The sequence below is a fragment of the Berghia stephanieae genome, chromosome 1 (genome assembly GCF_034508935.2).
Source record: "Berghia stephanieae isolate SIO BIC M18660-M18661 chromosome 1, UCSD_Bste_1.3, whole genome shotgun sequence".
In the NCBI taxonomy this organism is placed as follows: Eukaryota; Metazoa; Mollusca; class Gastropoda; order Nudibranchia; family Aeolidiidae; genus Berghia; species Berghia stephanieae.
In genome coordinates this window covers 52966722-53035581 of record NC_088360.1, presented here as the reverse complement: position 1 = coordinate 53035581, position 68860 = coordinate 52966722, and the positions used below count along the sequence as shown (strand labels likewise).

General features: G+C 35.3%; 4 protein-coding genes across 4 annotated transcripts in view; 2 read left to right on the top strand and 2 right to left on the bottom strand.

Annotated features, from left to right (window-relative positions):
* The window catches only part of LOC144977348 (uncharacterized), a 24642-nt gene extending 17737 nt beyond the window's left edge, over positions 1-6905 (top strand). The window contains exons 11-14 of the mRNA XM_078922448.1: positions 1-64; positions 305-571; positions 2113-2267; positions 3126-6905. The exon at positions 1-64 is cut by the window's left edge and continues 135 nt beyond it. Coding sequence (XP_078778574.1) covers positions 1-64; positions 305-571; positions 2113-2267; positions 3126-3974 — 1335 coding nt within the window. The 3' untranslated portion in view covers positions 3975-6905. The remainder of the gene's footprint in view (positions 65-304; positions 572-2112; positions 2268-3125) is intronic.
* A 21058-nt stretch (positions 6906-27963) lies between these two features.
* Positions 27964-28864, top strand: LOC144964231 (uncharacterized). Its single transcript, XM_078898284.1, has one exon. It carries the CDS (start codon positions 28590-28592, stop codon positions 28803-28805), a length of 216 nt encoding a protein of 71 aa, XP_078754410.1. The 5' UTR covers positions 27964-28589; the 3' UTR covers positions 28806-28864.
* A 12449-nt stretch (positions 28865-41313) lies between these two features.
* Positions 41314-59014, bottom strand: LOC144972280 (uncharacterized). Its single transcript, XM_078913402.1, has 8 exons — positions 58616-59014; positions 57137-57210; positions 54900-54965; positions 53035-53434; positions 51711-51792; positions 49417-49563; positions 42370-42459; positions 41314-41398 (listed from the first exon to the last, which is right to left on the bottom strand). The coding sequence occupies exons 1-8, from the start codon at positions 58851-58853 to the stop codon at positions 41314-41316; spliced, it is 1182 nt and encodes a 393-aa protein (XP_078769528.1). The 5' UTR covers positions 58854-59014.
* A 193-nt stretch (positions 59015-59207) lies between these two features.
* Positions 59208-62428, bottom strand: LOC144972218 (uncharacterized). Its single transcript, XM_078913283.1, has 4 exons — positions 62240-62428; positions 60951-61089; positions 59717-59760; positions 59208-59375 (listed from the first exon to the last, which is right to left on the bottom strand). Exons 1-4 carry the CDS (start codon positions 62357-62359, stop codon positions 59208-59210), a joined length of 471 nt encoding a protein of 156 aa, XP_078769409.1. The 5' UTR covers positions 62360-62428.
* Positions 62429-68860: the final 6432 nt, after the last annotated feature.

The following is a 68860-nucleotide window of genomic DNA, read 5'->3' as shown; positions in this document are numbered from 1 at the left end:
AGCTTTCCTGGAGTAATCATGTCAATCGTTTGGGTCAAGGTCACGGCAATAGGACTCGTGATAGGTTCGTAGCTAGAATTGCAAATTTAAGAAAAAAATAGCCATTTTTTCCTCTCCTGTTTGATTGCTCTGGTAACAATTTTCTCACGATTGCTTCATATAGGTATTTGTAATAGACCATTTACATAATTAAGTTGATTAATGGAATGAATAAAGTACACATGCCCATGCGTGTAATTGTAGAAATGTTCAGCATTTGGTATAAATCTTTATTTGACTACTGTGTACATATCAATTCTGACAGGGAGCATAACCGGTTTCTGTTGTGGTATCACGTCCAATCTTCTATTTGCCTACCTCTACTACGAAGGCGAAGGAGGTTTTATCATTGCCACTTCCATGCCGTATGCTGTCCTGGCTGGATCGGGTATTGGGGGAACTTTGAGTCTAATCCTCACAATATTGATCTCCCTATTCACCCACAAAATAAAGACGAAGGAGGATGAGGAGGAGGTGTGGCAAAAACTAAGGAATATCGATAACCCATTGCACCCATGGAGCCAACAATTTGGTAAGCTATTGATTGTTAATGTGCTGATTCCTCTGCACTGTAACGAACTCAATGCACCTATTATGTTCATTCCACTCTGTCCTGTCGTAGACTTACATCACACCTTTTTATTATTTTGACCAGAGGACGTTTCGGCTTTGTATTTTAAGATGACTCCCAACTTGTGAAAATGTTCATGGTTTTCAACATTCTGATAATATGTAGGCCATTGTGTTATATCTATATACTGTGTAAGACTCCCACTCCCACTGTAAATTTCGTAGCCCCCCCCCTTTTTTTTTTCCAGTCTGTTAGACGCATTTATAAAAAATAAATAGTAACGCAACTCGGTGAAATTTCGGGCGTGTTCCCAATGCACTTCTTGTAAGAACATGATATTCTGGAGTCTTTGAAATTATTTTTATGCAACTTTCTGGCGATACAACAGTGGGATATAAATTAGATGGTAAAGTGACATTCCAAAATTTTCGTCAAGAAGTGGCTGTTATAATACCATTCTTTAATGAAAGCGGGAACTTATTGATCTCGAGTAAGCACCTTGTTAACCTGTGTTTCACTCTCGGATCAATGTAATTCAGATATCTTATTATGTGATCATTTTATGCTTAACGAATTACAAATCCAACGAAGACATCAATTAAAGCTGATATATTACAATTTAACTTTTGAAATGAATTAATCGTCAGGTTCTCCCAAACATAATACTGTTTTGAGACGATTGGTCACAGCAACAAATAGGCATATAGGCAGACAAACAAATGCTTTAGATCACGGAGTATAGTCGGAACCCGAGGAGAAGAAATCGCGGCTAAGTTTTGGAATGTGGTAGCCATCATCACTATGCACTCTTCCTCATAAATCATGTTATAATATTCTAAATGTGACTAATCATTCAAATGATATATTTTCCTGGTGAACCTTATGCTTTAAATCATTTGTTACTTCCGACTGAAACAATTTGAGCTAAAATCAATGCATCCACCGAGGAAAGTGTGTTTCGTTTCTTAAACGTGTAAAACCTGAAATTTTGCATCCGTGCTCATTTTGAGAGAAAAAGACACTTATCCTCATCGAATTCGGCTCAACATAATACTAGATGGGCAAGATTTTAATCAATTGCATGCTTGTACAATGTATGTACGAATTCAAATAACAAGTTCTAAACAGAAAGGTTAAAAAAGGAGTCGAGAATTGTCGATAAGCAATTCAATAAACTAGAGAAAAAAAGAAATAAAACAAAAATCTACGAATTTATCAGGTTTAAGAATTATTGTATATACAATCAAATGTTATTTATCGATATACACTTTCCTGTCGAAAATTGTAAAAGCGTATGTTGTCATTGTAAAAAAATGAGAAAGTATGAATAAAACAGTGCAGGCAAAGCAGAAAGACAAAACCATCTCAAAATATCAGCCTTCTGTTTCACCCTCACCTTTTGAGAATATTATCTTACACCAGTGCCTGCTCCCTAGTTTGTCATTCATTTCGTTGCTGTATAGCAGTACAGTTGTCTAACATGTTATTGTTTTCTTTTTCAGTCCACGATTTTCCAGAATTAGGGGGCTTATACCGGCCCATGAATGAACAACTGGAACACTTACATAGGCACGGACGGGTTGTGTCAATCTTTGGCTTTATTATATTCTTCATCCTTTTCATTGTCATAGTCCCAGGCGTGATGATGTCCTTAGAGGTAAGGAAGATGGGGAAAAAAGATGGAAGTAAGTATCAATTTGCAGTTTATCAGCCAACGTCAATACGTGTCTTTCTAGAGTGCGGCATTTAGTTTAAGTTTAATGTCAGTATTAATTCGAACACGAGTCGCATCTCTTGTTGATTTTATGATAAAAACTTGATTGATAACTGTCGTTATCTCTAATCCAATTTCCTGCTTATACAGAACTTCAATTCATAATGTGGTGTTTTGCTTGAGCACCTTCTTTGCATTCTTGGAAAGCATATTAAGTGCATGCGAGTTGATAGACATTTTCTAACAAAACCAACGACATGGAATGGGATAGATCTAACTGGTTGAACGGATGAATATTATCATAGACTCAAGATCTGGCGTTTTCACTTTAGCCAAAGAACGTAACACTTGGGTATCAAGCTATCATAGACAGAATCTGATGTCGTTAGTATAAGAAAGTACCTTTCTAACAATCGGCTTGCATTGTAAAACAAAAACAAAACAAACAAACAAACAAAAAAACAACAACTGAAGTTTGATTCCTTTTGAACTTCTGAAGTAATAAACAAAATGTACAATGCGAAGCCTATTCAACATGGTTTATTCCAGGTCACTTGTGATCTCAGTCCAGACAGTCATCCAGATTTTGAGGTGTTGATTATTAGTAATATAACTCATAATCAATTGCAACTCAGTAAAATAGAATCTTATTAATATTCCACACAATCCGTATATATTTTAAATTTCTCTTGCCGTGTGTGCAAAGGAAGTTATTTTTGAAGTAAGTAAACCAATAACTCTCGAATAAATAAACTATACCACAACGACACTTTGTCATAACTGCTATAATTTATTTTTCAGGTGCTGACATTTGACGAGTTTGAGGGTTGGACTATTTTCATCACAGCTTGGCTTCTAGCTGCGGCATCCATTTTCATCATAGCAACTCCATTAGAGGAAACATACAACATCCTCAAAACTCTTAAGGCCAACTTCACTTCCTCTATGGATGAAGAAGAAAAGATAAGTTCACCAGAGGAGATCAGAAATAACTGTTTGGTTTCGAATGAAAAAGGAATAGATGATAGAAGTAACCAATCGAACTTGTCAGTGAAAGGGAGCAGTAAAAATGACGAAAGACCTGATTCATTGACGGAATCAAGCAACTCTCCTATTGAATTAATGGACATAGAATATATCCCTGCCGATCTTAAAGCCTCAAAAAGTTCACAAAACGAGACGAGTCCCGATAACCAAAGTGATCGTATATTGTCAGAAGAGAAACAGACAGAAAATGACAGTAATCAATCAGATGTATCAGATAGAGGAAGTAGTATTCATAGCGAGAGTTTAGCTTCTTTCGAAGACAAAGGCAATCGTGATGCGATGCCAACTGAAACAAGTGGCGGGGTAGATAACAAAGCGTTTATAGATGATGAAGGAAATAATCTTGAACGGGAAGAAAGGAGGAGCAATAACCATAATGATGTGTCAGATAGAGAAAGCAGCATTCATAGCGATTTTCTGGCCTCATTGGAAAACAAAAGTGACGACCAAAGCGACCCACTTTTTGAGTCAGAGAAAAGAATAAATGGCGACTTCAAAGATCCTATTGTATCAATGGCGTCTGAAATAGACGATGACGAATATAACAAAGCTTTTATAGATGATAGAGAAGGCGATCCTGGTTTATTTTCAACAAGATTGTAACTGCAAAATCAATCATTGAACAGAATCGCAGATTAAGGGTAGTTTGGACTTGAAGTCTTTACCATCACATGACACTCTACTTTTAACTACAGCACACAAATTGAAGACATCAGAAAAATAAACGGACTAATCACCACCCAAACAGACAAGTACGACAGAACCCACATAATATTTACTCGAACCAGATACTGGAATAGCAAACTAGACAAACAAGGACGCTCTTTCAGATTGTAAAATATTGTCGAAATTGGCATGCACATAGCAATATCTCATACGGATTACTGGGTCTAAGTCACTTGTGTTAACCAAAGTTACCTCGTTATTCGCTATAACAACACTCGGAGAGTTTTATAATTTTTCTTTATTGTAGATGTTTTGATATAAGTGGCCATCTCAGTGGAAGACGGCTAACTTAAAACGTGTGAAATTCAACCAATTAATTTCTTTTAAATGTTTAATTAGTCTTTATATAAAAGCTCATTTAAAATTGGACTACTACATTTTCCACGTTTATATGGCAATTTTCCGCCATTACATGCCCAAAACATTTTGTGTAATACAAAAAGGCAACAATAGCTTATGAATAGGAACAAAACCAAGATAGTCATCATGAAAAATAATTTGAATGACATTTACAATGTTACCGTGATGGCGTTTTTATATTCAAAGTGCCAGGCGTGTATTAAACAATCGGCAAATTTTGTCTCGGAAAGCTACGATACCGATATCTATCCCTTTTCCATATCACTGCATTGCATTTTAAAAAGAATATACTAAGTACAATGTTGGTTGTGAATATATGTTATTACAATTCTTTCAGAAATATTTGCTAAAAATATCAATAATTTTGAATTGAGACGAGCATTAAATTCTTTGGAGACGAGAGAAAAAATATGTAACAAAGAGCCTCGTTTATTTGCTCTTCGGACAAAAAGAGTTTCGGGTGACATAGTAGAATCAGATCAGGTGATCTGCCTACGAAATATCGGGATTTGTTGACTATTTAGTGATACATCCATGCCTCGAACTGGGAATAGCCATCTTCTCATCAAGAACGTGAACCAATGACAGATTGTTTATTTTTTAACGTTAATTATAAATCTTCAAGATCTTTAGACCCCATGATCAAAATACGTGCCTGCGTTCTTACACCTATTATTGCAGTGATTGTCAACTACAGTTAATCACTTTCTGATTTCCCATGAGTTGGAAAAACAGTTGTTCTTCTTTAAAAAGCTCTCTCTAGATGAAAACCAACTTTAAATTTAAAATTGCCCGTTTGAAATATGTCCTAAATTTCCAGAACACTTGAAAAAGCTGTTGCCTTAGATCAACTTTTATTTTTATCTTGTCTTCTAACTCGTTACTATGAACATTTCAGTCAACATACAGGGCCTGGTGCAAACATAAATAGCACAGAAATTGCTCTTATTCGTGTTTTTAAAAATATGAATTGGTAAAATAGATATTATTTCAATGTTAATAGAAAAGTGCTGTCCTTTTATCTTATTGAATTTAAATGCAGCCTTTGATACGAGAGGTCATACAATTTTGTTCTAACCCATATTTGACCTATTTTATATTATATCACAATTTGTTATGATTAATAATAAATTCAAAATTTTCAAATCAAAATTAATTATTTTAATCTTGCCTTTCCCGTATAATTATGTAAGCAGACTTTATGCATATCTATTTTCATTTAATCTTTAACAATGAAAACTATATCGTTAGTGTAACTGAAATTAAGCTTAAAGAAATAAATAGTGGATGATTTAATATAAGGTTCAAAGAGAAAATAAAACAGAAATCTTTAAATTCCAAAGCTAATTATCAAGCAAAAGTATACCCAAACTATTACTATAGCTAGCACGAAAGTTGACATTTCTACTGATGATATTCTAACCTCAGAAATAGTTTTGATAAAGAAATGATTATTAAAGACGAAGTCATACACTGCGTTAGATAATTTACATTAACTCAACAGAATTAACACCTTCCTAGATTTAGAACTATATTTTAGGTGGGATTAATTATTGTTATGCTCGTTTAATATGTGATAGAAAAAATACAAAAAGTTCAAAGTAAGGCAGTTCATATTGCATCTTTAACTTTAAAAAATAATAATAACTGACCACATCGCACCTTCATAGGCTGACAGTCGAGTCAAATATCGCATTTACTTTAAGATCATCTGATGTTTATAAGTGTTTTAATGCCCCAATCACGACGTGGATATCTATAAACCTATCCTAAGTAGTTCTTCGGAGCTATTATTTTGGGGCTCATGGAACCGCAATATATCCCGGTTTCTATTGCGTGAAACGGAAAATAGCAATTAGGTAGGACGCTAGTCCATCGCAAAGTACTTTCCGCCAGATCTAACAGGCCCAGCTACATAGTCACTGCTGGGTGGACAGGGGAGTCTGGTATAATTGTGGACCTCACACCGGATTGATCTCGGTCCTTTTGCGAGTGAAGCAAGTGCTTTATCAACTGGGCTATCCTATAAATCTGTCCGATCACTTGTCTTCTCATGCCCTTTTACAAACAATACCAAATAAACAGTCTTCTCAGCTTCTCCTATATAGGAATTGCATCCGTTTTAAAACCAAATCAGGCACATCTTATAGTAAATGTAAAATCACCTAAGACAATATTATAGCATTTTAGGCGAGTATGTATTTATCTTTTTATGTTTGCTATTGATTCATTAATATTGGCAATGCTTCTATTTGAATGTAGTATAATTTGTGATAGATGTATGAGTAAGATTAAGATGATTACTCTCTGCTGAGCACCGTGCTGTAGTAGCAAGTGCTATATTATAATTACATTTTATCATTGTATCTAAAAATATGTTTTTTATTATTATTATCATTATCATTAATAAATCAGTAATTTGGCCTCAGACCCAATATTTTAAAGTTATTTTGAGAGTGTAGTTTTTTCTTTGAGATTGTTTGGGCCAATCGGGAAATCATTTAATTCTAAGCAAACGAATTGATTTCAAAGCAACATGGGGTCGAGGTTTGTGTGTGTGTGTGTGTGTGTGTGTGTGTGTATGTATGTATATATATATTTATATATAATATATATATATATATATATATTATATATATATATATATATATATTGAATCGTGTTGGATACAAATATGATACGAATAGTGCTCGACATGTAGCAATGGAGCAAATTATTATTTCAATATTTACCACAATGTTGGAGTCAGTCTATATAGATGTTTCAGGCCTTTTCAGCCATCGTCAGGACTGTGTGTTACATGAGTTTGGTTTGTTGTGTTTTGTTGCTTGTTGAAGTGGTTCCGAAGGTTTGTAGTTGATTAATAAGTACTTCCGTCTCATTTTTCGTGTTGAGTGTGGCTTCATGAGGCATAAGCTACAGTGCTTTGATATTGATGTGTATCTTGTTGCTTTAGATATAATTTTCCATGAAATGTTGTGGTCTAGTTTGTTGTCTTTTAATTTCCAAATATGTTCGCTGAGTTTTGTGGATGTTTTTTTGTTAGTGTTTCTAAATGTTGAGGTGTGTAGGGTGTATCTTGTTTTGAAATTATTTTCCGTTAGTCCTACATATTTTTCTTGCTTGTTTGTTTTAGTTTCGATGACTGTGGCTTGGTAAATTAAACTTGATTCTAAACATTGGTTGTTTAGCGGGCAATGTTCCTTATTTCTGCAGTTGCATTTTCTGGTGGGTGGGTTTATTAATATTTGTTTGTTGTGGCTTGAAATTATTTGTTCTATGTTGCGCATACACGAGTAGCTTATTTTTATGGTCTTCCTGTTGATAATTTTATGTAGCTTGTGGTTTGTTTGTTTTTTGGAAAGTGTGTATCAATTAACTTCAGGAACTGCTGTCCAATGTTTGTGCTGACGTTTTTGTCGAAAGGTGGGTTGAACCAAGTAATATGTCGTTTTCTTGTTTCGCGTTCTTCACTTGTGTGATCCTGCTGGCGGGTGTTTTGAGCATTTTTGACAAACTCACAGCATCGATAGTTATTCCTCACATACAGAGAAGATAGATAAGAAGGAAAAGAGCGATAGGGAGAGAGAGAGAGAGAGAGAGAGAGAGAGAGAGAGAGAGAGAGAGAGAAGAGAGGGGGAAGAGAAAGGACGAGATTCTTACCCTTATAAAGGAAAGAGGGAGGAAATTTGATGTGCAAATCTCATTATCTCATTTAATGTAACTTTACTATTACAAAATTGCATGTTATAAATATAATATGAAGATATTACTATTTCTGACATAAGCGTGAAAGAACAGAGAGAGATAGATAGATAGAGAGATAGATAGAGAGGAAAGGAAAGGAGAGAGAGAGAGAGAGAGAGAGAGAGAGAGAGAGAGAGAGAGAGAGAGAGAGGAGGAGGATGAGGACCACAGGCTATCCCTCTCATAGCTTGTTACAGGAAATAATATAATATGGATTATGATGAAGATGGTGATGGTGTTAAAGGGGAATGGTGAAAGTGAAGGATTGTAACGAAAATTTTAGGAAGGTTGTTGTGATGATGATGATGATGATGATGATGATGATGATGATGATGATGATGATGATGATGATGGTGTTGATGATGACGATGTTGTTGTTGTTGATGCCCTTATTCCAATGACTACGATGTTACTCGTGTGCGTCTGTGTGAGTGTTTCTATGTCAATATTGTTTTGTTATAAATGTTTGACCAAATGACAAATTGCCACTTTTTTAGGACAATAAAGATTTATTATTAGAATTACAATTAAAGCTCCCAAGAAAAATTAAAACAAAGGGGAACTGGGAACAAATAGGGATCAGATGTAAATTTCGAGCATACCACCGTTGTACTTAGTTTGAGATCACCTATAAGTCTCATCCGGACACAAGTACACTCAAATGATTACATTATACATTCAGAATAACTTATAATAATGCATAACAGAGAAAACAGAGGAAAAGATATCATATCTCCCAAAGCAATAACTATGCATTTGACTGTTCCTCTCGCAGCCAAGCACTACGGCCAGGGTCGGGCAAAACTAAGAAATCTCATTCCAAGACAAAGACAAAAGGCAAATTGGAAAACAGATATGAGAGGATAGAAGACACAGTAAGTGCCATCCTGCCCACTATGTGAGGCCAGGAACCTCACCCAGAAGGGGATAGAAGACAAAGTAAGTGCCTCCCTGCCCACTCTGGGAGGTCAAAACCCCAGCCAGTTAATAATAATAATGTACTTTATTCATCCAAAAGGGGATGGTACAAATAGGGAACAGATGTATATTCCAAGAGCATACTATCAGTGTACTTAATTTGAGATTTCCCAGAAGTCTCACCCATATACAGCATAAGATCGCACTCAGAGGAATACATTGAAATGTTTACACATCACATGTTAAAAATAAATGAAAATAACAGTACAGAACAGAGAGATGATTTACAAGAAAAAAATATCATCTCCCAAAACTTCAACCATACATTCAACTGTTTCCCTCCCATCCACGGACTCCGGCCACTTCAGGACTAAACTAGTTAACCGCATACCAAGACAAAGACAGAGAGCAATTGGAAAAGAGGTACAAGGGGATAGAAGACACAGCAAGAACCTCCCTGCCCACCATGGGAATTAACTATACATTTGACTGTTTCCCTTCCAGCCAAGTAATCTCATTCCAAGACAAAGACACAAAGCAAGTTGGAACACAGATATATGGGGATAGAAGGCACAGTATGTACCTCCCTGCCCATAATGGGAGGTCAGGAACTCCACTCAGGCAAATCATTTTTCAATTTGTGTAAAAAATTACAAAATTATTTAATTTTTCCCATTGTATCGATTTTTCTTAATAATGTCAAGCGTCCTTGTGTTTGTTTTTAAAGGTTTTACGGCACTTGCAGCATATTTAGATCATGTCCAATGGAATAGTTAAAATATTCTAGATTTATAATCAAAGCATCATAGAAAAAGTAAGACAAAGGGGAATTAGTTCAAATAGTGAATATGTAAATTCCAAGAGCATACCATCAATGTACTTAGTTTGAGATCACCTAATAGTCTCATCCAGACTCAACACAGAGTCCCACATAGGGGAATACACTCAAATGTTTACAGAATACATCAAAAACAGAATAAAGTAACTAACAATACATAACAGAGAAAGGGTTTACAAAGAAGAAAAGAAAAAAATATCATCTCCCAAAATAATAATACATTTGACCGCTTCCCTCCCAGTCAAGGGCTCCGGTCATGGCTGGGAAAACTAAGTAATCCCATTCCAATGTTTATTTGTTTTTAAAGGTTTTACGGCGCTTGCAACACATTTAGGTTATATCAGCGCTAGGAAAAAGGAAGAAAATTGGATATTAAAAAGTTATAGAATTACAATTAAAGCACCCAAGAGAAAGTAAGACAAAGGGGAACTGGGAACAAATAGGGATCAGATGAAGATTCCAAGAGCATACCACCTATGTGCTTAGTTTGAGATCACCTAAAGTCTCATCCGGACACAAGCACAAAATCCAATAAAGAGGAATACACTCAAATGCTTCCATTATACATTCAAAATATCAAACATAATAATACATAACAGAGAGATGATTTATAACGAAAAAAGTATCATCTCCCAAAACAATAACTATGCATTTGGCTGTTTCCCTCCCAGCCAGGACTCCGGCCGGGGTCAGGACAAAACCAAGTTATCGCATTCCAAGACAAAGACAGAAAGCAAGTTGAAAAACAGGTACAAGGGGATCGAAGACACAGTATGTACCTCCCTGCCCACTTTTGGAGGTCAGGAACCCCACCCAGAATCCCATTCCAAGACAAAGACAGAACGCAACTCGGAAAAAAGATATTGGGGGATAGAATACACAGTGTGACCTTCTGTCCAGCATTGTATAACAATACATAACAAAAAACAACGAAAAAATATACCCCTTCCCAAAACAATTACCATATGTTTGACTTTCCCTCCCAGCCAAGGCTCCCACCCATGGAAAGGACAAAATCATTCCAAGACAAATTCAGTAAGCAAGTTGGAAAACATTATATAGGAGTATAGAATACACAGTAAGTACCTCCATGCCCACTATGGGAGGTCAAGAACCCCACCCAGCTTTTAGAGTCTCATCCAGACACAAGCACAGGTCCCACTAAGAGGTGTACACTCAAATGTGTACATACCATTATAAAAGAATGTAACAGTACATAACAGAGAGATGATTTACCATTTGAAAAATAATATTGTTTGTTTTTAAGGGTTTTACGGCGCTTGCAACACATTTAGGTCATATCAGCGCCAGTAAAAAGGAAGAAAATGGGATAGTAAAAAGTTCTAGAATTACACTTAAAGCATCCAAGAGACAGTAAGACATAGGGGAACTGTGAACAAATAGGATCAGATGTAGATTCCAAGAGCATACTACCAATGTACTTAGTTTGAGATCACCTATAAGTCTCATCCGGACACAAGCACAAAACCCAACAAAGAGGAATACATTCAAATGCTTACATTTTACATTCAAAATAACAAATATAAACAATACATAACAGAGATATGATTTACAAGGAAAAAAACATCATCTCCCAAAAAAATAACTATGCATTTGACTGTTTCCCTCCCAGCTAGGAATCCGGTCAGGGCCAGGACAAAACCAAGTTACCTCATTCCAAGACAAAGACAGATAGTATGTTGGAAAACAGATATAGGGGGATAGAAGACATGGTAAGTGCCTCCCTGCCCACTATGGCGCTTGCAACACATTTAGATCATATCAGTATAAAGGATGAAAATAGGATAGTAAAATGTTATAGAAATACAATTAAAGCACCAAAGAAAAAGTAAGACAAAGGGACACTGGTTCAAACAGAGAAAAGGGGTAGATTCCAAGAGCATACTATCGTAGCCATCGTTAACATAATAACCTGACACTAGAACCCTCAAGGACTGGCAGTTTGACGTCATTTTTTAGGTTTGTGTAGCGTCTAGTGAGTTGTCGTTAGTAGAGCTCATGGAAACAAGTTATTTCATTGGTTGAACTATTGAATACAACTCACGATTTATTTTCTTTTGTAGCAAAAGACATTTTGGCATTTCAACGTCATTTTTTCATTAAAGAACACAGTATGTGCTATTTGGTTAACATTGCATATACTGTATTTTTTAAAAACAACGGCAATTTTGGTCAGTGTCAGGCTATAAGTTAACGATGGGTACGATACTATCAGTGTACTTAGTTTGAGACACCTAAACGTCTTATCCGGACAAAAGCACAGCTCTGTTTTGTTTGTAATGGTTTTAAGGCGCTTGCAACACATTAAGGTCTTATCAGCGCCAGTAAAAAGGAAGAAAATGGAATAGTAAAAAGTTGAAGAATATTAAATAATGCATCCAAGAAAAAGTAAGACAATGTGGAATTGATTCAAATAGGAAACAGATGTAGATTCTCAGAGCACACTTTCAGTTTACTTAGTTTGAGAGCACCTAAAAGTCTCGTCTAGACACAAGCACACATATCCTAAGAGGGATACACTCAAATGATTACAAATTTATATATACTAGTAAAAAGCCCGCAATTTCGCGGGGAAAGAACTATTTTCATCCGATATTGCCTGAATCATTTTCTTGATTAGCTTGATTACGATTAGATGCACACTTTAATCGATGTGCTTGTCGTCGCTGCCATGCTTTATTCGGCATGATTTTAGTTTCTCAGTCAGGAGATATAGATATCAATAAGTCACAAGTCTTTACCACGCTTGACTTGGGAGGCCTTCCGAAAGCTCCTACAAAGAGAAACAACTTAAATGATATTCCCTCAACTAACCCCAAGAAAAAGTAAAACCTAGACTACCTTTAACTAACCCTAATAGGAAAATAAACACCCTAGCATTATGACTAACCCTAATAGAAAAAAAAACCCTCGGACTGCTTTGCACTACCTTTCAATATTTCACAAATTAAAATGGCGGCCAAGAATCAAAACAATGGTCAAATTAGGAAATTTTAAACGTTCACAAATCTATCAAGGTTTGTTCTAGAGTTTTTAAAATGCTTCTTTATGATGACAAATTGGATAAATAAACGTCTGACAAAAGATCTACGGTGAAAATACAAATTGAAAGAATACTGGGGATGTAGGAGCTTTCAAAATGTCTCTCCCCTAGCACCTTTACTAAGACTTATGACTAACCCTAATAGGAAAAAAAATCATTATTAATCTATATGATGACAAATTGAATAAATAAACGCCTGACAAAAGATCAACGGTTAAAATACAAATTGAAAGAATACTGGGGATGTAAAAGCTTTCGGAATGTTTCCCCTTTACCTAACTTATGTGAGGTCAAATTAAAATCTGAAGCAGATGCGAAAAATATCAAGTTTGTTCGGGCTAGAAGCTAGACAGATACAATTGACAGTTTGCCGACGTTTAATTAAATATTTCCCAAGGCAATAATTATCACATCGATGGCATAAAAACGACCGTAATATCAGCAGTAATATTAGTTGACGTTGTTAATCGGTGAAACTTGTTTAAAATTTGTGTAAATCCGAATACCTTCATGTGATCAAGTGAATAATATCACTATGAATGCCACGATTTGCTGAAAAATGCCAACACACACACATGTAAACACCACACACAACACACACACACACGCAAACATACACGCAATTAGAACATACTACTACATAACAACACTGATCACCGCTAAATCAACAACATAACGGAAGTAATAATAATACTTGATGTCATAAATAGATGACGCAAACTGACAACTTTTTATAGTGACGAAATTGGTTGATTTTGAGAGAGCTAGTGTCGTCGTATTATTTTATGATATCTGTGTGACTCAACGAACTTTCAAACTGACTTTAAATTATAAAAGGAAATCAAGTTATCTGTTTATCTATCTGTAAAAAATACATTTCTAATTTTCAATTCTTTCAGTAGAGTTGTGCGCCGTATCATTTTTTTATTGACTCAAATAAGCACAATGTTCTCCACAATGCTATATTTTTTAAAGAAAGGATATATATATATATATATATATATATATATATATATATATGTGTGTGTGTGTGTGTGAGTGTGTGTGTGTGTGTGTGTGTATTTTTTCTTGTGTTCACATAACATTGATGATTTACAAGGAAAAAAGTATCATCTCCCAAAACGTGATATTTTAGACTATTTCCCGCCCAGTCAGGGTATCCAGTCAGAGTCAGGACAATACCAAATAATCTCATTCCAAGACAAAGACAGAAAGCATGTTGGAAAATAGATCTGAGGAGGATAATAAAAACAGTAAATGCCTCACTGCACACTATGGGAGGTCAGGAACCCCACCCAGGGGAAAAAATCACCCCAGGATAATAGAAACACTAAATGCCTCCTGCACACTATGGGAGGGAAAAAAATCACCCCAGGATAATAGAAACAGTAAATGCCTCCCTGCACACTATGGGAGGTCAGGAACCCCACCCAGGGGAAAAAAATCACCCCAGGATAATAGAAACAGTAAATGCCTCCCTGCACACTATGGGAGGTCAGGAACCCCCCCCCCCCCCCCAAAAAAAAACCCTATAATATACACTTGACTTTTTAACTCCCCGTCAAGGACTCCAGCCTTGGCTCGGACGAATCGAAGTAATCTCATTCTAAGACAGACAAGAAGGAAATCAGTAAAAAAAATGTTTAATTCCTTTATTCATTCCATAGGGAAATTTGTATTTAGGGTCTATTCCGAGGGAAGACCAAATAACAGGCGTCACCCGCAGTGCAGCGCTTGATGACTTGCTCCAGGTCACACAGTGCAGCGGGTAATCTAACTCGGTACCTTTTGGGTACGAAACAAAGACCGTCCCGCTGATGTTTGTTTTTTAAGGTTTTAGGGCCCTTGCAACACATTAAGGTCAAAACAGCGCCAGTAAAAAGGAAGAAACGTCAAGAATCACAATTAAAGCACCCAAGCAAAAGATAAGACAAAGAAGAATTGATACAAATAGGAAACTGGTGCAGATTCTAAGAGAACACTATAATGTTCTTAGTTTGAGATCACCTAAAAGATCTGTAGGCAGGTAAAAGGTGGACTCCACCCAACCATACCAACAGTGACCTCCTTGGCACTATGCAAAGTCAAAAGCCCCCTTACCTCCGAGAAATAAATGGTAAGAGGTATGTTTCTCATTAACATTTTATTTTAAAATCATTGATATATAAAATAAAAAATTAAAATTGTAAAAAAGGTCATCGACATCATCATCATCATCATCATCATCATCATCATCATCATCATCATCATCATCATCATCATCATCATCATCATCGTCGTCGTCGTCGTCGTCGCCGTCAGCATCATCGTCGTCATCATCATCGACTATATTGAAAAGACATATGTCCGTTTAAAAATGTAACGGTGATGGTGGCATTCAATATTTAAAATCAAATGTGTTCTAAAATAACATGCAGTATAACAATACTTCAGATTATGAAATTTGTGCCACTTGTTACATTAAAGATTATCCCAGCGCCATTAAATATGAAAGGATTATAAAAGGGTATAAACAAATAAACAATTATCTTTTTAACGACGTTACATATTAACAGGTCTGACAACCCAAATTGTCATGGGCTCATTTGTTTCGTGGAAATATTCTCAAACCAACGCAAAGTATTGTCCATTACAATAAATAGGTTATCAGACCCAAAAATATGTACATAATGTTGAGGTCATGTCCGTTCTTTGTTTTGTTTGTTTTTAAGGGTTTTACGGCGATTGCGACAGTAAAAAGAATGAAAATGGGAAGCAAAAAAAAATATCAATTGACAATTAAAGACGCAAGACAAAGGAAGACAAAGGGAAAGTGGCATCTCCCAGTGGCTATGTACATAAATTAAAAATACAGGAGCTATGTACAGAAATATTTAAAAATAGGGACTATGTACAGAAATGTAAAACCAAAAGCAGGGACTTTTTACAGAAAAATTTTTAAAACAGTGGCTATGTACAGAGAAATGTAAAAATAAAAACAAGGACTATGTACAGAATTTTTTTAAAAACAGGAGCTATGTACAGAAATATCTAGAAACGGGGGCTATCTACAGAAAGATTAAAAAACACAGTGGCTATATACAGAAATGTAAAACCAAAAACAAAGACTATATACAGAAAATTTTAAAAAACAGTGGCTATGTCCAGAATATATAAAAACAGGGGCTGTCTACAGAAAGATAAAATGGGACAAAACCCTCAAAACTACGTTCTGGAAAAGACAGAATATAACGATCCTACCTCATTACATTTGGAGACCACGTAAGAACGTTGCAAAGATAAAATTATTTAGTGACTTTAAACCAAGCACTGAAAACTAGACAAGAAGGATTAATTACATAAACCATTAACCGGAGTTTATTCAGGTTTTGAAGCGTTCAATGGGCATGATCTATATTGTCTTTCCATGTTCTGGAGGTCATTGGTCACATTGCGAAGTGTGCTCAAAATGACCCACATAGTGAAAAAAATTGATCTTTTATATAGCGCAATATCCACTTAACGTGCTCAAAGCGCTTTACAAGGGGTCCCTGGACAACAGCAACATTTAACAGGTAGGACGAGACATGACGCCTGTTAGGCGATATTACAATTTTTCGGACAAAGACAACGCTGTTAACGGCCAGGTACTCATTTTACACCTGAGTACGGTGAGAGAATGTGAGTAAAAAGTCTTTTCCAAGGACTCAACTATGCGTCGAGCGAGGCTCGAACCTAAGACCTTCCGATCCGAAAGCGAGTATCATACCACTAGACCACATAGCCGCACGTGAAACGTGTTCACAGTTTGAGAAATATCCAACGTTACTATAGGATTCAATAGTCGTAACGTCACTTCCTTCCTAATGACGCATGGTAACTTAGTAACACTGGCTCTTAACTATCGGAACAACGGCGACGCCCGTATGAAATATTTCTCCGGCGAGCATAAAAACGTTTCCAGAAGGGGAAAAAAACCCATGTCTTGGTTTTTACACATTCTGATCAAAAGGCATATGAAAAGGGAATGAAAAGTTCTAGCCAGCATGAAGAATAAAAAGTAATGATTGTCTTTGTTTAGAACCAAGATGGCCGCCGTTGCCGTGCTGCGTGACATCAGACTACTGAATCTAATTGGTCATTTTGCTCAGCATGACTCATGGGTATGTTTACAACTTTCATAAACACAACCCGTGTCCAATCGTTGTACAGCAACAAATCATGTGATCGATGACTAGGTTGGACGAAAACATGAATATAGATCGCGCCCATTAATAGAGAAGAAAAATCAATGTATTTATTAATCTTGGACAATATGCAACAATCACAAAGCACATTCTTCCAAATCTGAATCATCAACCAATTCACAATTATAAAAATGAAATCTATATTACTTTGGACAACATGGTTGATTCCTGTTGGCAACAGACATCTTGTTTGATGGATTATCTTTATCCCTTTATACAATGCATAGGGACGGTTTCTGATGATACAGTGGCTGAAGGGCGTAATTAAAAAAAAATATATAATAGCGAAATTGCAGACATTTGACTGCATGCCCTGCATACATAAAGGAAACAAAAGTGTGATGTCAAAATACTGGTTCCAATCTTATTAGATTGGATTCATACATTATGCAACTAATCTTCTGTTTTCAGACTGATGTCATCTTATTTTCTAGCCCAAGTAAATGCTGGTGGTCCCTAAAGATTATCCATCCTCGCTCTTTTACACCCCGTAATCATAAGAATCTGCCTATACATCCTGCTACTAAAATAGTTTTGCCACCTTACGAGTCAATATGAAATCTATTTATTGTTTATACATTGTCCGGAGGATTGGTTATACACCTCCAATGAGTTTTGAACCGGAAAGTATGAATATGTGACGTCAATACCTCTATCCTATAGATAGTTCGAAGTTGACGTTACTCGGGTCTTTGTTATTGTTTTTTGCCATCCGCGTTTATGAGTAGTTCTCACTAAACTGTATTAAACTGACTATAGATAGTTCGAAGATGACGTCACTCAGGTCTTTGTTATTGTTTTATGCCATCCGCGTTTATGAGTACTGCTCACTGAACTGTATTAACCCGACTATAAACGTTCATGGTTACACAGAGTTTTGTGTGTTGGTCCGTTATACTTCCGGATGGCAATGTTGTGAGCTTCTTAGCCAAGTGCATACTATATATTGTGACAACCACCAAGCATGACCTAAACATGGTTATGGTGGAATGAACCGCATTCAGTCATTATGGATGGTATACGTTCAGATGAATAATCACCAATTCTGCTCGCCAGATCCATCGTATCTACACACTAAACGATGTGTAACTTTTAACGTTTGTAGTCTTTTGGACATAATATTTGAGTGAGAAATACTCACCCACCTTACAGTCTAAAAACAAAAACAAAAAGCCAAGTGACGTCAACTTCATTCAATTAATCGCTCAATTGCCTGACAATCATAAGGATGGCGCTTAATGCTGGGGGTCATACGCAAAGTGAGCTGTGTTTCAAAACATGAGTTTTAATAAGAGAAATTGTCAATTTGTTTAGAATTTATTTTTGTGATATTTTTATAAGGGTTTTACGGCGCTTGCAACACATTTAGGTTATATCAGCGCCAGTAAAGAGGAAGAAAATGGGATAGTAAAAAGTTCTAGAATTACAATTAAAGCAGCCAAGAAAAAGTAAGACATAGGGGAACTGGGAACAAATAGGGATAAGTGTAGATTCCAAGAGCATACTACCAATGTACTTAGTTTGAGATCACCTATAAGTCTCATCTAGACACAAGCACAAAATCCAACAAAGAGGAATACACTCAAATGCTTATATTATACATTCAAAATAACAAATATAATAATACATAACAAAGTGATGATTTACAAGGAAAAAAATATCATCTCCCAAAACAATAACTATGCATTTGACAGTTCCCCTCCCAGCTAAGACTCAGGACAAAACCAAGTTATCTCATTCCAAAACAAAGACAGATAGCATGTTGGAAAACAGATATAAGGGGATAGAAGACACATTATGTACCTCCCTGCCCGCTATGGGAGGTCAGGATCCCCACCCAGTTTTTGTGATATATATATAATAATAATAATAATAATAATAATAATAATAATAATAATAATAATAATAATAATAATAATAATAATAATAATATAATAATAAATGGCATTTATATAGCGCTTTACCCCGTTGTCACAGGCTCTAAGCGCTTTACAGTGATATAAAACAAAACATATTACAGTGAGACAAGTGTGAAGGAACGTGATACGAATTCAATTTAACAACAACAAAATATGAAAATAATATTGCAACATTATGACGTAAAAAGATCAAACTTTAAGCGGAATTTGAACGTTGTCAACGAATCCGAGCATCTCACGTGTGATGGGAGAGAGTTCCAAAAATGGGGGGCCGAAAATTGAAAAGATTGTTCACCTATTTTACGCAATGGCTTAGTCTTAGGTTTGACAAGGATTGATTGGTCATTGCTTGACCTCAAGTTTCTATTGGGGACATATATGTTTAGAAGGTCTTTAATATAGGAGGGACTGTTCGTGCTCAGGGATTTGTAGACAACAGTACACACACACACATATATATATATATATATATATATATATATATATATATATATATATATATATACATACATATATATATAATATATATATATATATATATATATATATATATATATATATATATATATATATACTAGTAAAAAGCCCGCAATTTCGCGGGGAAAGAACTATTTTCATTCGATATTGCCTGAATCATTTTCTTGATTAGCTTGATTACGATAAGATGCACATTTTAATCGATGTGCTTGTCGTCGGTGCCATGCTTTATTCGGCATGATTTTAGTTTATCAGTCAGTAGATATCAATAAGTCGCAAGTCTTTACCACGCTTTACTTGGGAGTGCTTTGCACTACCTTCAATACTTCACAAATTAAAATGGCGGCCGAGAATCAAAACAATGGTCAAATTAGGAAATTTTAAACTTTCACAAATCTATCAAGGTTTGTTCTAGAGTTTTTAAAACGCTTTTATATGATGACAAATTGAATAAATAAACGCCTGACAAAAGATCAACGGTGAAAATACAAATTGAATGAATACTGGGGATGTAGAAGCTTTCGGAATGTCTCCCCTTTACTCAACTTATGTGAGGTCAAATGAAAATCTGAAGCGGACGCGAAAAATATCATGTCCCCGAATCTGTCTACTTTTGGTTTGTTCGGGCTAAAAGCTAGACAGATCCAATTGACAATTTGCCGACAACGTTTAACTAAATATTTCCCAGGGCAATAATTATCACATCGATGGCATAAAAACGACAGTAATATCAGCAGTAATACTCGTTGATGTTGCTAATCGGCGAAACTTGTTTAAAATTTCTGTAAATTCGAATACCGTCATGTGATCAAGTGAATTATATCACTATGAATGCCACGATTTGCTGAAAAATGCCAATCTGACAGTTCCTAGCAAACACACACACACCCCCCTCTCCCCCTTTGCTCAGGAATTTCTCTACTTAATGGACACCCCCCCCCTTTTTTTTTCTTCCACGCAACCACATTCCAAAACACACACACACACACATATGTATACACCACACACACACACACGCACACATAAACATACACGCAATGAGAACACACTACTACATAACACTGATCACCGCTAAATCAACACAACGGAAGTAAGGACTCTACTGGACAGATAGAGTGGAGGGTGTGGTCATGAGGTGTTAGTGTCTTCGGTAAATTTTTTATGATATCTGTTTGACTTAACGAACTTTCAAACTGACTTTAAAATATAAAAGGAAATCAAGTTATCTGTTTATCTATCTGTAAAAAAGACATTTCTATTTTTCAAATCTTTCAGTAGAGTTGTGCGCCGTATCAATTTTTTTATTGACTCAAATAAGCACATTGTTCTCCACAAGGCTATATTTTTAAAGAAAGGATATATGTGTATATATATATATATATATATATATATATATATATATATATATATATGTGTGTGTGTGTGTATGTGTGTGTGTGTGTGCGCGCGCCGGTGTATAATATATATATATATATATATATATATATATATATATATATATATATATATATATATATATATATATATATATATATATAAAAGATGTCATGCTTTGAACGTTTAATGTTTTTTTTTTTTCTTTATGTTGTTATTTGATTTTTTTAAATTGAATAATTTGAAAATACAAATCAGCATTGTATTGTCCTTATTGATTTTACCTTTGATCAAAAGGCAAAAGTCGAATTTTGTTACTTAATTTATTTTAAAACAGTTGAGCACACAGATTACCAGATGATATGTCTAAAAATAAATACGATTGTTCCGATCGTAATAGTTACATTTTGCTCGTTGAGCTGATGGTTCCTATGGTATTTTGTTAACCAATTAACTTTCTACCTCTAGTAAAACATGCTTTTAAAAATTTGGCCAGAAAACTCTTCCTTCACATATTCATCGATTTAAAGGACCCATGTGAGGTCCCAGGTTTGATAGTTTTTGCCAAAAGAATTCATTTAAATCGATTGATATTTGAAGGACCAGTTTACTGGCCAAATTTTTGAATTCATGGTTTTTTCAGAGTTTTACTGGTTAACACAATGAATATTAAAGGAGAAAAAAAGATGTCTTATGCAAATTATCAGTAGATGTATACACCATCATATCGTGTCCCTATCATAGCATGTTACTATACACATAATGCTAATCACAAGATTAATGCATGGCATGGAACGAAATCCACCAAGTCATTCCTGGGGTCGACAAAATAAAATTACTTCTGACCACTATATTATTATACTATAACAGCGCAGTATCCACTAAGCACGCTCTAAGGGCTTTATAATGGGTCCCTTGCCAACAGCAACAAGTAGGACGATATATAACGCCGGTTAGGCATTAATACAATTATTTCGGACAGAAACAACGTTGTTAAGAGCCATGTACTCATTGTACACCTGAGTACGGTGAGAGAATGTGAGTAGAGAGCTTTTCTAAGGATTCAACTTTACGCCGCTCAGAGTAGGAATCGAGCCCTGTGCCTTCCAATCTGAAGACCACCTAGCCAACCATCCAAAACTAATAATGATAGGACCACACAACAATAACAGTGAGATGATTAACAATGGAATATGTTTGTTTTTGTTTTTAAGGGTTTTACGGCGCTTGCAACACATTTAGGTTATATCAGCGCCAGTAAAAAGGAAGAAAATGGGATAGTAAAAAGTTCTAGAATTACAATTGAAGCACCCAAGAGAAAGTAAGACAAAGGGGAACTGGGAACAAATAGGGATCATGTGTAGATTCCAAGAGCATACCACCAATGTACTTAGTTTGAGATCACATATGTCTCATCCGGACACAAGCACAAAATCCAACAAAGAGGAATACACTCAAATGCTTACATTATACAATAAAAATAACAAATATAATAATACATAACAGAGAGATGATTTACAAGGAAAAAAATATCATCTCCCAAAACAATAACTATGCATTTGACTGTTTCCCTCTCAGCCAGGACTCCGACGAGGGCCAGGAAAAAACCAAGTAATCTCATTCCAAGACTAAGACAGAAAGCTTGTTGGATAAGATATAAGGGGATAGAAGACACAGGATGTACCTCCCTGCCCACTACGGGAGGTCAGGATCCCCACCCAGAACAATGGAATAAAATATCTCTTTAAAAGGGTACTATACATTTGACAGTCTCCCTCCCAGCTAAAGATTTAGGACATAACCAGGGAAAAAACACCAAGCAATCTCAATCCAGAAAAAGGGTTTCATGGCGCTTGCAAAACATTTAGGTTATATCAGCGCCAGTAATAAAAAAAAAGGAAAGAAATGGGATAGTGAAAAAATTAAAATATCCAAGAAATTCCAAAAGCATACCATCAATGTACCTAAAAGTCTCATTCAAATGTTTAAAAGATATTTTCAACACAAAAATGTAACGATCAGTCGATAAAAGAGAGAGGATTTACAATGAAAATCCTTGCATACTTTTGACTAAATCCCTCTCAGCCAAGGATTCCGGAGAGGATCAGGACAGAACCAAGTAAACCCATTCCAAGACAAAGGAACTCATAAAACATATATAGGGGGATAGAAGACACAGCAAGTGACCTGTTCACCATGAGAGAGCAACAGGGAAAGGGAAAGAGATAAGAGATAAAAGACGCAGTGAGTGACCTCTCTTTCCACCATGGGAGGTCAGAAGACCCCATCCGGGGAAAAATAAAGAAATAGGAAAGATGAGAAAGGACGTGGAACAAATAGTCAGCTGGAGAAGCACAATTCTCCTCCCCCCCACCCCCCCTTTCCCCATCCTAAAGAATTCGAGAATGAAAAATTGAACACGTGAATCTTTAAATTCAAATCTAAGAAAACAATGTTGAGTTCTCAATTTCAATACAGCATCCATACTCATGTACATCAATAGTATGAAAAAATGGCAACAATAAACGAAGGCAAATTAAAAAGTTGACAAAGGTTCCTCAAGACGACTTTTAAAATGTCAACGCTGGTATGGAGAAATGTATTAAGATCAAATATAGGATCCCATTGAATCCATAAAATCTCAAAAGAGAGTCGTTTGTAATAAGATTGACATATCAAAATATTGGAAACCAGTACTTAGTTTGATTTCCTCTCTTTTTAATTTTGTCTTCAGAGGTTAGGCGAGAAATACGTATTCAATTTTAGTTGAATAAAAATGTATTTATACCCAGTGCTTCAGCCAAGAAAATATTCAACTTTTAATTCATACAACATTTTGGTAATAATTGTTTTTTTTCATTTATTATTTACGGCATCAACATTTTTATATCTAGATCTATTAATGTTTTGAGTTGACAAGTCACCGATTTGTGTCATAACATGACCAAAAAAAAAGAAAGAATATAAATACAGATATAATGTTGAAAAGTCATAACATATTCATAGTCGACAGTAGCTGCATTTAGCTAGAGCTTCAGATTCAATAATTGTTTTTTGACTTTAATGGTTTTACGGCGCTTGCAACAGATTCAATAAAGATCCGGATAAGAATCCTCATTTTGCTATTATGTAAAAAGCCATACCTATGTTTATCAAGCCATAAGTCGGTAGCTAAGTCATATTCAAATTGTAATATGATCCACACATAGCAAGCGAACTATTCTCACCAAAATACAGGAAAACCTGCAGAAACGGGAATTAATTTGGATTCCAAAGGCGATTCACGTTTCAAATTAGGGAATAAATTAAAATTGAGTTCTTTTACTTCAGGAAGTGATGTTGAATTTGATTTAAACTGATTTATGTAATAATCTGATAATTGAATTTATTCACAAGTGATACAAAATTATGGCGAAAGAAAGATCTTTCTTTTGTTTGCGGGAGTTAAGCTCTAAAAAAATCAATGAGATAACATATTTGTCACAAACACAATTAGACGTCTATAAACACATATTTACATATCACGAATTAAAATTTTATGTAAAAGTGAGGCAGTTATTCTATAAGTTCTATGTGTAATAACCATTTAGATGGTGCCAAAAAAATATAACAAAAGACAGAAAAAGAAATGTTCGAAATATTGATAGTGGTGATTTCTTAAATAGATGCCTAACATAATGCCACATCTAACTGCAGTATAATTTTAATTTTCAAAAATACAATATATGACTAGAGCAATATTTGCAATATTCAAAATGTTAATGTTTAAACTTTTTGGCCACTATTTTGCATGGCTCATATATTTCTGTCTTGGCAATTAATAAATCCAAATCCAACTGGCAATGTATATTACTACTACGTAAACACTGACTGCTAGGAAAAGAAAAAAAAAGAAGAAGAAGAAGAAGAAGAAGAAGAAGAAGAAGAAGAAGAAGAAGAAGAAGAGAGAAGAAAGAAGAAGAAGAAGAAGAAAGAAGAGAAGAAAGAAGAAGAAGAAGAAGAAGAAGAAGAAGAAGAAGAAGAAGAAGAAGAAGAAGAAGGAAGAAGAGAGAAGAAGAAGAAGAAGAAAGAAGAGAAGAAGAAGAAGAAGAAGAAGAAGAAGAAGAAGAAGAAGAAGAAAGAAGAAGAAAAGAAGAAGAAGAAGAAGAAAGAAGAAGAAAGAAGAAGAAGAGAAGAAGAAGAAGAAGAAGAAGAAGAAGAAGAAGAAGAAGAAGAAGAAGAAGAGAAGAAGGATGGAGATGGAGAAGGAGAAGAAGAAGAAGAAGAAGAAGAAGAGAAGAAGAAGAAGAAGAAGAAGAAGAAGAAGAAGAAGAAGAAGAAGAAGAAGAAGAAAGAAGAAGAAGAAGAAGAGAAAAGAAAGATAAAGAAGAATAAGAAGAGGAGAGAGGAGAAGGAGGACGAGAAGAAGGATGGGGAAGAATGAAAAGAAGAAAAAAAATAAAGTAGAAGAGGAGAAGAAGGAAGAGGAGAAGAAGGAAGAAGAAGAAAAAGGAAAAGGAGAAAAGAGAGAAAAAAATGATAGAAGAAGAAGAGAGAAGAAGAAAAGAAGAAGAAGAAGAAGAAGAGAAGAAGAAGAAGAAGAAGAGAAGAGAAGAAGAAGAAGAAGAAGAAAAAGAAAAGAAGAAGAAGAAGAAGAAGAAGAAGAAGAAGAAGAAGAAGAAGAAGAAGAAGAAGAAGAAGAAGAAGAAGAAAAATAAAGAAAAAGAAGAAGAAGAAGAATAAGATGATGGAGGGGGAGGAGGAGAAGGATGGGAAGAGGAAGAGATGGGGAAGAATGTAAAAGAAGAATAAAAATAAAGAAAAAGAAAAAGAAGAAGAGGAAGAAGGAAAAAAGAGAGAAGAAGAAGAAGAAGAAGAAGAAGAAGAAGAAGAAGAAGAAGAAGAAGAAGAAGAAGAAAGAAGAAGAAGAAGAAGAAGAAGTAGAAGAAGAAGAACAACAACAACAAGTATAAGATGAGGGAGGGGGAGGTGGAGAAGGATGGGAAGAGGAAGAGATGGGGAAGAATGTAAAAGAAGAATAAAAACAAAGAAAAAGAAGAATAAAAACAAAGAAGAAGAAGAAGATGAACAACAACAACAACAACAAGAACAAAAAGAACAAGACAAGGAAGAAAAAGAAGAAGAAAAAAGAATAAGATGAGGGAGGGGGAGGAGGATAAGGATGGGAAGAGGAGGGGATGGAGAAGGAGAAGGTGAAAGAGAAGCAGAAAAAGAGAAGTGGAAGAAGAAGAAAGAAGAAGAAGAAGAAGAAGAAGAAGAAGAAAAGAAGAAGAAGAAGAAGAAGAAGAAGAAGAAGAAGAAGAAGAAGAAGAAGAAGAAGAAGAAGAAGGAGGAGGAGGAGGAGGAGGAGGAGGATGGGGAGGATGGGGAGGAGGAGGATGGGGAGGATGGGGGGGGAGGAGGATGGGGAGGATGGGGAGGAGGAGGGGGACGAGTGGTCATAAAATTTATACAACACCAAAAAAAGAAAATGTTTAGAAATTTGATAAAGGTGATATCTCTTTGTTATAAATTGGGCAATCATCATTATAACATACAAAATGAGGTGAATGGATATCAAAATCATATTGGTGAACCTTTTCCTCAAAACAGTTTAGGGTAAATTTGGCTGGTAGGGAAAAGTGTGAAAGAAAGGAGAAAAAAAGTTTAACATTTTGAAAATGACAAATTCATTTTATCTTAAGCAGAAGTGCACATTACGTTACTACTGCATTTGTAATTTCAGGATATGAACTTTCACTCTTTTCACTTGGTATCTAACTTTGGATTCAGTCACATGAAAATGTGTCATCTCCAATTAATCAAACCACAAAAAATATGGTTTCTTCTATAATACATCATAATTTCAAAACGTTGGAAAGGACAAAACTGTATTCCTTTTAGCAGAGGTGTTTATCATTTCACAACTGCATTAATTATTTTTACAACAAGCTTCCTGACAACTGAAGCATCCACCCAGACCATGCATCCATATACAGAGTGCATTCATGGAAAGAATGGGACTGCTGCCCAAATGATGCCATTCAGGAACCCAAAGAAGAACTGCCAAGCGGAGTAAATCTCCCCAGGAAAGATTGGTTGACACTGAACCGGGCAAGGTCTAAAGTGAGGAAGACCAAAACAACCTTACAAAATTGGGGACTTTCTTCAGACTGCCGATGTCAATGTGGACACGGCTCAAAACATGGACCACATCCTTCACTAGTGTAAACTTGGACCACATATCAGTGATATGGACCTGAGAGGCTGCACCCCTGAAGCCATCCAATGGATCCACCACTGGCGCGACACGATATGATGATGATGATGATGATGATGATCTCCAATTAATCAAACCACAAAAAATATGGTTTCTTCTAAAATACATCATAATTTCAAAACGTTGGAAAGGAAAAAACTGTATTCCTTTTAGCAGAAGTGTTTATCATTTCACAACTGCATTAATTATTTTTACAACACGCGTTTTCACTCTCACCACTTCAGCCATAAGATTATCTTAACTTTAGAATTACTCACACTAAATCGTGTGACAATATCAAATTTAACAAGCCAAGAATGTGATTAAAAAATCAAACATTTTCTCTGAGTGGTCTGAGCCGATATAATTGAGAATTATTAAAGTTTTGAGTGGCAGGTCACCAGACAGTATGGAAATAAAATTGGATCAATTGTAAAAAGACAATATAAAATACAGCCCCACAAGTATATGTGGATTTTCTATATACAATGAGATTACATATGTATGTCATAAATACATTATTATAAACACTCATCAAAACTATATACAATGTCATTAAATATCACTCATTTTATTAAGGAGACATACACAACACATAAAAAATGGTAGAGACAACATAAAATTAAATGACATGACGAACACACAGACACACAATAGTTATAGAAAGTAAAATACATGAACAACAATGTAAATAGAATTTAAAGAATTTACTTTTTTTCTTTTATTTCTTGTTCCCTTCTATTTTGTTCGATTTTTAAACCACCAGCAGTGCAAAACTCACTTCGCTGCAATTGGCAGGCCAAAAAATAAAAGCCAAAAATCGTTCTTGAAAATGTATGGAACAGTGATAGGTGTTACTTCCCAACCAAATTTTGCTCAAACTTGAGACATTTTGGACTGAACTTTTCAGATATAGACATATATATACAATATTGGAAAACTTTTGCTTTCAATCACAGGTTGTCTATTAGCTCTTCTTGACAATCTGGGAAACCAGTCCACTCCATGAGAAACAGACGCATTTCCCCAAACCATTAATAAATAACAAGATTTTAAACAAGAGAACTAAAGTCATTTCACGAATGTGGCCCAAAACTGCTTCTGCAATTTTATCGTTATATTTATTTTTTTATATAAACAATGTCAATGTTGTATAAAATCATAACTCCTCACCACTATCGTTCTCCTTCTCTTGCTCGGATAATGGATCCAACTTTTTAAATGGTAAAGATGTCTAAGATTTAAGTATAGGTCGTCTGGAATGTTTTATACAATATTTATAGTTTAAGAGCTCATAATTTGTGATCATAAGCTAATTCAAGTAAACGTTTATGTTTGAATATATTCTCATTAAAGTTCGAGCCCATATGTTAGAAGTGGAACTTGCTACCCAGTTCAACCCCGACACAGTAATTGACATCAGAGAAGTGGAGATGAAATGTCAGGAATGTACTAAAGTCGTGGAAGAAGCGGCAGCCCACAATGATTCTGTGGACTCTTTGGAACATGGTGATGACAAGACCCTTGGTAATACTGGAAACAGTTAGATTGAACGATATTATATCAAAGATATGAATGCTCAATAAAAAGGAAACATCGTATTTTACTTTCCGTGTTTTGTATTCAACTTATTTTTAGAAATTAATTTGCAACTAATTGCAAAATGTTATCTTATGTTTAAACCAAGATAAATATATTTCCCAAATGTCAACATATATCATTATTTTTATTCTTTTATTACTAATGTTATTTTCATCATCATTATGATTATTATTACCTCCCATAGTGGGCAGGGAAGTACATACAGTGTCTTCTATCCCCCAATACCCGTTTTCCAATTGTTTCCTGTCATTGTCTTGGAATGAGATTACTTAGTTTTGTCCTGATCCTAGCCGGAGTTCCTTTGCTGAGAGGGAAACAGTCGAATGTATAGTTATAGTTTTGGGAGATAATATTTTTTTCCTTGTAAATCATCTCTCTGTTATGCATTGTATTATGTTTAGTTTACATATTATATTATATGATTGGTAAACATTTGAGTGTATTCCTCTTAAACCGTGCTGGAGTGAATAACAGTTCACAAATTTAAAATCGAAATGTGTGACCTATCACGTCAATCTGATATTATGACGGGTGAGCCAGATAACGAGAATTGAGTCTTTTTCTAAAGAAACAATATTCATTCAAAATATATAAAAACCTGATTAAACTAATTGAATAAGCTGTATTTTAATGTTTGCATCATATGGACACCAACATACAAATGGATTAAGATAGTTGATCACATATCTTTGTAAAAGAGTTGTATGCAATAACAAAGGTTGTTTTCATGTCAAATGTCAAAGATGATGATTTTATTGATTTTTTAAAAACTGTTAAATGTATTCTTGTTCAGTCCTGAGAAGCCTTGCTATACCCTCCTCACGTGTGATGTTACGACCAGATACAGCTTTTATACCCGAGTATAGTTAGAGAAAGTGAGTGAGGAGCCCTTTCCAAGGATCACAGCCTATTGGCGCCCATTTTATAGACCTAAATGTCAACAACAAACGTCACTTCACAATACCATAAATCAGAAATCTTGATTATGGAATCCATTGCTCAAAGCGAGTGATTTCCATTCAACAACTGAAAAAATAAGTAGTGCCCCTACTCCTCTTTTTAAAAAATGGGCAATATAAATACAATAACAAATCAAAATTTTAAAAAACGTGCTTCTATCTAGGGCAATATCCACTAAGCGTGCTCAAAGCGCTTTGCAAAGGGTCCCTGACCAACCGCAACATAACATGAATAAGAACGGGACATGTTATCCCCATTTCACTCCTTGAGGTGGTTTTACACCCCCAGGTCTATGTTTTTCCCAATAACTTTTCAAAAAAATTTTGAGCTAGAAAATTGAAATGTAATATAATCGCCAATTGTTCTATTAGAATTGTGACCACAAAATATCATTTATATCAGTATTTGAGAGGTATAAAATGTCTGATACCCTATTCCTATCCGATGGGGTGTAAAACCATCTCATGACAATTAAGAGAAAAAAAATAATAAAATATTCCTATTTGAATCCTGTGGGGTGGTTTTACACCCCTACCTTTCAAAGGGAAAATATGAGACTACACCTATTCAAATCCAAAGGGGTTGTTTTACACCCCATCCTATGTATAGAGAAAACATGAGGTAAGTAGATAAAATGCCTATATTATAAACAATCAATAAATAGGCAATAATTTCATAAAACTTTTTCGATATTATATACCGGTATACCAAACACACATGAAATATAATACAGAGATGCTAACTTAAAATTTGGCTCACAGGAATTTCCACACACAAAACCTTAACCATTTCGACCTATAGATAGTTCGAAGATGGCGTCACTCAGGTCTTTGTTATTGTTTTTTGCCATCCGCGTTTATGAGTAATGCTCACTGAACTGTATTAACCCGACTATAAACGCTCATGGATACACAAAGTTTTGTGTGTTGGTCCGTTATACTTCCGGATGGCAGTGTTGTGAGCTTCTTAGCCAAGAGCATACTATCTATACTGACGTGTACATATTTGCAGGTCTCGCATCCGAACATCCTTACGGTTCTAGTTTAACATTGTTGTAATGGACACTATTTATGCATCAGACCTCCTGATTACTGCTCAGATGTGCTACCATTCCAGGAAAAAACCCAATGAGCCATTTATTGCTTATTATATTCTTGACAAACGCGAGCATTTTCGCTGTGAATACTTTCTCGTCCAGTAGATTTGGGGTTCAACAGGAAAAAATTGCATGTTTTGGCCTTTTTAAACACTGTTGTTTTGGGGATACACTGGATTATCCTAAATGTGGGGGGAATGTTGGACCCTGTAGACCGACCGGTTCTTCAAATGTTTGCAGAGGGTAAAAGATGGATTTATGTTTTTGTGAAAAATGAGATTTTACCCCTTATTATAAAGTAAATAATTTTCAACAACATAATTCATTAACCATAATAGTGAAAAATAAATATGAATATTTATTTGGCACATTTTCACGGCTTCACAATGCTCAGTGCTTCGAAATGCTGTCGTTATTTGCCCACATGAACCAAAATTCTATTCATGCAGTCTAAGTGAACTAATAAGCGTCTATTTTGTACTCGCATACTTACAGGGTATTGTCACTGCCAATATCTCGGCATTTTCATATCTTTGATTGTCAAATGGCTAATGTATCCAAATGCCTTATTTGAACAATTGTCGAACGATAATTGGCTGATCTTATCATTCAACACAACTTGTGTGATATGGGACACCCCATTGCTGATCCGCACAATGTTACCATTTTAATCACATAACATGCAAATCATTTAACATAGTCAGTTCTGCCTTCTGTATAGCATCTCCACTACTAAACAGTGAAGATTTGACTCTAAACTTTCCAAAATGATCATGGAACTTGTTTTCCATAGACCATATAAAGTATGCTTTACACATCCTGACCTTGCTCCATGGCTGAAAAGAATGAGGACTTTTAAGGTGTTCCCTAGTGATAGGTGTATGCTTTCATTTGGGCACACTGTTGGTTCTAGTTCTAGAGACTTTGTTGAGTACAAAGATACCACTAACGATTTTATAGTTTGATAATTTATATTAAAAATGACGAAAAAAGATAATCAGAAAGTTTTAGGAGTAAAGGCTATATTCATCCATCATTAACTTTTTTTTTTCTCAAAGAGATTTCAGTAGATTTTTAGTATGATCATCAGCATAATAAGTACAAACAAACATAATAAATCTAGCTTAGTTCCAATGTCATCCCGACTACCCTCTTTATTATTATTACTACTGGACTTTTTTCATTTTTGATCATTCCATTCCATCCTTGAACTAATTTTTACCCTGAACACGGGGAGCTGCAAGGTCTGGGCCGGACGTCCCGCTTGCTGAAAGGAAATTGATGTGCATTTCGAACCCAACACCTCTCATTTCCAGGTGCATTGATTGCCGCGTAATCCTGTCTGACAGAGATTATTGCATATGGCCTCTCATGCATTATTGTGTCCATAACAGCACCTTCCCGTGGTGTTCCCCGTTTCTACTGAGTTTGTTATGGGCGCGACCGAGTCCCCGGCGGTATAACCGGGCTAGGTAGTAGGTGGGACCCCTCCCTCTTAAGGTGCAGGAGACAGAACCCACCAATGAGTGGTACACGCTCTGCTCCTCACCCACCCACCTCACACTCATTCTGTAGTGTGGTGTCCTCTGTATGTCCTTACTTTTCTTAATCTACCCCTATAGCTCATACTTGTTTCCTAGTGCTGTAACTTTAACACTTCTATACTCCCTCTTTGGTCGACCTGTGGCCCATGTCTTCTGTATGACTATCTGTGATTGATTGTAATCATGTATCCTTCTTAAAAAATTGAGATTTTTAGGGAAAGGGCTGGTATCCCTTTGTTTTAGGCCCACAGAATCTCTCATCGACACAAATGACTCAGGACGTGACGATCCTCTGTTTATGAAATATGGCCCTTTAAGCAGAAAGAATAACTGAAATAGATAACTGCAAGCCAGGAAACAGTAGGTGGCGGGAATGGGCGACCGTCAATCATGAAAGAGACTGTGGGAAAGACAAAATGAAGGCTACTTGACTAAACCCTATAAAAATTAATTATATGAGGAACATGCATCTGCAGTTCAACCCCTGATGTTATGCAGCTGACAAGGAATACAGGTTAGGGTGGGAAGACAGACCAGAGACTCCCCAGCATGCCATGACAAACAAAAGGAAAGCATACGAGCTCGGACGTCGCCTCGAAAAAGGTCCGCGCCAGACAGTGAGTACCCAGGCTGATCTCCGCGAAAAGTCAGCTACTGGGACAAAGAAATTCCACAAACATTTGAATATTTTACAAATAAACATTTGTGGAATCAGGAATAAAAAGACAGAGCTGAAGAAATTATTAAATGAAAAGGAAGTTCACATTGCTTTACTTCAGGAAACCCTGTATAAAATTAGCGATCCATATATTGCTGGTTATACATACTATACCTGCAAATGTGACGACTGCCGTGGTGTTATTACTTATATAAGAAATGACATCACGGGAGATGTTACTTCTAAACCATCACAGAACTCAACTGATGTAAAGAAAGTAACCTTATGGCACCTAAATAAGAAATTTACAACATTTACAACCCTCCACGGTGTACTATAAACCTAACAGATCTAAACAGTTCCCAATACAACAACACAATAATTGCTGGTGACTTCAATACCCTGAACACGGTTTCCCCGAGCTAATTTCACCCTGCCAACGTAAAAAAAAATAAGACTGATTAAAGGGGTTTTTAAAAATGCTACCGGCATTTCGACAATTGATGATATACCGTTATATTAACAGTTGCCTATGTGTATATATATCTATCTACACTGCAGGTGTGTGCATACAGTATGACGCAGACACACACAGCCACTTACACACTCAATTGCTGTTTCACATAACCGACACCTCTTTGCTAATTCTTCATTTCGCGATTCATTCTCATTTCAAAGCCACGTGCCATGATTTGCTAATGGTTTGCTACAACAGTAAATGAATGTTGTGATACAGCATCCCCCCACACACAAACGAACACCAACCCCTTGTAGCATATTATGTATAAATTTATCTTCCTCAACATATCAATAAAGTAAATAAATAAGTTCCCTTTATTACTTGTCTTAGGTCTATTCCAAGGGAAGACTAGGATAACTCGGGTATCAGCCGCAAATTGAACTAGGGAGAGGTGGCTTGCTTAGGGCCACATAAAGAGGTGAATATTTGAAATAGGTATCTTTTGCGTATGAAGCAAATACCATACACCGCTGAGCGACACTGCCATCCTCTCCATGAAGTCTTTAGGTAAGGCGCGGTTTCCCCGAACTTTTTTGCATATCCCGAGGAGTTCGAGGATACCATGCTGAAGTGTATATGATGCCCATTGTGATACGATTGAAATGAGGAAAACAGGATACAGACAAGCTCAGAATGCCATCTCTACATTACAGGTATATTTTAATTGTGAACCAATGAGTTCAAGTAGACAAACTTTATCAAGCCTATAGGACATACTGTGTTCCAGACCATTGACTTAGCTTGATATCAAATTAATATAATTTAGTAAATCAAGTTGAACAAATGTCTCATGTTTCACATTTTTATTTTTTATAGTTGAATAAAAGATATAGGCATTGATTGTAATATAATCATCGTTATAAACATTTAAAATGTTAAATGACTGAAATAAAATAAAAGGTAGTTTTGCATTTTTAAAAAACAAAACATTAAGGTTGGACAATAAAAAGGTGGAAACACATACATAGTAAATGAATTGGTTATCAAACATTTATGTTCATTATCCATTGTTGTATCTTTCATATTGTCGAGGTTGATTACAACATTACCTATACACTTAACTAATCATACAAAAATATTCAGAAAAGGAATGCATGAAGTCTATCAAAGCAACCAAGAGTTATATTCAGTTGCATCATTTTTTTTTTTAATACAAAGTGACCCGAGTAATGTTTATCTTTAAAAAAATAAAAATGGGGATTGTTCATGCTCTGTTAGATCACAGTCTAAATTGGATCCAAATTTGTAATTTAAATTTAAAAAATAGCTTTCATTCTAAAATAAAGGGGAGTCAATTTGAAAAAAGATTAAAAACAAAAGGTTGGTAAAAATTATGCTGCCTGTCTTACAGTTACAGAATAATTACATTCGATGAAAATTTTTAAATCTGAGCTACACGTCATCAGTGAAGAGATTAAATTTCTTTTAATTAATGACTTGTCACATTAAAATATAATATTATATTATAACTAGTAACCTATCGTTTATCACAAAGTTGACAGCAACAGCGTTGAAACTCAAATTTAATTAAAATCCAGAGTTGTATCATCGTTTCTGCTGTATTGATGGCTTATAAGATCTGACATCATTTAGTATAGAATTTTACCCCACAAATAGAGGATTAAGCATCAGGAAAACATCAAAAATCAGAGTATTAAAAAATCCCTTTGTTGACCAAATCACAAAATAAATGCTAATCCTTAAGACACAGGTACAAACGTACTCTACACCTTATTCAGAGCTTATCTTTCAATGAAGGAATATTTTGATTTTAATTCTCTTATCTAAATAAAATTATTAATGTTATAAAATGAGTAATGGATATTAATTGATTAATTGTGACACTTTTCACTTCTTATGAAACAGCTATACATGTATAATATAGAAAAATACATTAAAAAACCGACACCTTACCATAATCACCAAATAGTATATCATTAACCAATAGTATAGATCTCAAAATACAATAGTCGTGTCTTAACTGGTAACACAGCAATTAAGGAATATCTTTCCCCTCTGACAAGAAGTGAAGCAAGGAAGGTGGCCAAAGACCATCCCAGTGTACCTGTGACGGAAGTCCTGTGCTGCAGAGGAAGCTCAAAGGAAAAAGTAAACTTAATCAATCCCCTAGAGATCTACTTGCCAATGATGGTGGCTAAAAATATCACTCGGACCCCAAGAAACAATTGTGGACATTCTTTTATAATTTAATAAACAAAGGTTGGTTGGTCTTGACTTATAAAGTTGTTTTAAAAAGAAACTGAACTGTTTGTTTTGTTTTCAAGAGTTTTACGGCGCTTGCAACACATTTAGGTTAAATCAGCGCCAGTAAAAAGGAAGAGAATTGGATAGTAAAACAATTCTAGATGATGATGTACAATTAAAAGAATTTGAGGAAAAAGTATGATAAAGGGAACAGATGTAGATTCCAAGAGCTTTTGTTGTGGTAACTGCAGCGTATTATGTGAAATAAATATCTGAAATCTTTTGGTGTGCATTTACATCATGTAATTTTGGTGCCAACCTGTTTGACAGTCCACATTTGCTCCTCACTTGTGTCAATAAAGGCATGAAGTTCAGAAAGAAAAATTGGTTTACTCTGAAAATATATACCACTTACCTATAAGTAGGTACCACAATAGACGTCATTTTTGTGGCAGAAAAAAACCCTATATATTTTGCGTCACGCGTCGAGAAAAGGACTAGATCTATTTTTAAATCGGGTCATTCAACCATTCATACCTCGGCCATTAAAAAACGTACAGAGCTAAATTTGGTATCGTCTTAAAGAGGAAGGTTTCAGCTTTATTCCTATACCACTTCAAAAGTTAAAAGATGGACATTAAAGGTTCAAAATTGCCGTTTTAAAACTTTAAAGCAACTAAAAATCCTAACATATTATTGAAATAAATTGTGAACCGAGTCTATCTAGAAGACAAACATCTTATCTCTATTTCTACCAATTTGTTTTAAAGAAGGTTGTTTAATGGCCGAGGTATCGCATTTTAAAAAAGCCCACCATATCCTTGTTTTCAGCTTTGGGTGTTATTGGATTTTTTTTACACCTCATTGTAGTTTGTAACAGCACTCAAAATGCCGTGAGAATGAGATCTCAAATTATTGACAAAAAAAAAAAAGAGTTCACGAAAACCACATGAATATTTTATGAAAGTACTTTCATAGTTTATGTTTTAGATAGTTTAAAACAAAATGCATATGATAAATGTTATTTCAATTGATAACTCAGGTCGGTAAGTGGGTATGTTTTAATGATGGAACAGCCTAAATAAACTTCTCATTTTATTTTTCTGGTTTTTATTAACGTGTCAACTTTTTAGGATGACTTTCTGACCTTGATTTTCATTGAACGACGTTTGGTTTTTATCAATTTATACATGTAATTTTTTCATATCTGGTTTGTCTCTCGATGTTTATTTATTGCTAAACAAAAAACAAGGGACAAATTTATACACACTCTCCACTCATGACGGCCATGTTGATGCTATGACACAATGATTGTTTGACCTCGTTAGAACTGAAGTAGATTTTTACGGTTGAAGGTGTAATGTCGTTTTTAAATCAATTGCATAGGAATACCCACTACTTGTAGTTTATAAATAGACAAAAGACACACAATGATTCGTCCCAATGTGTTAGAAAATTGAAAAAGCATTGCTATTGTTTATTTTATTTGGGGAAAGTGGTACTTGTAATCGTTATAAGATTGGAGAAATAAGACTTTGAATTGCCACTTTGTTTTCTAAGTTTTTTTTTTCTGATGCTTTCATGATAGTGATAGACAATATATAGGAACAATAAGAGTTACTAGTGGATAATGAAGCAGTATATCTGTAGAAGTTAAATAATAATTCTTTACGCCATTAAAACTGCATCAAAATTGATAATAGGATGACGTGTATTTTTTTGTTTTTGTTTGTTTGTATTTTTTTTTGTATGTTTTTTTAAATCGGGAAGAGATGTAAATTTAAGACGAGAAAAAAAGCAAATAAAGATATTTTTTTCAGTTTTGGTTTTGGTCAGATTTGCGATACCTCAATTCGTACAATACTCGCCTCTCAAGCAAAGGGACGTTAATCATAATCGTTAATCGTGTGTGTGACGGAAAGTACTTTAACCCATAGAGGCCCGGTGTTTACTAAAAAAAATTCCCCTGAGGCCCAGTGTAAGGGGCATAACTCTTAACAAAAAAATACCAACACAAAGTTAAAAAATTATTAAACGAGAACCAAATGACATAAAATTATAATTTTAATTCCTTTTTATAGCCAGATAAATTTGCTTTCGAATGATATATAACATGACATGTTTTGATTTCAATAAATTGGGGAAAAAAATATTAAAAAAAAAAAACTCGTTCCCCGCACCCCCATTCCCGTCATTTTCGTCAATCTCGGACTCCGATTCAGTGTCCGAATCACCTTGATCGGGTGCTAACGCCTCGTCTTGTCCATCTCCACCATCGTTTACATCTTCTCTTTCTAGTTCGATATCGCTTTCATTTCCAAAATCCTCTTCATTGTCTACACCACTCTCCAAAACATCATTTCTAGCGCCACGCAGTAAACTCGTGAGGTACGGGAATGCCATTTTTCTGAATTCGATTACTCACATGCTATCAACGATATAAACGTGCGGTAAAAAGGAAAAGGAAATAGAACGATCGCATTACGTTTACGATGTTTCCGGTTTAGAATAAAACGAAGTGATCCGTTGCAATAACAAAGTAAACATGATCCGTTTTTTCTCGGGGGCCGCGGGCGATGACAGGCGATGCGGGCCTCAACAGTCGCGGGCGACTCCAGGGGAAGCGGGCCTCTATGGGTTAATTCAGACTAGCGTCCTATCTAAAGAGTAGCAGTTCAATCAATAACACAGAAATCAGGATACAGTAACGCGTCATAGACCTTAAGGCGCTAAAAGACTTTGGGGTGGTAGGGGGTTGAGGGCGCAAAAGACACATCTGCTGGGCACAAGCACTGTACTGCCAACGTGTATATCGATACCCTCCTAATAACATACAAAGAGACGATTTACAGTGGAAAAATCATCCCCCATTATAGGATCCCAGACTGGGCCAAGGCAAAACCAAGCAATATAATTACCAGTCAAGTCCAAAAGTAGAATGGAAGTGAAAACAGTCGTTGCGGAAGTAAAAACATGATGTCTTGAGATTATAGGGGTTTTTAAGAGGTTGATTTATTATTTTATGCTGCTGGTTCCAACAGTGTGCTGATCATTCATGATTTCATGTTGAATTTTGAGAAGGAAATATTGACTTTACCAAAAATTTAAGATGATTTTTTAATTCAGCAGGTCCGGTTTCCTATACAGTAGAACATGAAAGTAACGTACTCGGAAATAGCGAGAACTCGGAAATAGCGAGTAAAATCTAAATACCCGTTTTTTTCTCTTATTTGAGTCAATAAAATTAGCACGAAAGTAGCGAGTATGAAAAATAGGTCAACTCGGAAATAACGAGCATTTCCTGCCCCAGCCTAGGACTTCGAACGAAGTAAAGCAAAACAACAGACAAGGGCGATTTAAATATTTTTAGCCTAGCTTCTTTCCTTTTCTTATTTTTGTTACGAGCAATAGTACTTAGCAGCATCGGTCAGCGAGTAGCATTCGTTAACGAGTATCATTCGTTAACGAACGACACGATCAGCGAGAGAGGGGAGCGTGGAACCATCATTTCAGTGGGTCAGTGATTGATTATGAAGTCCTAGAGTGCTTGCTTACCTCATCAAACATGCCTAGTGCATACAAACACTTGCACACACACACACACACACGACATCTTGATGGAAATGGAAGGGGTGGGTTTTAGGGGTGGATCAACTTCAACCCGTGGCCATCATTACGTAGTTAACGAAGGCCGTGTTCAACCCCGCCCCACCTCACTTTTTCCACACACAGTCATTTGCACGCATGCGCGGCACACACACACAAACACACACATACACACACATTGTCTTTCCATCTTTTTGTACGGCCGAGTGACCTTTCCTGGCAACTCGGGAATAGCGAGAACTCGGAAATAGCGAGTAATCGGGAGTGGACCCGTCGAACTCGCTATTTCCGAGTTCTACTGTACTGTATGATAATTTTCTTCTATCTTCATTATTTTGAGAGATATTTAATTTTTATACATTTTGCTCGTGATTATAGCTATTTTTCTGCCAACAGGCAAAATTGCATGTTTCCTGATGTTCACCTATTTATTTTTCAAAGACCATTTGAAGAAAATCTCTGAAAAAAATTGAATCTCTTCCCTGGAGTACTCTCTACCCATTGACGTGCATTACATGTCATTTTGTATGATCATTATGTTAATATAGTATGTGGAATATGCTATTTCGTCATGCTGGAGGCCAAAACATTTACTTTTGCGAGTGTTTTGGGGAATTTTCAACAGACTGTAGATTTTGTCTGGTTCAAATCTTGTTATATTTTATTTACCTAGTCACTCTGCTTTAATTTTTGTTTATCACAAGTATGATGAAACTTTTTAGTGGTTAGTTACATGACGTCAAAGTTAGAACATTTTATTACATCAATTGGCAACAAAAAAAATTCTAAGGTCTTGAAAAATGAATTTGCTCTCAATTTCTTATTTATGTATGGATTTTCAAAATTTAAAAAGTGTTTTCCATGACTATCAGAATGCTTTATGAACATAGTAAGCAAAGTCAATTTTAAATATTTTTAAATTGTCTCTTGTGGTACCTACTATAAGCTCTCTCTTTTGGGAGATAATAGCAAATACAAACTGTCTAGTTTCTTTTGTAAATGATTACTAAATACATTTAAAAAAAATTAAAATGTGAAATTTTTAAATACAGAGTTATGAATGTATCTCAGAGAAGGCTGCTAAACCTCCCAAGTTTTCTCTCTTTTCCAAGGAGACTTTAACAAGGACAGCCTTGATTGCTGGTCATAAGGGATGATTTTCCCTGATTTGTTGACAAGCAAGTTGTTAGTTAACTAAATTTAAAATAAGTTTATAAAACCATTTCAAATTTTAGGTTTGAAAAAAAAAAACCCAAAAAAAAACACAATAACATTTTATTTCTGTCACATTGATTAAACAAATGAGAAGTTTTACTTAATGAATGCTCTTAGCTACCCGGAGGGACAAGGGAAATTTTCAATGAGCTGTTTTACACAGCAAGTTATATGGGACAGTGTATGAACTCAGAGTAAAAGTTGGTGGTCATGGGATTGAAACATTGTGTTAAGAAGTAAGTGCTCCAGTTTAAATATTTTTATTCAATGGGAATTTTAAGAAAAGGACTTTTTAGATAAATTGGAATTAGCTCATTAGAAGCCGCCACAGTCCATGTTTAAACGCTTTCAATCTCTTGGAATTCAAGTAAAAGACATGATATGTTGGAATCTGCCTTTTAGATACAAACATATTTAGTTGTTTATAAAAATTATGATTGAAAATTATCAAAAAATCAATACAAGAAAAAGAATCCCTCATTGAAAAAAAATCGGTCTTAAATTATGAATGATGAAACAAATGCTATGGTAAAATAGCATTCTAATTAAAAGCTGATTCATACCATTAAACTATTGAGTTGTATATTCTGAAATAAATTGAAAAGGGAAACCGAAAAGCATATTTACTTGAGCAGGAAAACGTATAAAATTATAATGAACAGTTTCCAGTCACTTTTGAAAGCTTTCTATCCAAAACTTGTTGAAGCTCTTGTGAACAAAGTTTTGCTTGCTCTCTGAATTGAAATAAAGAGAAATAAAAGGTAGATTTTAGAGCCTTGTATAAGAAAAGGAAAAACAAGCAGCAAATCCACAAAACATGGAATTGTTTGGGTTTTTGTTGTTTTTTTTTTTGTTATTTTTTACTCAACTTACACAATTATTATTATTAAACTTTCGACTCTCATTCAAAGATATGAAAAAGTGTGTATGAAACAGTGCCAGACAAAAATGGAAAGAAGAAAAAAACATTTGAAAAAATATCCTAACTTGTCACTCTGCTTTCATTCAATCAACTGAAGCCTTCAACATTCTCTTAGCAGTTAGCCTGGCTTTCAGTTGGCTGCCATTGATTAAATACATCTTATTTCAAGAGGTGAAAAAAAAGAGTCCCTGGGCTATTGAGCAAGAGTTTATCTGTAAGTTTTTGTATCACTAAATAGGAAGTAAGATGCGCTTTGGTTAGAATATTACCCCATCACATCTGGGGAAACAGATGGCCCAGAGAGCATTGGACGTTCAGCTTTGAATTTCATCTTGTTTCAAATAAAAAATAAATCAAGAATTGAACCGGCATTTTGGGAGATATGCAGGTTCCTCAACTCTTTTTTACCATTTTAAAATTCAAAGCAGTTTCAAAGGAAAATTTGTTTTAGGAACCTGTGCCAGAAGGGGGTAAGGGATGAGCGAAACTTTTGGCAAGAGATAGAATGACTACAAAGATATATAAAGTAAAGAAAATGAAGCTGTTTGTGACATCTTTCTGTTTAAAGAAAACATGATCAAGGAAACCATACCGAAATATACTTGCACAAACATATCTTTATTTATCCCTTGTTAAATAGTGATTGGATCTTTGTAAACTTTCTGATTTCTTGCAAAGAAGTTCAAAATTTATCGTTTAAAAACAAAAAAAAAAAAAAAGAAAAGAAAAGAAAGAGTAAAAAAGTGCTTTTAATTAATTTATCTATTTAATTCTGTTCTTTACCTGTAAATATGTTGCTGCTCGTGAGACATTTCCCTCCATGTCTGACCCATCATCTTACTGATTTGAGCTGTATGGACGCCAGGATTATCTCTAATGGAATAGAAATTATAAGATTTTAAGATTTATGGAAATGGTAGAATGGAAAAGCAGCAAATCAAAACAATATCCCCTACTAGATATGGGAGCAAGCCAAACATGTGGGCAGTCACTTGTGAGGAGGAGCTAGAGATAAGAAAAATGAACATAAACCTTTGGTGATGCCACAAACTCTCGAAAAGATACAAGTTAGGAAAACAAGAAATCATTTGTAGACTCATGTCGAACAAGGTCAAGTAAAGTAGAGGCTCAAAAGCAGTAAAACGAGCCCAACAGAGTTGAAAAAAGATGTATTATGAAAGATATGATATCTTACATTGACAAACTTGTATGTGAGGCAGAAAAGGCTGCTTGTAAAAGAAATTTGAAAGCACTCTATGAATTCATGTGGAAACTGTCGGGAAGATACACATCGATAAACTAATTAAAGACACAGAAGGAAAAACTCTATCTACACCAAAAGAACAGTTAAATTGATGGATTGAACATTTTTTTAAACATTTAAATCATCAAATGCCAGACAACCCTCCAATTATGCCACCTGCAAATTCTGTTCTACTTATCAATTGTGAGAAACCAAGCAAAGCAGAGATTTTTTTTAAAAAGGCCATCAAGAAACTAAAATGTGGTAAGGCAGCTGGTCTAGACAATATACCGTCTGGAGCAATAAAAGCTGAAATTGTTACTTAAACTGTAATGCCCTACTACTTCTATGGCAAGGAAAGAAGACTTAAGTACCAAAAGACTCGAAGGAGAGCCCTGTTATAAAGCCACAAAAGAAAGAGTATTTACAAGACCACAAAAACTACATAGAATAATGCTGCTATCTATCTCTGGAAAAGTTCTCAAAAGGATTCTTCTTTAAAGAAATAGATCAAGCAAGATTCAGACAAGACAGATAGTGCACTGATCACATTGCAACTTTGCGCATCATTATAGAACAGACACTGGAGTAGAAAACATCACTGAACATAAACTTTATTGACAATGAGAAAGCCTTTGATAGCCTTGACCAAAATGTATATGGAAATTCTAAGTAACTATCCCTACAAGATTAATTCTTTAATCCAAAACACTTACTGTGGAATGGCATGTAGAGTCTTACATAATAATAATAATAATACATGACATTTATAACGCGCATTTTCATCACTGGGTGATGCTCAATGCGCGAAACAATAATACAGTGACATTATGATACAAATGAAACATTATACAAACTACATCAACATAATATTATCATTATACAGCAATGTAATAACTAAACATAAAGTCATTAATACAAGATATGTTATAATACATCCACATGCTATGTCAAATACGGAAATAATATAAAATAATGATATAATAACATAAACTAAATTAACATTAATATTGGGGTCAAATTACAAAGATGCATTAATCAAGATGTGTTTTAACAAAGAGATGGTGTTTTAACTTTGATTTAAATATTGATAAGGACTGCGCTTCTCTTATTCTTTTAGGAAGAGAGTTCCAGATGGAAGGTCCGACGTGACTGAACGATCTGCCGCCGTAAAATTTATATTTATATTTATTTGTAACAATTAATTTTGTAGAATCTAGTGCAGAACGTAGACTCCTCGTTGGCTTATACGTTTCTAAAAATTCAGTAATATACAATGGTGCTTGATCATTAAGGCACTTATAGCACAATACTGCTAGTTTGAATTCGATTCTCACTTTAACTGGTAACCAATGCAGCTCATACAAAAGTGGCAACGAGTAGGATGTTATCTTCTTTCTTAAAATCAATTTAGCAGCCGCATTCTGGATACTTTGAAGGCGTGATATTTTATCGTTGCTTACATTCGAGATTAACGAATTACAGTAATCTATTTTAGATAGTATGAAAGATGTTATTAGTTTGCATGTTACTTCTCTTGTTAGGAAAGGTCTAACTGAAGCAATTCTTTTTAATCCTATTGTCAAACTTCTACATAGAGAATCAAACTGTGCCTGCATAGTCATATGTTGATCTAGCATTACCCCGAGGTTTTTCACACACGTTGAGAGGTTAATTGTGCACCCATTTATATTTAGAGTAAACTTCAGAAAATCATCTTTCAAAACACTTTTTCTACCACACACCATCACCTCTGTCTTTTCATTATTCAGCTTTAACTTGTTAATTTCCATCCAGCATTTAACATCTCTAATACAGTCTTAAACACGGGTAATCAATGATGGGATATTACTAGGGATATCGCTTACATAGATCTGAGTGTCATCAGCATAGAAATGATACATTAATTTATTTTTAACAATAATATCCGAAAGAGGTTGAGTATAAAGAGTAAAAATAACAGGACCAAGGACAGACCCCTGCGGAACGCCGTAATTTAGAGGAAATGTTTCTGATACTGCGCCATCGATCAGAACCGACTGAGATCTTGATGTTAGGTATGATTTAAACCAACTAAGCGCAGTGTCTCTTATTCCAAAAGTAATTTCTAATCGTTTAATAAGTATCTCGTGATCAATGGTGTCAAATGCGGCCGAAAGGTCCAACATAGTCAATAAACAGACATGATTTTTGTCAATACTATTAAGAATATCAGTGCATACTTTTAAAAGGGCAGTTTCAGTGCTATGATGTGATTTATAGGCAGATTGGAAATTTTCACTTAAATTATTTAGATGGATATGATACAAAAGTCGTTTTAACACAATGCGTTCAAGCACTTTGGATAGATATGGAAGGTTGGAGACAGGTCTGTAATTTTTCAGTTCGTTTACATTTAGATCGGACTTCTTTAATAGTGGTTTAACAATGGCACGTTTAAACGAGTCAGGGACACTACCTGAGACCAACGAATTATTTATAAGTTCAGTTATTGTTGGTAACAGTTCTTCAATACAAGCCTTAAGAATACTAGTTGGGATGGGGTCTACTAAGTCACAATATTTTGATGGGCTATCTAAAATGGCTGACTTCACTTCATCCTCAGTGGCTGGATCGAAAACATGTAGTGGCGTTCCATGGAATGGTCCAAAGCTCGGTGACGATGATGATGATGTATTGTCTAAGTTTTCCCTAATGGATTTTATCTTGCCGTGGAAATAGTTGGCAAAATTTTGAGCTAGTTCGGTGTTATTTCTAGACGCTGGAAGGGGTGTGGATTTCTTACTGCCAAGAAGGTCGTTTGCGGTGGAAAACAGTTCTTTGCAAGATGTAATGCTTTGAAATTTTTCGTTGTAATGGGCCTTTTTTGCGCGTGTGATGGGTTATAAAGAGCCGACTTAGCTGCTTTGTATATATCCTTAAATACCGTTAGGCCACTCTTTCGCCATTTCCTTTCAGCCTGTCTCTTTTTTCTCTTTAATTCCTTTATCTCGGAATTGAACCATCGCGAGTGTGGTCGATTCGATACGACACGACATTGCGGCGGTGCCTCACGGTCAATAATAGATCGCAATACTTTGTTGAAGTCGTTTATATTTTTAACCTCATTTATGACGTCACGAATGCTATCTTGTAAACCACTGATATCAATTTGTCTATAATTCCTTGTTGTTATGTTTCGTTTCGGGAGATCAACTTTCTTTAATGCGATATCCACAAATAAAACTTTGTGATCGGATATCGCTAGGTCAACAACTTCGGTCTTTCTTATTCTATTACTTGACACAGGGGAGATGACCCAATCAATGATGTTGCCGGCCTGGTGTGTTGTCTCGGTGATGTGCTGGTGTAAATCGTTGTCGTGTAGGATTTTCTTGATTTTGGTGACTGTCGGAGAAGTGGAATTAAAATGTATGTTGAAATCTCCAATAAAAATATATGGTGAACTTTTAAGGTTGAAGTCTAAGATATCATTTTGAAATTCAGCTACAAACTTAGTATTGGATGTATTCGGCGGTCGATAGATAGTAATGATGGAGAAAGTGGCAGAGTCGGATTGGAAGGAAAGGCATGCAGATTCGTAGTTTTCTCTTGTAAGAGGAGTGAAAGTGGTGTTGGTGATAGCAAGACTATAAATAAAGGCAATACCACCCCCTTTTCTCCCAGGTCGTGGTAGCGATTTCCAGGTATGCGTATTGGTTCAGGCGGTGATAATGTAGTGGTCATCCTGTTTACCCTGAAGCCAGGTTTCCGTAATGCACAATATATCAATATGACGATCTATAATTAGGTCATGGATCTCGTGACATTTGTTTTTTATGGATCTTGCGTTTATGTGGACGAGACAGAGGGGTGGCCTGTTGTTGATGATGGTTAAAAGATTGCGCGGTCTTTTTGACGCTTTTTAAAATTTCGCTGTATGTCTACGTGCGTTTGAGTAAACAGGAATGTTATAAGACGGGCTGAGTTCTTTTTTAGTGATTTCGGTTAGTGGTGGTGATGGTGATGATGATGATGGTAGCGACATAGGTGAGGGAATAGTGGTAAGAGGGCGGCTTGTTGTTGAGTTGGTCCTGTTGGTACTGTTGGCGGTGATGGTGTGGATGGTAGTGGTGGTGGTGGTGGTGTGTGTGTCGATACATAGTGACAGCAATCAGAAAGTTTGGAAGTTAAAACTGGAGTTTGCCAGTGTTGCTCCATTACTTTTTATTATTGCCATTGATTGGATACTGGGGACTCCAACAGCATACAAAGAACACCATGGTAACAACTTGAAGTAATTGATTTTGCAGACGACGTTGCATTGATTTAAGACACACATCAACAGATGCAAAAGAAAACTGAGACCTAGCTGTAACATCATCAAGAGTTAGTCTTAACATAAATAAAAACAAAAATAATTTTTTAAAGAATAGGACAACAAAAATACAGTAAAGACTTCAAATGAAACCCTAGAAGACTTTCTGATATCTGGACAGTGTGGTAGATACAAATGGAGTCATGAACATTAAAATTGTATTAACTCTTTAAGATTCAACCCGACAAAAATCGACAACGGCATAATATTCATGGGCGGGGTAGTCAAGACTGGCCTCAGTAAGTAAAATCCAATCGTTGTGAAGGAAATGACAGGCCCTGTCACTGCCGCAGGGTGTTTTCAGCTTTGATTTTTATAAATTTGCCGACAGAAAAGAAAATACGTTTCAGAAATTGCGATTTAAATCCTATTTTATTTGCGGGTGAAAATCATTGACATTGCACTTTGTTTGGTAAAAATCGGTAAAAAATTACGACTTTGGTGATGAAAAATGACTTTAAAGACCATTATTGTAAACTTTTAAAAATATTATGAATAATTTATAACTCCCTTATTTGTGGGTCGATTTTGTCATTCGAGGTATCAATTTTATTGTAATAAAGAGATAGGAACTTCAGAGTTATTTTTTCTGATGCATAATTATTACTTTGTAATTTTAGCACCAAGAAAAATAGTCGGTAAATAAATTTGTTACACCTCTTTGATAGACCGCCGGGGTCCGTTCGTGTAGAATTGTGAATCAAGCATCTCAAAGTCTTCGACCAATCACAGGCTATCTATCCAGCTGGCCGAAGCAAAGACGCTTCTCCCCGTCGATGTATTACTCTATTGTTATGCAAGGAATATAACACCTATTGGAGTAGGCCTAAAAGCTAAAATCTAAAAGTAAAAAATATAATGCTGAGGAATTTGAAAGTCACATTGCTGAAATCAGCTTGAAAAAAGAAGTACATTGGTCTTTGTTTCATAAAAATCGGTTGAAAACCAACTGTTTTACGAATAAATTTGATTTTAAAAATTGCTTTTGTTTATTTTAGCTTTTTTTAGCAACTTTTTTATTTATCGGCCGATTTTCTTGATTTTTATATCATTCTTTATATCTCAAAGAGACGAGATCAGTGCTATACTTTGTTTGTTTCAAATGTAACTAGAACCTAATTTGGCTTTTTTACCTATCGACGATGCCTGGATAATTAATTCAACAACGTGGCGATGTGACGCAACTATTCCATGGCCGTCTTCCACTGCATCGACGATGATTCAATTCATTGTTGACTGCTGTTGACACGTGAGCTGCCACGACGACCAATCGTTGAAGGGTCAAGATGTTCAGTAGCCAATCGTTCTTCGGTCAAAAAACTTATGAACTCACGAGAACAAAAGTTTGAAATTTGGTGATGGACGGACCTATGAAATCGTTTCTGGGCGGAGTTTAGCCATGAGTGACCGTAGAAAACGAAAAGGCGACTACAGATATCAAAGAGTAGGCTTATATCATCAAAGGATGTCTACATGATTGACATGGCCATATAGAGAACTCATTATCTACTCCCCCAAAAAGAATCTGAACACGAGAGGGTTAAGAATGGGTAAAGCCTGTACTGACTGAAGAAAATTCGGAAATCAAAAGACATTGATCTCAACAAAACTAAGAATCTTTAAATACTAATGTTACTAATGTAAAGTCTGTATTACTGTATGGATCATAAACGTGGAGGACAACTAAAGGCATCACCAACAATTTACAGACTTTTGTAAACAAATGTCTAAGAATGATTTTGGGCATCAGGTGGACGGTAAAGTTAGAAATTAATATCTTTGGGAAGCTGTCAACCAATAACCTATAAATATACAAATCAGAAAGAGGAAGTGGGGTTGGATAGACCATACATTTAGAAAACCTGTCAGCAACATCACAAGACAGGCTCTGACATGAAATCTCCAAGGAGGTAGAAGACCAGGGAGGCCCAGAAATAGTTGATGACGAAGCAAGGTTGAGTAATCAAGGAGAGGCGGTTACACATGGAAGCAGGTGGAAAAGATAGCCCATAGAAGAGTCATATGGCGAAGCATCATTGATGGCCTATTCTCCAACTGAGGTTAAGGGCTTAAGTCAAGTCGAGTATATACTTCTGCCTTATGATGCTTTCGTAACCTCAACTTGAAATGAACACACTTTAACTCCTAAAAAATATCAAACTACCTAAAGTTCATAGTACAAAACCAAATATAAATTGTTGTTTATGAACATTCCTGTTATTATTCCAACCTTATATATTTTCTTCGGTGAGCTTGACTGTACATCATAAAGCCATTCAACCACGATGATTTTCGAAGGTCAAGTTTAGAGGCATTTGTTAAGTGGGAGGCTTCCTGTAGAACCTTAGTTCTTATTCTCATCAAAGCTTCTTTTGGGCTGAAATAATGAAAGTATTTGTTAGGTATCAAAACTATTTCTGCAAATACTACTGATAGATGTGAAAAGATGATTGAAAAAAAAATGTGAGGAGGGAGTGAAGTAACAGTAAATAAAATAAATCATCCTGTCAACCTCCAATAAATCATTATGTCTTAATGAAAAATTTATAATGAAGAAATTGTATGAAGCAAACTGCAAACAAATTATTGGTCATCCATTTCCAAAGAACATGACTGAATTTGAACTGCTGATCAATATATTGCGTCTTTCCATGCTAGATTGTTGCAGTTTCTTATTGGCTAATGCATCAAATGAAAATATACTTTCTTCGGGTAGTAATAATACCTTGTGAATGTGCGTTTAAATTCAACTCCCCCTTCACACACACACATACACACACACACACACACACACACTCTCTCTCTACTCCGTCCTTCTGATTTTTGAAACTCCTTTCCCTTTTATTTTAGATGTGTGGTCTCTTTTGGGGTATAAAGTCTGCCATTAAATTTTATCATATACAGATTCTAACTTCATGATTTCATCCATGTCTGGTAGCTATTATTACTGGCTAAAGTGTATTACGAATGCCATTATTATTGTCAATTTTTTAATTAAAAAAAAATAATGAACAACATACTACTCTCAAATAATATAATTGTTATAATAATGTTATAGTATATACTCTCAAACCAATGCAAAATAATATCCATTACAATGTTATAACGAGCCCATAAATGCATCCGGATATCAGACTGCAAACATGTTTAATATTTGAAGAAAAGAATTCTACATTTTAATAAAGAGTACTGCATTAGACTGCTATTCTTCATTTCACACACCAGAATCCTATATAAACTTAATGTGTCTAAAAAATAGAAATAACTAATACAAGTAGGTACCACAATAGACATCATTGTGGCAGAAGAAGAAAAAATTTGTATATTTTGCGTCAAGCATTGGGAAAATGACTAATTTTAAACCGGGTCTTTCAACCATTAATAGCTCGGCTTTCGAAAAACATACAGAGTTAAATTTGGTATCATCTCAAAGAGAAAGGTTTCAACTTTATTCCTATTCCACTTTACACAATAAAAAATGGGCATTAAAGGTTTTAAAAATTCCATTCAAATCTTTACAGCAGAGGAAAAAAACGGACATATTATTGATATAAAATTTAACCTAGTCTGTCTAAAAGACAAACATCTAATCTCTATTTGTACCAGCTTGTTTTAATGAGGATTGTTTTATGGTCAAGGTTTTGCATTTTTAAAAAGCCCACCAAATTCTTGTTTTCAGCTTTGGGGTGCAATCAGATTTTTTACACCTTTTTGGAAGTTTGTAACAGCACACAAATTGCTATGAGAATAAGATCTCAAATTATTGACAAAACAGAATAAAGTTCACAAAAAGCACATCAACATTGTATTGAAATACTATCATAATTTATGTTTTAGATAGTTTAAAACAAGAATATACACAATAATATATTGTTATATCAATTGACAACTCAGGTCGGTAAGTGGGTATATCTTAATGATGAAACAGTCTAAAACCCTAAATATTTCGGTTTTCATTAACCTGTAATTTGATATGACCTCAAAATGCAGGCTGAGTAAAATTAAAATGTTGCATTATCAAAACTCATTCGTTGCCTGAATAGGGTAACCGCAACAAGAGTCACACACTAGCATTGCTTGTCATTGATGTGAGTGTAGAAGATGGAGGACAGAGAAGCAGTGATAAATAAACGGAATGCAACTTTGTTATGTTTCTTAATGCAGTGGAAAGTATGGATTTGGTGGGTTTTAATGATTAGTGGAATTAACTTCTGCCAAAATGTAGCATATGCCATCTTTAGTGCATCAACCTGTACAGAGAGAGAGAGAGAGAGAGAGAGAGAGAGAGAGAGAGAGAGAGAGAGAGAGAGAGAGAGAGAGAGAGAGAGAGAAAGAATAGAGTAACCAACATCTAATACTTCTCCTTGGACAAGGATGTACTCATTATTTAAAACAAACATCCTCTATTCTCTGTAAGGATTTTTTTAACTTGGAATTTCAGCCTTAAACCTTAACCTACTAAATCCATTAGTTGTGGTAACATTGTTACATTCCAGCTTTTTTAGTATATGTAATATACCCAACCTCTCTTCCTTTTCCTCATTCAAATGGTCTTTTTCTTCTACTGATGACTCTATCTCCATGAAGTTGCTAGCCATTGGTATACCTGAAAATGGGAAAGTAATCATTCCAGTTTATTAAACAATGACCTATGTTGCATAAAATGTTTTTTAACACACTGTGTAACACAAATCATTCATAATCATTTCGGTATTAAATTGTGTGTCACTGATCATTAATAATAAGACAGGTTTGGCAACATAAAAACAGTTTCAAAGTCATTCTCTGATGTATTTATAGTTGGAACTTGTCAAGAGTCAACTTCTTATAAACAGTCGAAATGGGGTACAATGGGATTAACAGGACTTTCAGAAATTCTGTGAAGCTACATCCTATTTCATCCAAGTATGGATTAATTACAAGACGAAACATTGTGTCCATACCACAGATTCATTTCATTCATTCATTATTCATTAATCCCATGATCTGATGATCGTCGGGGCGATATAAGGGATGCAGATCTCAAAGCTTTCCACTATTCTTCTCTATTGTTGGCCTTCTCCAAGAGTTCCTTCATCTTCATTCCTGTCCATTCCTTGATATTGTCCATCCAAACTTTTCTTTGTCTTCCTCTTCTTCTTCCCCTTTCAAGGGTATCCTCCATCACCGTTCTGCACAAAACTTCATGCGAAACCATGAATTTCCTTCCTCTAACTGTGGTGATGAGGGGTTCCAGCTGTCCTGCATGATCTTGCATTTCTTTCAGTATGTCTTTATTGGTTCTGCGTTCTGTATATGGCACCCGCAGGAGGTTTCAATAACTTTTCATCTCAAAAGCAGAGATTCTGCGCTCTAATTCCACAGTTATTGTCCATACCACGCAACCGTATAGTAAAATGGAAAGTACCAGTGATTTGTACAGTTTAGTTTTTATTTTGAAACTGATTGGACTTTTCCATATTTTCTCGTTAGTGTTGATGTTAACATTCCTATTCTTGCCTTAATCTCAGTTGTACTGGTACCATCCCTGGAAAGCAGAACACCCAAGTATTTAAATGTTGACACTTCCTTATAATGGATCGTAACATTTTAAAAAGGGAGATGATTGACCAGAAAAGAAATTTACTAAAATAGTAAAGATACATTTGACTTACTTCCTTTCAAGGATTCCAGCCATAGTCAGGACCCAACCAGTCTAAATTCAGGAAATGAACAAAACCACATCAATTGAAAGGTATACGCTTAAAGGATGAGGTTATCCTATTAGATCAGGGTTGGGGAGGTGGGGGGGGGGGCACCCCTTGACAATGGTTGTTGGTAAATACAAAAGTTTTGGAAACAATATTACCTGAGCTATCCTCAACCATACAGAAGGCATCATTGTCATATGAAGGTATATTTATAACATCTGTAAATGGATGTCTCCTAGGAGTCGATTGCTTCCTCTTATTGTTTGAGCTTGGAACAACCTGACAGTCTTCATACTCAATCTCTCCCTTTGCATTGTCCTTACTAAGAGTTATATGTGATGATACAATTTCCATGGAGGAAAAAGGCTTTCCATATAAGAAAGTTTTGTGCGACTCTTGAGAATTGCTAAGGTCAAGCGAGTCAGTTCTCTTCCGTTTAATTGAGGTCTGTGGTAGAACTTGGTCAGGGGAAACAAGATCAGCACAAGAAAACTCATGTGTAGGTTCCTCATGAAAATCAGGATCTGGTTTGATGCCCAAGTGTTCAGCCATCCTCACCTTAAGACAAAGAAAAAAGAGTGCATGATTACTATAGTAGTGGTGGTAGAAATGATGAGGTGGTGGTGATTGTAGTAGTGTTGCTGGGAGTGATGAGGTGGTGGTGGTTGTATTAGTGGTGGTAGGGATGATGTTGTGGCGGTGGTGGTTGTAGACGTGGTGATAGGAATGGCGATGTGGTGTTGGATGTAGTAGTTGTGATAGGGATGATAGAGTAGTGATGTTTCTAGCAGGGTTGGTAGGAATGATGATAAAGTGGTTTTGGTTGTAGCAGTGGTGATAGGTGATATAGTACTGTTTGTAGTAGTGGTGGTGGGAATGATGATGATGTGGTTGTTGTAGTGGTGGCAAGGATGATGATGATGATGTGTTGGATATAGTCATTGTGGTGGTAGGGATAATGCTACATTTATAATTTATTGTGAACACTGGAGTCAAATAAGGTTGTATCCTCTCACCCATTTTCTTTTCTTTGGCCATTGACTGGCTGATATGAAACACTGCCAACAGACATAAATGAGGAATACAATGAGGTCTTATATCAACACTTAAGGATTTTGACAACTCAGGTGACATTGGACTACTCTCCCATAGATTTCAGGATATATGCCAGAAGACACAGTTTGCACACGGCAGCAAGTTCAGTTGGACTAAAAGTAAGCAATAGAAAGACTCAACACATCAATCAAAGATCCAGTGCTTATTGATGGAAATCATCTGGAAGATATTTAAAAATTCACGTACTTGGGAAGTAAACTGACAACAGATGGTGACTGAAACAAAGAGATCAAAACCAGAAGGCAAACCAGACATTTGCTTCCCTTGAACAAATTTGGAAAGCAACGGGATTGTATTCCAGCACTAAAATCAAGATTTTTAAGAGTAATGTCCTGAGCTTTTTGCTCTATGGATCAGAATGTTGTCTAGCTGCGTCAAGAGACCCCATTGGATTCCATTGTTTTTTGCTTCTGTGGTGGATTTCATGATCCAGTCTATTGCTAACAAGAAGAGCAATGGTGACAGAAGTCATCCCAGTCTTATCCAAGTCTTGACTTCAAAACAGTGAGACAGCTACCCTCTATGAAATATCCTTCATGTCATGCCTTTATATGTGTTTTTGATTATTGTGGTGATTTTGTCGGTGATGCTGTAGTGTTTAAGTAAGGAGTTTCCATACAGTTTCTGTGTCCAGGCTATCGAACACTTTTTACAAAGGCAATGAAATTTAGGTAAAATGGTGAATTCCATGCAATTGATTGTTCTATTATAATTCTAAGGGTGATTGCACAGCAATATGTCAAACTAAAAATTGAGAACTGTCTGAAGTGCATGACAACAGCTTTTCCATTTCAGATGCTGAAGTCTGTACTCTTATGTTGAACAAATTATGAACGTTTATTCAATAAATATTCACTATAAAAAGTATATACTAGATTTAATAAATAATTAGCATTATTATAGATACCTGAATGGATTTATCTGGACTTCCAAGCCATTCAACTTCTGAGCTTTCCAACTCTAATGCACCGTCCTGGAAAAAGACAATAGAAATATGATAGCAATGACTATCCTGCACAAATCTTTGGGCCTCTTTTTCACTCACGAAGTGCCCAAATTCGCGGCAAAATATGGGACGAAGCCGTTTCGTATATGCTATTTTTAAAAATTAATTACGACGCTGTTTATGACTAAAAGTTGGCAAACAGTTATAAAAGAGGTCATTTTAGATTATGTCAAGCGACAAAACTCGTGCGATTACCAGAAGACCGTTAAAAATAGATTTTTACTCTTTGGAGTAAAATATTTCTAAAACTACCGGGTGTGGAGGTTTTGTAGCTGACAAGGTAATACATGAACATTTCTTCTTTTTAGTTGTAAAATTTCATATGAATATGACGAGTACTTTTCCCGTATTTTACAAAACACCATCCTAATTTGCACTTCATTCGTAAAAGACAAAGCCATTTTGCCCCCCTACAGCCCGAGAATCACAATATGAGTTCAAAACGATTTGGCACCAAACTGAGCGGCTGAGCGGGTCGTGGCAAAGCGCTTTCTGATTGGTTGACCTCGTTTTAAAGTTCATGACTAGTCAAAATGTCTGCGCAGTCTCACTGGCAGAGGGGTGTTTATCGTCTGCCATTGCGTTTGGGTTCAATAAACAGCTGATAATTTGACTGTTTAATTTACAAGAATTTAAGAAATTATAATGCTAAAAGTTTTTGACTGCAGTATGATCTACAATCTCAGCATGGCTTTAATTATTGTGTTCCAGTCACGTTCCACCAGTAACCTTTGTCCCCTTGTCCAATTTCTCTTTTCCTTCTATATTTCTTTCGTTTATTCTCTCTCTCTCTCTCTCTCTCTTTCTCTCTCTCTCCATCTCTCTCTCTCTGTGTGTATGTGTGTGTTATATACTCATTTCTTAATATATTTCACTGTGTGTGTGTGTGTTATACTCATTTCTCTCTCTCACTCTCTGTGTGTGTGTGTGTGTGTGTGTGTGTTATATACCATCCAGTTCTAAAATTAAATGTTTTCATCGTATTCTCTATCAAATTTGCTATAAAATTGCCAAGTTTCAACCTTTAAATCCACTTATTACGCAAGATACAACCAAAGGTCGAAAAAAAATTGCCAAAAAAGCGTCCCAGATTTTCGCGTTTTTTTCCTCTTTGCGGGTCATCCAAATAAATGACACCTTTGAAACTGCATAACTTGTTTATTTATGAATGGATTTTCAAAATTCAAAAACATTTTTATTCAGTGGAGATAGGGCTTTGATTTTAGACCAAAAGAATTCTCAAAAAGAGAAAAAAAACATTTTTCATAGTCATTGCTAAATATGAAAAAATGTAATTGTAATTTATTTTACATTGACCAATGACTTCCATTGTTCATAAAGAAAAAATAATTAAACAAGTCTAGTGAGTTTTTCTTATAATCAATGGGATCTCACACATTTGACGTCATTTAATTTTTTTTTTTTTTTGTAATATAATGACACACCATTTCTTTTAAATTCGCTTTTTGAGGAGTTGGAATATTTTATCTCTTCTATATAATTATCTTTATTCGTTATTTCTCACACCCCCATAAATTCCATTTTCATCCATAGCCCTATTTTATCCATTGCCATTACACTATGTCCATATTCTTAATATACAACAATGATTCTCCAATTTAATTGTTTTTAATAACAATGGTAATAATTTAAATAAAACAAATTATACATTTGGAACAATCGTTTGTCTCCAATATCCATAAATGCTACTGGATAGAATTGAATCAACCTTTATATTTAATTAATTAATAAATCTTGACAGGTTAGGGGGATTCAAAAATCAGCATGTCCTCTATTTAACTTAACATTTATGTATCTGATACATAACTTCAGTTTGTTGGTAAATAGATAAATGTCTAATCTAACTTCATAGTCCAGTCTACTTCGCTAAAAAATAATATGCGCATCAAAATAGCTTTGATGATATTCATTTTTAGGTTATATGGACACATCTTGTTTTAAGTCCTCTGTTATTAAATGGAACCATTACATACACATTTGTGATGCTTTTCATGAATGGCACTAAAATTAGAATCTGATTTTTAAAAATGAGTGGTTATAAGAATGTTTTTCTTAATCCCTAGCGAGCATGCATAAAAACAGAGACTGCAGTATTGTACAATCTCAATTACTCTCACCTCAAAAGATGATGTTGGGGCATGGAAAAGGGTTTGGTCAAAAGATGAATTCCCAAATAAAGAATCAAAATGATCTGTTGAATACATAAGGTGGAACAATAAATGAAGTTAAAATGGTGGAATAATTTAATTTAAAAAATCTTATGAAACGAATGATCATTTTAAGGCTATAAATCTATTCAAAACAAAAGAAAGTCCTTCAGTCCTTCAGAGCCATTCGGCCCTTGGAGCCGGAGTTTATCCCGGTTTCTATAGCGTGAAACGGACAATAGCAACTGCTTGCTATCCTTTGAATAGGATGCTAGTCTTTCACAAAGTACTTTCTATCAGATCTAACAGACCTAGCTACCCAATCACTGCGGGGTGACTGTGGGGTCAGAAAAATTTCGATTGCACCCGAGATTGGTCTCAGTCCCTTTTGCATATGAAGCGAGTGCTTTACCAACTGAGCTATTGGGACCCCCAAAACAAAAGAAACTAAAATTGCTACGGTCTTACCCCTGGATAATGATTGGCCAAGACCAGAAAATTATGTCATTATCCAGGGGTGTCGTTATTCCAGGATGTTCAAGATGGCGGGAAAAGGGGCCGTGGTGAGACCTGTGAGATTAACGATGCCCAGACCTGTGCCTGTTATAAGACACGGCCCAACCACAGAATGTGTATTTTTCCTCTTGACAAAGGTTTTACCAGTTACACTTTCACTCTCTGATGTGTTAATGTTTTGATTGTAAATAATGCTCAGTCGACTTGTCACAGGCTACTCGTCCTGTGTTAAAAGGTCATTTTCATAACATTTGCCACAAAATTACTTCATCACTAAGTTAGTTTGAAAAACCAATGACAAAACTCATTTTCATAAGTAGGACATCTCATTGACAGGAAAAGAAAAGTTTTTTATTGGCTAAGAGGACGAGATGATGTTGGCCAGAAAAGAGGTTGCCTCTTAGGATAGATTTTTTGTATCATGTGTCCAAGTCAACTGCCGAATATTGCTATATATATGTCGCTAGACAAGGGGTTTTACTAAAATGTATGTTGTTATTTGGGGTTTTTTCATTACTAAAAACATATAGGAAAAAAATCATGACAAGAGGGTCAATGTCGCTATCCAGGGGTTATCATTATTCAGGAGTGTCATTATCCAGAGGTTACATTGCATTACACAACTACAAGGAAATATGGGTAATAAGTTATTAAACAATGACCTTTGGATAGCAAATAAGAATTAAAATCAATTTACAGTTGAGCACATATAATATTGCAAAGCTTCCAACTTATCCGAAATGGAAAAGTAAAATAATATAACTAATTAAATATATCAATCCAATAATAACAACAACAACAACAATAATAATAATAATAATAATAATAATAATAATAATAATAATAATAATAATAATAATAATAATAATAATAATAATAATAATAATAATAATAATAATAATAATTATAATAATAATAATAAATTCAGAGCACCTTGTGTTGTAAAGACTTCAATTTTTTCTGGACCAAATAGAAGCCAATCCATGTTAACTCCATCTCTAGCATTGTCCTCTCTGTCACATGACTCTATCTTGATGGAAATGTCGGAGGCCTGGCTGCCTTCAGCCTGACTTGTAAGCAATGAGCTGCCAGAGACTAGAAGAGATTCTTGACTGAGATTGTCTGTTGTTGAATCAATTGTGGGAGAGGAGAGTTTAAGCCGTCTGGACATTGATAATGTGCTAACTTGACTGTCTCTCTGGAGAGAAAAAAAAACATACACAGTTGAACTTTTCAATTATGGGCTCAAAATAAAAGTTATGACAGATCATCAGACCTATAAATGCCGGAAAACAGAATAGTTTGACCTTTTTTTTCAAACTAAAATTTCCTTTTTACACCACTCTCAATTGCGTGTAGGTCAGCAAAACAGTCGACAAAATCTTCTGGCACTTAGAAATTGAAGTAAACAAAGTAAGATTGCAAAGAAAATGTCAATGTGAACCTGACAATCAAAAGTTGACTGTAAATGTAAACAAAAGCCCTTTTCTAGTACTTTGGCTTGACTGTACAACTACAGTTTCATTCATCGTAATATAACTACAACTATACCATTGTCAAGAAAATGGCGTGTCCAGCTTTTGTAGAAGCCTACGAATAGAACAGATATTCTTAAGACTCGCAGATTCAACTTGCATGAGGGAAGCCTAAACTTGCAGTTGCAGAGCTGGATGATAGACGATGGGTTGCCACACTAATAACAGCACATTAGGATCAGAGATGAGACATAGCAATAGCATAAAATTGGAATGAAATTTAAAAATAACATTTGATCAGATCCACAACAAACCATGCTTGAAATTTAGTCTTAATACTTTTGAGAGACAAGGTAAGAGCCATGCTGTCATTATTATAACATTCGATAAAGGAATTCTTTAAATGATGTCCTAATCCAATTAAGACAACATTAGAATCTCAAAAATGTAACTTCATTAAAATAATTCATTTCATAAATTTGCTAAATTTAAATTAAAAACTCATAAATGACGAAACAATTCTATTTGTTTCTTTTAAATAAAAAAAATAAAGCCTCACACTGTCCTCTGAGTTGATTAGTTGATGCTGTCTGCAACGAGTATCTGAAATAAAATTACATGAGAAGATTGTTAACATTCAATCCTTGCTCTTTTTTATATATTAAAAAATTTACATATGTCATATACTGAGTTTTTCGTAAACACAGTTTGTTATCTCTGTAATTTTTACTGTTAAATGATTTGTATATCTGTTAATTTTAAAAAACTTACCTTACTTTAAAACCTTATTGTTGAAAACTATTTGAATAAATATTTTAAATAATTTTTTCTCGTTCACTGCTGAAATTGGGCACAAATGACCCAAATTCTTTGGGTCATCAGACATATGTTCTCTACCTTAATTGAATTCTTGCACCCAACATCAAACAGTTGAAAAAGAGCAAGCAGACTCGCTATAAACAATCTGCAAACTTCTTTGGATCAAGGTTGGGAATTCACCGAGCTGTGACGGCATACAGATGTAGAACTGAATGGTTTGTTTTTTTTATTTCATCATGTTTCTTCAGACCTCACAACATTACTTCCTTTGTGACATCATTGCGATAAAATATCAAATTATTTTATAAAAGTTAAAATTGAGTTTGAATAAAGACACGTTAAGGAGTACTTTCACATATAAATTTTATGTCTGAATATAATAACTAAGCTGCCACAGGTCCTGATTGGCTCTCGTATCAATTTTCAATAAGGTTTTTAAAAATAACTGTTACCTAACGGGGAGTCACTAGATTTTACTGTCCTTTCCAAGCTTAACCTTATCTTAACAGTTCCTTTTTCATACTAAAAAAAATATATATATATATATAAATGAATAAGTTATCAGGAAATAAAGCTATAAAATGAGGTAATTTTTATTTTTTTTTAATAGTTGTTGTTCAGATTTTTTTTGTGTGTGTTTTATTTTTTTGCTTTTCTTGTTTTCTTTTTTATATTAGATTGAATTTATAAACTGCTTGAACACTTCAAAATTTGGAAAAAGTGTTTGGAACTTTTCTTTTTTATGGAAAGGTTGTGTGAATGCGGAGTGGCAGGGGGAGACAAAGTTCAAAAAGTTGCAGTTTAAAATTTGTATGAAAGATCCTGAAAAGTTTCCTGAAACAGATTTTAAGATTTTAAAAATTGATTTTACAAAGTCGCATGGAGATATTCTTACAATCTAAAAATTGATGCTACCATCCAAATAAGTTGTAATATCAATTTTGATTTGCCACCCTCTAAAATTTGATTCTTACTTGAAAAGTTTGAATCTTTAACTCCATGAGTCAAAAGATGGTTTGCAGAATCAGACTGGACGTTCAATTTATTACTCAGATGTTTAATGGAATTCTCCAAGTAAGCAATATAGCTGATTATGCGCTGCATCATCACAACCTATGGAAAAATAAATTAGGAAATAAATTTCAATATAATTCAAATGATTAATATCAAACTATACTATGGTCACTTTCTTTGATTGATCCATTCCTGGCCCATCTTCTGTCTCCAATTAAATTTCATTTTGCATATTCCTTTTTTATGTCTGAAATTCTTTTTTTTTAAATTACGTCCTTCACTGCAACATCATTTGATATTGTTGCTTAGGCATCCCATGAAGGAATATAAAGTGAGTTATTTTTATTATTGACATATTTCAGATTTGAATAACAAGAGAGCTATGTAAGATTTCATCAATTGCTTGCTACCGTTTTGATGTATCACTGATCTATCACAAAGTACTTTTGCCCATTCTAATAGACCCAGCCACCCATTACAGTGGGTCTACTGTATTCATAACTATTTACCATTTACCATTACCAGTCCCTTTTGCTTGTGAGGTGAGCTATTGGGACCCAATCCAATCCAATCCATGCTGTTGCAGCTTCAACATTTAAGTGGTGTGGGGTAATATCAGGTTATGGTTCTGTATTACAATCTTTATTGCCTCCGTACTTCTATGACAGAAGTGTTTTCTATTGGGAAGTAATTTTTCGTAATTTTGAGTCGTTAGGGAGGGTATTTCATAACCTTATTATACTTAGAAGGAAAAAAAATGAAGGCCAATAACAGAATTCCTTTTTTGGGTTGTTTTTTTGTTTTGTAGTCTTTAATTGGTATAGTAGTTTGTCCAAGTATACCTTTAAAGAAGATCGTCAGTTTTTGTTTGCTCCATCTCTCTCTCTTGGTGTTATCCAGTTGTTCTCAGCCATCATGTTTATCAAACTTTTACTGTTTTTCCATAAATTGGAGTCAGAGTAAAATTTAACCCCATCTTCAAAGGGTTAAAAACATAACAAATTAGTCTTTGGTACACAAAGTGAGGAACCAGATGATAGCTGGATCAAATTTGGGTCTGGAAGAAGGATTATTCAACATACTTAGCAATCTGGTAATAGAGCATTTAGCTCTAAAGAGAGTTAAGTACTGTGAGCAGGGGTACTGTTGTCATAATAAATATAGTTTTAAAAGTAAACGTGAAGTTTTTCTTCATTTATAATATCTAAGACAAGATCTTTATTCCGAACACAAAATAACATGACAATACCTTTGTTTCTTTCCCCTCCTCAGTGAAACCTGGGACAATTCTGCAAATCAAGTAAAGCTGTTCATTAAGACAATGGTGACGCAACCTGGGAAAAAATAATGAACAGATATTGAAAGTCATCTTTAATAAATGATTTGAGTATAATGATGTTTTAATAGAATATTAACAAGGATTCATATCAATAATATATTTGGCCATTATAGTATATAAGAAATTAAGTTTTGTGCATAATGTAGTAAAATTTTTTCCAATATTTAAGCTATTGAATGCATAACAATGATGCTGTGTGTGTCAAGCGAGCACTTGCAATTTGTACTTGTTGCTTTGTTACTTTATTTTACTATTACAATGCATAAAAAGTGTATCGAAATGAAGATGTTTCTGGAAGAGAGGTAAACATTACATTTACATATTTTCAAAGCTACTTTATCTAAAATGGGTACAAAAAGGAAAGTACAAATACCTTTCATTAATTCTGTGTTTTTCCATGAGGACTTTGACAGTGTTAGGACTTTTATTCTTGTAGCAATGATTTGTCCTCCTCAAAGGAGTTGTGTGAAAGCACTGAGTCTCCAGTTTTGTTGGTAATTCAAGAGATGCCTTGGAATAATTTTTATCAAAATATATGTTGGGCACGATTGAGAAGTGATAAATAGTTTACCAATAGACAATAATAACCTGACATTTGAGACCACCAAGGAGACGCTCGAAAAAAATAAAAACTGTTATATTCAACATTTATAGAAAAGAAGAAATAATTATGCAATATAATATATTGGATTATGATTATTTCAAGCTCTAAACCTTTCCTCAGTCAACAACAACAAAAATTATATCAATATAGATGATAAAAATTTCGGACTGTCCAATCCTATCCAATATTTTAAGATGCACAAGACATTCCTTTATTATGCTAAGTTATTTACAGTTCCAAATAGGGTAACATTAAAACAACGTAAACTATTAATAAAACAGTGATAGTGTCTCTCTTAAAGATTCTGGGGATAAGCCGTTGACAACTGTGTTTGGCAATGTGTTCCAGTCACCAATGGTCTGAGGAAAGAAGCTAAACTTATATGCATCAGTGTTTGTATATGGTTTGTAAATTTCCTGCTGTGGTTGTCTCTTGTTGAATAGGTATTTTGTTGCAGCCTGAAATAAGATGGGATTGTTATTGATGTGCTGTGCCCGTTTATGATTTTATATTTTTGTGAAAGTCTTGCTTCTTTTCTTCTTGTATGAAAGCGCTTCCATTGTGGCTAATCTAGTGCATTTGAGACGCAGCCTTCCTCCCTCAACCTGCAACCTGAAGCAAAACGAGCTCTTTTTTAAAAACTTTTTTCAATTTTGGTAAGGTGAGTTTTCGTATGTGAATCCCGTGTGGTGTGTGCTTATTCTAAAATTGGTCTTACAAAGGAATCATATGCCTGCAATTTTATATTTTGTGGCATTGGTATAGATTTTGTGTAACGAACCCGAGTGTTCTTTGGCCTTAACTGTCAAAAGACTCACATGTTTATTCCATTTCAGGTTATTTTGGATTTTGATGCCCAGGTATTTGATGTTATCTACATACTACACGACTTAGCAAGTGTCCTTGCATCTCGTAGTTGTGGTGGTGGGGTTTCTGTTTGCAATACTTGGCACTTAGAAGGATGGAATTTCATTTGCCATTTTCCAGCCCATTGTGATAATGAGTCAATGTCACATTGTAATGATTTTGAATCTTCAGAGTTAGATATTTTTTGGAAGATGAGGCTACCGTATACAAAGGGTCTTCGTTGAGTTTCATGCGGGGGGGGGGGGGGGGCAGGATTGGATTATTTTGATCAGTACTGATCCGCAACCCATTCCAGCTTGTATCAGGGTCCACGTAGGGGCATTCTTCCCCGTCCGCCTCCTGGGCAATGGTTGGAGTATTCCGAAAGGAACTTTCTAACCGGCTGATGACACGAGTTTCTATGTGAGGTGACGGATGAAGGGAGGAATCAACCACCGTGGCCAGATTGTCCTAGTTCACGCAATAAGCTGTGCTAGCCCCATGATGCTGGTGGGGTGAAGGGAAACTGCCACTCTACAAAGATACCCTCCTGGACTCCCAGCCTAGACACCATTAATGGGTGGACAGAGCTCGTAGCCTTGGAAAGCAGTCTGCCTAGGAGAAGGAAAACTCCAACTTCAAACCACCACTGCCTTGTGGATCTGGGAAGATGAAAGGCTATGGAATCACATCCAGAGAATAAAGAACCGCTGAAGTCGGAGTCACAAAGCCGAAAGGCGCAAATAGTCTGGAGAGGGAAACCAACCCAAAAATTAATGTGACACGCATCCTCCTCACAATGATGGACAACAAAACTGCTGGACGATATGGCGCGAAGTCTGGGGATTCCTGCCGGACGGACCTAGCGTCGAGCCCTGATAAACAGGGTTCACCCAAGCGATCTGGTGGTACCTTGCCCTCCTGCTGTGAAACCAGGGTAGGAGATGCAAGGTTACGGACTACTGGAACTATCAAATTGCTACAATGGAATGCAGAAGGGATACAACATAAAAAGACTGCCCTCTCCAAGTTTCTTCAGGATGAGAAGATAGATATTGCCTGCATTCAGAAGACACACCTCACAGAAAACATTAGGTGTTCAATAAGGGGATATCAACATTTTAGGAAAGACAGAAAAGAACGGCACAAAGGTGGAGTAATCATCTTCGTCAGAAATGACATAGCGACAAATGAAATAACGACAGATGAATCTGTTGAAATATTGGCTGTAAAAATTACCAAAAACAAATTGCAATACACAATATATAACTGTTACAGCCCACCATCAGAGAATCTGCCAATTGAAAACATAAGAAGTGAAGAAGAACAGTTCATTGTTGTGGGAGACTTCAATAGCCACTCCCCAAGCTGGGGATACAATGACTTAGACAGAAAAGGTGAAACTCTTGAAAATTGGCTTACAGACAGTAAGCTTCAAATTGTCAGAAATGAAGATGACCCAGATACATACTTCTCAAGAGCATGGAAGACAACATCAACTCCAGACCTAACTCTCATATCTGAAGATCTCACCGGAAAAGTCAGTAAACAGGTAAAGGAACAACTGGCAGGAAGTGATCATCGTCCCATTCTGGTTGAAATAACTGAAGAATATGCAAAAGACAGAAAGGCACCACCTCCGAGATGGAATTATAAAAAAGCAGACTGGACTCTGTTTTCAAAGTTGACTGATAGTTATACAAAAGAGATAAACTGTAAAACAAGGAATGTGGAAAAATCAGCCAAAGCATTCACAAAATCAATCATGAAAGCTGCAAAAGAATCAATCCCCAGAGGATCAAGAAAGGACTACTGTCCAGGATGGACTGAAAAATTAGGAAGTCTCAACAGCCTAGTCACCGAACACAGAAAAAAAGCAGAGAGAGAGCCAAATGATGAGAATATGGAAATTTACAAAGAGGCTGAAACAACTTTCAGGAAAGAAACAATAAAAGCAAAACAGGAAGCATGGCATGAAAAAACCAGACAACTTGCCCTACGACAGAGACGGAAGAAAGTTATGGAACCTAACCAAAGCTCTAAGTGGACAAGAAAACAGATATGCTGCACCATCAGTAGAAGATACAGGGGAGGATTCTCAACAAAAAACAAGCAGCAAACTGTTTTATGAAGCAGTACTCAAGTGTTGGAAGTATACAGATTAGAAAAGAACGAAAACGAGAAGTCCACAAAGAATTGAGAAAACAAAAGGATACACCCAAAGAATCCACAGATGATGCCATGTTCAGTTCGATTAAAAAAGAAGAAGTAGAAATTGCCTTGAAATCTCTAAAAACGAACAAATCACCAGGTCCAGATGATGTTACTAATGACATGTTGAAACACCTAGGAACCCTCACAAAGAGCAAATGAAACAACTGTTCAATGCAAGTTGGAAACAGGTTAAACTTCCGCTCAAATGGAAACAGGCAACCATGATACCAATAAAGAAGGATGGCAAGCCAAAAAATAAACCCGAAAGCTACCGACCAATAAGTTTGACAAGTTGCTTGGGCAAACTGATGGAGAGAATTGTTAATCGCCGTCTCCAATGGTATTTAGAAAGCAATAAGTTGATATCAGATAAACAGGCTGGTTTCAGACAATTTCGCTGCACAGAGGACCAGATAACATACATCTCGCAGTTGATCGAAAATGGTTACCAAGAAAAAAAACACACAGTCACAGTTTGGGTGGATATGGAAAAGGCATTTGACAAAGTCTGGACAAAAGGACTACTTCTCAAACTTAAGAAAGCCAACGTTTCACACAACATGTTTGCATGGATTAAAGATTACCTCACACATCGAAAAGCAAGAGTCCAATCTCAAAACTCTAAAAGCAAGCTAACGAACATGACAAATGGAGTACCACAAGGCGGGGTTCTCTCACCAACCCTCTTTGTCGTATTTATCAATGACATCTGCGAAACCAAATGGCAGAGGAGTAAAAGCAACCATGTATGCAGATGACCTTGCACTGATATGCACTGAAAGAAATATTGGTACTGCAAAGGCCAGGATACAGATGACTCTTGATGCTTTGATCAAATGGACAAAAGACTGGGGTATGAGAGTAAATGCTGATAAGACCACAGACACAACATTCAGCTTATCAACCAAAAAGCAATCTATACGATTAACTTTGGATGGAAAGATTTGGAGAGAAGACCTTATGCCTATCTAGGAGTGAAATTCGACCCTCGACTCACTTGGAAACATCAAATAGATGAAAGTCAACAGAAAGGGTACAAGAGAATGCAGCTTCTCCGAAAACTTGCTGGAACGCAATGGGGAGCAAACTCAAACGTCCTGAAGAAGACATATCTTGGATATGTAAGACCTGCAATAGACTATGCCATATCGGCGTGGGGAATGTGCTCACAGGCTCAATTTCAAAAGGTTGAAAAAGTCCAAAACCAATGCCTACGCGTGATCACTGGAGCAATGAAAACAACACCAATTCACAAGATGGAAACCCACAAAGGAATAAAACCTCTCAAAGAACAACGAAATTTTAAAATAATGACACAATTCTCAAAGGCAGTATATCAAAACTACAAATCAGATGAATGCGAGTGTCACATACAATAATCTTTTATTTTTTAAATCAAAAGTCAAGCATAAGCATTCCTGCCACAGACATCAAATTAAAAAAATATGTCACAGACATCAAATACAAATTCTACAAAAATTTTGAAAAGATCTGAATTTTAAGAAAGTAATCTGTGTCAACTCAAAAAATGTAGAGTTTTCAAATTTATTTATAGGCATTGTCATTTTAAAATGCTTCAAGAACCAATTTCTTATAAAAATAATAACATTTTTAACAGTTTTCCTCTAAACTATCCAAACCTAAAGGAAAAAATCCGAACTGGGCAAAAAAGATCTTAATACCCTGATTAAATCTGAATCAGTGGCAGGTCTGCAAATAACATCCCGACTGCATGGGATATCTTTCAATATTTTGTGCAAACGTCCCCTATTACTGTTTTAATTAATAAATTACTCAAAGAAATTCAAGCTCATTTAAATGTACCTTACCTCACTGCGTGGGGTAGAAAATAGTGATTTGAAGACAGTGAAGGAGTCAGTTTGAGTAGAGGCATCCTCCTGATAATCTCTGAAAGCTAGATCCCAGAAATTATGAGATGATTGAAGTGAACCATCTTCGCAATATTCTTCCTTGACACTAACTTCTTGGTATGGGGATGTCATTGTTCTGGATAGCAACAAGTCAAATATTAATGTTGGTTGCAAATTAAAATAACCTTATAATGAAAAAGTCTGAATAGTTAAAAAGAGAGTAAAATAAATAAAAATGTATACAGCTAATACTATTCTGGGTAATTACAACATGGCATTAACAATTTCGTTGTGAATAATCTAAATTGAAACCACTATACAAATGATATGTGGTTCAATATGTAGCTGAAATCCTTCACTCTCATTCCAGTTAAGTGACTCATTAAAAAAAATTGTCATGTTGATGTATAACTTGAAAAATAATAATTAACCAAACATGCTCAAAGCACTTTATCAGGGATCCCCAGCTAACCGCAACACATAGCTAGTAGGACCATGATATAATGCCTGTAAGGCGATATTACATTATTGTTTTGACAGAGACAACCCTGGAACTTTAATGTATTTAATTTGCTTCCGTCATATTTAAAATGTTTGCAATCTACTTGAAGGAGAAAACTTAATCTGGGAGTGTGGTTGGATTCAGGTGGTGGAGGAGAAACTAGGTTTGTTATTTTAAAAGTTAAAAATCTTTATCCACTATATTGAACTCTGAAAATGTGGTCCCTGCTTATCTTTGCAATCTTGCATATTTTTCTGGCCATAATTTACGTGGAAAAAAAATAGCCAAACTTTTTAAAGGCTAATTTCAAAAGATGTCATGTACAAGTGTCATTCAACGTTTGCAAAATGAAACGTAACAATTCCACAATTCTATCCTCATTACCTAAAACATCCAATAGATTAAAACCCATTAGTCTAAAAATATGTGCCTCACCATCTCAAAACCTGAGTATATCAGGATGAATCTGACCCAAAAAGTGTATTTAGAATTTT

Excerpts from the sequence above, each read along its gene's own strand:
- LOC144964231 (XM_078898284.1), top strand. The coding sequence starts at position 28,590 with ATGTTTGAATATATTCTCATTAAAGTTCGAGCCCATATGTTAGAAGTG.
- LOC144972280 (XM_078913402.1), bottom strand. The coding sequence starts at position 58,853 with ATGTCCAGACGGCTTAAACTCTCCTCTCCCACAATTGATTCAACAACA. Across the intron at positions 53,435-54,899 it reads GTCCAGATAAATCCATTCAG|GTGAGGATGGCTGAACACTT; the intron begins GTATCTATAATA and ends CTTTGTCTTAAG. Across the intron at positions 51,793-53,034 it reads TATGGTTGAGGATAGCTCAG|GTATACCAATGGCTAGCAAC; the intron begins GTAATATTGTTT and ends TCCCATTTTCAG.
- LOC144972218 (XM_078913283.1), bottom strand. The coding sequence starts at position 62,359 with ATGACTTTCAATATCTGTTCATTATTTTTTCCCAGGTTGCGTCACCAT. Across the intron at positions 59,761-60,950 it reads TAAAGATTCAAACTTTTCAA|ATACTCGTTGCAGACAGCAT; the intron begins GTAAGAATCAAA and ends ATTTTATTTCAG. Across the intron at positions 59,376-59,716 it reads TAATCAACTCAGAGGACAGT|TGTGGCAACCCATCGTCTAT; the intron begins GTGAGGCTTTAT and ends TGCTGTTATTAG.